Source organism: Phaethon aethereus, assembly GCF_964289735.1.
Source record: "Phaethon aethereus genome assembly, chromosome: 4".
NCBI classification, from domain to species: domain Eukaryota; kingdom Metazoa; phylum Chordata; class Aves; order Phaethontiformes; family Phaethontidae; genus Phaethon; species Phaethon aethereus.
The window spans coordinates 22,277,769-22,349,857 of record NC_138578.1 but is presented as its reverse complement, the minus strand read 5'-3'; positions in this window follow the sequence as shown (position 1 = coordinate 22,349,857).

Below are 72,089 nucleotides of genomic sequence, written 5' to 3'. Positions count from 1 at the left end.
AAATGTAATCTTTATCCTAGGGGGTTCTCACAATACAAATCTGTTGCTTTGTAGTGAACTGGTTATGAGGGGGATACTTTAACAAGCACTGCTCAACAGCGATGTACGGAATGTTGATCTGATAGAGGTGGTGCTGGGGAAACTTAATGATTCGTGGTGTGGGAATGCCAACTGCTAGGTGGGAAAACAGGAGACCTGACATTTCTTTAGTTCTCTTGCTTTTTCCCTAGGAAATACCTGGCTGATCATGATTTCATTTACTTCCATTCCCATCTGAAATGTTCAATCTATTAGTTGATTTTGCATTGGCATGCCTTTAAATATTAGTTATTTGAATATATCTACCAAGTAGCTGATGTAATACTGAAAGTAGAGAATTCATTTCTGATTATTGTTTTAGATGCAGTGCATTTAAAAAAAAAACCACAACATAATATGCTGTGGAAAGTAGAGAAATTTTTAAATGGAACAAGACTAATATTAATGGATGCAGTATTTAACTCGACATTTTGTATACGTCTGTTTCTTTTTTTAAAGAATCCCATTTCAATCAGTTACTTAAAGGTCATGTTTAATGTCACATCAAAATTCTTCCAGAGAGATTTAATTTGTTCTGGTGACGGTAATCTTAAGCAAATATCCAGGGTTCTGGTCACTTGTCTTCAGCTCATTCTCTGTTTAAATATTACGTTCAAGCTTGTTAAGTTATTTCAATCTTGTTTGACAGCTTTATGTTTTAAGTGACCACTCCAGTTCTCTTATCATTGAAAAAGCACCGTAATGATATGAAGAGGCTTCACTCATATGTGTGAAGTGTGCATACTGTAGTAGCAGTGCAGTAGTAGTCGCAAAGATTGGGGACAGATGGCAAGATTTCCACAGATGCGTTGGTAAATCCATCATTCAGTTATTTCTAACTTTCAGTGAAAATTAGTAATTAGATCTTTGAGATCTCTCTCAAAACCCTAGACATGAGTGACTTTGCCTAGCTATTCTTCCCCTAAAAAACAGAGCTAACTTTGCTTTCAAATCTTGTGGCTTTGTCTTTTTCATGTAAGTAACGCTACTGCTCTTTTGATTATTCCATTGACCTTAAAGATAAATAAAAAGCAGTAATTGATATGTTGAAATCTCTAACCACTGAAATAGTGAAGAATAACATTTATTCTTATTCTGGACAGAGGTAGGAAGGCTTTTGTATATGAGTAAACAAAGGAAATGAAAGCATAAAATAAAAAGCAGTGTATTGTAATACTGTTCTCCTAAGCAGTGAAATCAGACTAACAAAGGAAGTTTTTAAACACAGGAAATGTATATAAAAGAAAACTAGGATAATTATGACTTTTGAAACAGGCTATGTAGAGCTTTTCTAAGTTTCCCTGCCCAGCCTGAGAGACAAGCAGGTGAGTAAAAGCATTTGTATTTACTGTCCAAATAATTTAAATAGGCTCTGCTCATTTACCAACAGAGAACCCTGTTTCATCTTTTTCAGAGGGAACAACAGTCCCAGCACATGTTGTGATATGTCCTTGTTCCTATTGTGGAGAATAAAAAAGGGTTTTTGAGACTCAAGGCTGAGTTTTCAGTGTAACATAAAACCTGGGCTTTTAATTAATCCTTTCTTGTTTTTTGAGCACTAAGTGGTGGTGAGGAATTCTCAGAATGATGAGAATGTCTTTCTTGCTTGAGGTTTTCCAGTTTGCCAAGAAATTCTGGTTTGTCATCTTTCCCAGTACATTTTTTGCTAAGAAACAACTGACATATTCAGCTAGGTATCAGTTCAAACTCCATCTCATTTGTTTGCAAATACATAGAAAGTGTTAGAAAGCTTCGTGTTAGAGACATTATCTACACCACTATCCTTTGCTAAACTTGCTTGACATTTTTCTTTTTAAGACCCAGATTTCACTCATTTAAACCTGGAAAAAGTTTAACTCTGTGATCTGAAATTTCCCTTACTGAGTATCTGCCCATGGCTTGGATGCTTTGATTACTGAGAATATGGTTGAGACAAAATTCATTACATGGCTCATGTTAAAAAGCATGCAAGCGAGTTTGCAGGCTTGTCACTGTGTACGTGTAGTTTAGAAAAAACAGTTTGCAATATTATATTTTCATGGAATTATTCCCATCATGTTTCTTCATGTAGTTATCATGATATAAAAGAACAAACAATAAAAATTATGTAATCAGGGATGCATGAGGAACCCGAAGTAAAATTGCTTGGACTACCTTCTTTTATCATTTTCCAATTGTGAAGTTACTTGGCCACAGTAACCTAAAAAAATTTAGGACTTTCAGAAAAACACATCTATGCAAAGATGAAAAAAGGAGTCTGTTCTGGGATTTTTGTTCAAAATACAGAGTAGAAAGCCTGCAAGTTAAATATTAAGACTCTGTAGGCAGCTAAATTGCTGTGATCAGACCCCAGAGTCATCACATCATTAAACTCTGTTGAATTTTCATCTTCTAAAATTGTTTGTTCTTTTTGTGTAAAGTCAATGTGAAAGGACTGGATCAGAAAGCAACAGCTGTCTTTTTTTTTTTTTTTTTCCTAGAGGAACTGCATATTTAGGACCAGATTGTGCTGTTTTCATGCAACATGTTTTCATAGTTTAAGAATCAGAGCATAGGTGTGTTGCCCCAGGGAAACACCAAGAGCAAGAACAAATCACATCCCCAGATAAGATGTACTCAGTAAACCAGTATCCACAAAGTATACTCTCATTAATGCCCCCATAGACATGTTAGAATATTTCTTTTTAGTCAGGGCAATAAAGTGTCTGGATAAAGTGCACAGCAGTCCAGGCAAGCAGTTTTTCAATTGGAAGGTAGTAAATGTTTGTGATTGTCTTCATGGCAGGATTTCTGAGGGCAAAATAACAGAGTTATTCTAACAGCAAGTTGATACTATCCCACAAAAATTAGATGTTTCAAGAGGTTACCTAGTTTGTACCAAACAGACCTCATTATTACTAAATTTCTTATGCCTTTTATTATGCTCAGCAAAAGGACTGTTCAGCTGGATCTTGCCTGATAGTTAAGATACATACAAAGCCTATTTTATTCAAATGAATGGCAGTCACCTTGATTCTGAACAAATAGCTAGTCCACAAGGGAAAATGCAGCATTGTCTCTGCAGTTCCTCTGTGTTAACTCCTCATCAGTTATGTCTGAGTAACAATAATATTTTCCTCCTCTCCATTTTGCCAACTCCAGTTCCAGTCTCTGTAAGTGATAACTGTATGGTTCATTAAATTTTTTGTACATATACACTGATATTTTGAAAATTGTTGTTAAGATCTACAAGGGATGGTATCTGTCCAAATTTCTCGTACTGCTTTGCTCAAAGTATGTTTCCTCATGATAGTATTGTGTGAAATGGCACTATATTGGATGGTAATTCCACATTTAGAAAGCAAATTTTTTTCTGAACTCTCAAAATTATGCAGAAAACATTGAAAACTCTGAAGGACAGGATTTTCCAGCGAGTGTGTTGTTGATTTATCTCTGCCATCCACAAACTGCATGAGAGTTTTATCATGTGTATACCATAGCATATAGAACAGGAATGGGATGAAAAGAGTTTTATTTTTTCTGCGTGTTTCAGTGTTTTCAGTGGAACTATAGTTAAAGTTAAGGCAATTTTATAGGCAGAAATATAGGGTGATAGGGAATATGTAGCTTGGTAATCTAGGAGTCATAACAAATATACACCTTTGAACATTTCCACCATGTGCATACAAATGTACTGTCTTGATAGGGGAACCTCTGAATAAACATTTATATGACAAAACCGAAGACTACTTTACTGAAAAACATTATTTTACCCTTTATGGTAAAGACCACCAGCACAAGGAAGTAGGGCTGAGGAAGGGTTTATATCTGCATCTGTCAGATACACTCCCCAGCCCAGCTGGTAGAGTGCTTGAGCTCTCACCCCTGACTGAGCTTTTCACTTGTGTGTCTGGCCAGGTGCTGGAAGTTCCTTTCTAGGATATACAGATACTTGTTACTAGAGCCAGAAGCTCTACCTGAGCAAATTTGCCCTATTATTTCCATGTATACTTAGCATGGCACTGAATGGATATCACTGAACAAACCTCAGAGGCAGGTCATTTCTGAACTCACTGCACTTTGTCAGCATGTTCTTAAGTGTCTTGAAACACAGTGCTGCAGCTGCAGCCAAAGGAGCTGCTGAATTTAGGACTACAATGCCATTAATGATAAGACCACTTCTATAAAAGCAAGAACCAGAATCTTCTAAAAGATCTATCATTCAGGTTATTCAAAGCCTATGTTATTTCAGGAAAAGAAAAGACTGAAACTGTGATACTAATGCATTTGAAAATTGTACCTAGTCTGATGAAAACTTTAACTGATAGTAATCAGGACTCTACCTGCATGTGTTCAGTAAATACATAAACTAATACTTTTCTTGCTTTTTAAGTTATTGTTTATGAAATATTAATTACTTCTGCCCTGCATTAATATTTCAGGGTTTTGTGTATACAAAAGATGCATCATTTGAATAGTTACTTACAGAACGTATTGCTCATAGTATTGGAAATGCACAGAGAACAGCCCACTCTCAGTTTGGCAGATGGAGTTCATGAAGCTAATTAAAAGAAGATATTTGATTGAAATAAAGATCCATTTAGGATGAAGCCTTGCACAGATGGAATAGCCTGAATTTCCATGGTCTAGACCATGCACCTTCTAATTATGTTTAATTTTGCTCTAAACGTGGTTAACATGTAAGTACACAAAGTACTGCTTTTATAACTAGAGCATGATGATAACTGAGTGTTCCTGAAGTGACAATGAAAAAAACCAAAAATGTTGCACAGACCTGTGAGCTGTTCCCTGTGCTTGAAGTCCTAATTTCTGGTAATGTGTTTTTCTTAGTATCTTTCAGGAGTCTTTTTGTGTCTGTAGCCACCTCAGAGAGTTCTAATAATACATTTAAGAGATGTCATATTCTTCATCCGGCTTCAATAAGTGCATGAAATGCATTTTGTGCAATACCCTGTGCTTATGTTAGTAGACAAAACCTGATCGATTTTTATTTGGGTTAATGTCTCCCAAATCTGAATCAGGCTACTGATCTGTTTCAGAGATTCCCAAGCAGGGCTCTCTGAGGAGTAAGACTTCTTGAAATACCAGCTTTGTCCTGAAAATTTGCAACAAAATGCAAACTGACAGCCATAAGCATAGAGCAACACTCAGTCCGTCTGGCCTAGTACCTCTCTGAAGTAACTCAGTTCCCAGATTGTAGAGGCCATGCTTCTGGTAGAGAAGAAAGGACTTCTATGACTGGGAGAAGTTCTCTAGTAAATTGTTGTACTGCTCTGTCCTGGTATGTTCCCTTACTTTTTCTCTTCACTTATTGTCCTGAAAGGATTCAGGCTTAATCACCTTTTTCCCCACTCTTTCCCCCTGGGCTACTTGGTATGGATAGGTAGAGGAAGGACCAGCTTCTCAGCGCTGCAGCTTTTCTGGATGCGGTTTAATAAGCTAAGACAACATGTTCCAGCACAAGCTGACTCTGGTTTTGTGGTGGCAGAGGGAAAGAGACTTAGTGAACTGGTAGCATGATTGACATGTACCTGGGGACACAGAGGCTTGGAGTAGTAGAGAACTGGGCTGTAGTTACAGCAACAGATTGCTCAGTCCTGAGTTGAGAGTTTCTACATGGTGAGTGTGAGTTGGTGACTGCTGCATTTGCTGTTGCTATCTGCTGTGCACCCCGTGTAGCTGGTGCTGTATCTGCAAGCAAGCATCTATTGCTGTGTCAAAGGAGGTAACTTGCAGTGAGGTAATACATATGATGATAAGGCCTATAGGGATTTTGGCACCTGTTGGAGCAACCTATGATAGTTTCTCTCACAGAAGCATGTAAGCACATGCAACACCTTCTGGCAGAGTGTCCTAGGCTCTGGGGAAGGAAGTTTCAGGGCATTTTGAGCAACCAGGACAGTATCTGGCATACAGTTTGGATTCGGGGACCTATTTCCCATCTGAAACTTCAGCATGGAAGACTTGATAATTCTGCACCTCCTTTAAACCACAAAGTCCTTGTACAGCGAAGAACAGGCCAAATGTAAAGCAGTGCTTAATTGATTTTGTGATTTGAGGGCCAAATGAATTATCTGGCTATAGTGTCCTTTCTTTGCCACATTCAGTAGTCTGAAAAAAAATCCAAATCTTTTACCATCTTTTTCTCCCCCTTTCCTTTGTCTTCTTTATTTCTATTACTCCAAAAGTTGAATGAACTTTTGGTGTCTTCAGCCAAAGATGTGGCAGGAGGCAGTTGTCTGCAAAGGGAGATGTTGAAAGTTTCACTTTTGAGTATGCAGGTCTAAGGAATAGCTTGCCTTCCTAATAAACCATTTCACTTTTGCATGTCTCATCAGCATTGTAAATATAGAGAACTCTGCAGCTTAACCTGCCATCTGGGACTGAATTCCAGTAACAACCCACCATAAGGAATAACTAATGAACCAGTGAGCCAGCTCTGTTAAGAAATACAGCTTTGCAAGTTTCTGCTGTAAATTTTACAGAAGTTTTCCCCTCTTCTGAATTAGAGATCTGCCAAATTTATCATGAAACAATTTGCAGTCTGCAAAAGGAACTGTTTTCTGGATAGCATAGTGAAATTTCTAATAATTGAGAGCCTTCCTGTCTACAGAAACTTTTGCTTGTTTGTTTATTTTAATAACATTGGAGGCAGGAGATAAGAGCACAAGCTGTCATTAGAGCTCTGCAGATAACAAAATGACCTTTAACTGTATCATGACCAGCATACAAAAGTACTTCCATAACGATCACAACAAAAATATGTTGCTCTTACCAAGGCACTTCTCAACTGCAAAATATTTCATGAACGCTAACCACTTGGCTGTGTTTCCAAATCAGCAGTCAGTATCTGAGAAACCATCTCAGCTAAATGTGTAGGTGAAAGCTGGAGTTAATTGCCTAAGTCAGTAAATTGTCATATTGCATTTTTTTAAAAAATCTCTCACAAAACAGTATGTCAGGAACTACTGGAGGCTGATAGAAATAGGGGTAGATCTAACAGAGCTTTTGCTGAGAATTTGGCTGTGGTATCAAGGGCTAGATGCAGCTGTGGATGAGGAAGAGAGAAGGGAACCAGCAGCTGTGCAGCCTTGTAGTGTGAGTGGGAGAATGTGCTGCAAGAGACAGTATCAAGGGGTGGCTGAAACCTTTGAGACTTTTTCCTAAATTTTCTCTCATTTATGGCATTGAGACACATTAGCTTTGCTTGAATTTGGTAAGGGAAATGGAATTTTGCAAGTTTTCTAAACAATGTCCAGACTGCGAGAGGGAATGCAATAGGCTGTTTCCTACAACACTGAATGTGCACCAAGAAAAGAGAGGAGGCAATTTTTTCCATGAAGTGATGCAATTCCATTATGTTAAGGTCAACCCGTCCTTGAGATTTCTAACTGCATCTTTGTATTCCCGATGAAATGTGATTCATTTTCACATGCTGAAACTGATAAAAATTGGAAGATTTCACTGTCCTGTGAATTCTGTGAATCCTTTTATGGATTTTTAAAAATAGTAAATTTTTTGTGGGTGTTTTTCATGTCTGGTATGTGCTTAAAGTAATATGACTTCTCCTGTCGAGAACTTGCCAGTGTGATGTGGCACTTTAGTTTGTCATTCCATCACTGGTTTCTTCATTCCCTCCAAACTGTGACCTACAGATCTCTTCACTGTAGCAGTGAGCCATAATTCATACAAAACAGTTTCAAGCTCTTTTAATCCTACCATGCAGCAAAATTGGTCAGAGTCCAACCCAGAGGAAGGTGAAACAGCCAGCATCACTCCATCCATTAAAGTAGATCAAGCCTCTTGAAATTAATCACTATGTTCCAGACAGCTCTGAAGCAGAGACTACTGTTAAATTTAGGATCTGTCCTGCAATTCTGTCAAATTAACCTCATGCCCCCACCCAGGGAAATTGTGCCTACTTGAATACTGCAAGACTAGACACTAAAACAGCTTGTCATCAGAGTATTTTTTGAGAGTATGCCCCAAAGTTACTTTATGATAGGAGAGGGATATGAAATACATGGTATTTCAAGGTGGTGTATGAAGTTATATGTTCTTCTGAAAAGCCTGATCCCTAACTGAGAGTTTGGGATCAGGAGCAAATTTTTTGAGTTTTCTGTCGCACTTTATTCAAACAGTTGGATTGGTTTAAGTATGGTGTGGAGAGCTGAATAGTGGACAGAAGGATAACTGGACAGTTTGAGGGATAGTGGGTACACGTAAGAGATCAGATTTCATAACTGAAAGGCAAGATCTGAACAACTTCTACTGAGATAATGAAGGGGTGGGCTCCTTTTCACCTCAGATGTTTTCTGGGGGTTGAGCTCTTTGGATAATCTAGTTCTCAGCAGCTACCAACACATCATGCGATCATTCCCACCCCCTCCTTGAGCCAACTCATATTTCATGCATCATATTCTACATGTTTTTTTCATTTTCTTAATCGACTGCAGTAATGCCCACAAACAGATCTTTAGAAAGCTCTATTTGACACCACTTTCAGTAAGTTTTTTCACTTAATCTCAAATCACTACAGAGCAGATGTCTGTCTCTTAGGCAGTTATCAAGTCATACTTAATTTTTACTGAGAAATTAAAAAGCACTTTAAAAAAGCAGTTCAGCTGGCCTATTTTGGATGTCTTTCTGGGAAGTGAGGAATTGAGAAATGTTTCTCTCCATTGACTAGGAAGATAGTGTAGTACTAGGTATATATACTGTACAGGTCTGCATTAGGTTAGATAAATTCTACTTTTGCAGGACCTTGTAAAACTCTTCAGTTTGCTCTTTAACCTTCAGCAAAGCCATGTCTTTCCAAGATTTTCCTATAGCTATCTTTAACTGTTTATCAAACTCTACATGTAGTTATTCAATGCACTCTCAACATTAGTGATATTGTTCAGGAGCAGTGGATGGAACACTAGATGAGGTTTTTGCTCCTGGGTTGCTCCCTGGTGCAGTGGGGACCTTTCTCTTCCACTGTTTATATTTTGTAAAGTAAGAACTAAAAAAAAACATAACCACCTCCAATAAGACTAACTGGACTGTATGAATTGTTATTAATTTTTTGTTATTTTTTTAATCAGGCTTCTCTAGTATTTATATGTTTAATTTCTGAATTATTATATAAGGAATTTATCTTGGGTCTTTGTACTTGTCAGGGTAACAGAATCCTTGGTAACAGAGAAGCAAATATCTTAATTGCCTTTGTCCCATTCTCTGATGAAGTGGGTGTGTTTTGCATTATCTTCATCATTCTTCTCTGGGGATCCTCCAGCCATCTGAATGAACAGAAGTCAGCAGGAGACCTGCCTAAAATGTGAAAAATCTGAATCTACCTGGTTTCTGTCAGCACAGACCCCTCACAGTGAGCTCAATCACGCCAACCTATGGCCGTCTATTGGGCAAAATTAAAAGATCTCTCTTTTCCCCATTACCATCAGGGTTTACAAGAAGTGGTGGAGTAGAGAGAAAGTCTTTCTCCATGCATGCCTTACAATGCTTTTGAGAAGCCTTCCAAACGATGCCCTTGTGCAACTCCACTGGACTCTGCGTAGTTTTTTTACAGGGACATATGGGAATTTTCATGACATTGGGAATCCTAAAGCATCATTAAGCCCATTTACAACTTTCTCAGTCAACAGGAGGCCAAAAAAGGGGAAATTTGCAGAACTTTTTTTTTGGTCTAGTCTAGATTAGAGAAGAAAGAAGAGATGCAATGTCTGGATCCTCTGGAAGATAATTAGTGGAATGACTTTGCATCAAAAAATGCAGTTTCATCAAAATTAAGATATTTCACAGAAATACATTACCTTCAACAGGAGATTCGATGAAGAAAAATTTCAAACAAATTGCTCTGATGTTCCCGTTTCATTTCACTAATATCAAGCAGCTGGTTTTCTAAGAGAAGCATGAGTCATTTTGATAAAGTAAGATGCTTAAATGCTATAATTCCAAATAATTTCATCTGGATTGCAATACTAACCTTTATTTTCACAACATATTATATTTCATGGTTTTTGTTTAATATTTGAACATGAATTCAAATCTAAACTAACCAAAGCAACAACTCAAATCTAATAACTAAATAAGGGGAAATATTTTGACATTTTAAAAGCAAATTAGTTTAAAATTTTGTGAGTTAAATTTTGCTAGTTCCAACTGGAAATATGTCACAATTTTTATTTTGCAGTCTATTTTCTATTGTTTAGTTTTTTATTCTGATTGAAATACAGTTCTGACCTGTTCCAGCGGCGTTTTTCTACTGCCATTACTGCTCATGATCTTGATCAATGAAGCAATTTGGTTCTGGTGTCAGTGGTGTCACAGACAAGTCAAATGCAGCATAGCAATTAGTGCAGCTGCTGCTATCTAGATAGAAAGAGATCATTTGATCATCCTTGCAGAGTGCTAAAAGATTTCCCATCTTACATTAATTTCCACTCAACTGCATGGTGGGCAAAGAATAAGGTTAGACAGCTTCTTCCTAATGTCCTTAGGGGTTATGAAAGCAATGCAGCTCCAGTTCTTAAAAGTAGAAATTATCTGGCAGACAAACATGTAACATTGTAATCTGGAGACAAAATCTCTATGACAACTGATGGGACTTCCTTCCCTGTCAGATTATCAGTCAGGTATTGTAATTCAACCTGTACTCCAGTGCACATAAAGAGAGGTGGTATAGATTAGTCACTGTTATGTGCATGGTAGTCGTACTGCTTGAAAATGCTGAACATCCCTGGGCTATGTGTACTGTTGCGGAGTGCAGTAGGTCCTCCTCCAAGTGATGTAAGTGGCAGAACAAGGAGAACAGATCAAGGAAGTACTTTCACCCTGAGGCTGAAGAATTGATGCCCAGAGACACTAACAGACTTGTCAATACCGTAGTCTGTCTGTGGCAAAGTCAGAAACTGAGTTCAGAGCCCCATACTCTCACCATTTATCAAGACCATCTAGGAAAAAGAAATTTGGTACTTTTCTATTTTTGACCTAAAAATTAAAATGGTGGATGGAAATATATAATAAATTTATATAAGAATTAATAATTTCACATTTTAGTGTTCAGATTTCTTTTTGTATGCTGTAACCTGAAATTGCCATCTACATTTCTGCTTCTTGTTGAAGTCAACATATAACCACATCCACTTGTGTGCACTGCAGTATCTGACTTGTTCCCAACTGACCTCAAATGGGCACGTTTTCCTCTAACTCTAGTGAGAACCAGATTCAGAACAACTGAACATAGTTGTTTTCCCCCACCGAGCAGCTTCTGTTTTAAGAATAGAATCAGGAAACCTAACGTTTTGCCAACATTTTTAAACCATCCCACACCTGAGATAACAATGGACGTGTTGGTAGAACAGACAAGAAAACAGTCGCAACTGTTGCATTTGAAAGGTTTCATCCAAAATTACTAGTAGAGACAAGAACTTAACTCAAAAGAAAAAAAAAACACTTAGAGAATGTTAATACCACTTGAATCTCAAGATTTCTTCCTCTCTTGTTTCTTCATTCACAATCCCATTCTTTTGCAATAACATTCATTACCCTACTAGCAAAGAACTAAGGCTCTTAAGTTCAGAGTGAAAACTTTTAATTCAAATTTATTCTGTTTTACTGAATCTTGTATTCAATATTTACTCATGTCTTCAACTATATTTGTCATTTGCCTCTTCCTGCATCCCACCATAGTATGTGACAAACATAGTACCTACGAGGTGACACACACCTGTATGCTAACTAATGCTTCTTTGTCACACAAGAAATGCAATGTGTTTCACAGAATCACAGAATCACAGAATAGTAGGGGTTGGAAGGGACCTCTGAAGATCACCTGGCCCAACCTGCTGCCAAAGCAGAATCATTTAGGGCAGGTTGCACAGGAACGTGTCCAGTTGGGTTTTGAAGGTCTCCAGAGAAGGACACTCCACAATCTCTCTGGGCAGCGTGTTCCAGTGCTCCGTCACCCTCACAGTAAAGAAGTTTTTCCTCATGTTGAGGTGAAATTTCTTGTACTGCAGTTTATGCCCATTGCTCCTCATCGTATCACTGGGCACTACTGAAAAGAGACTGGCTCCATCTCCCTGACAGCCACCCTTTAGATATTTATAGACATTGATAAGGTCCCCTCCCAGCCTTCTCTTCTCCAGACTAAACAGCCCCAGGTCTCTCAACCTTTCCTCATACAAGAGATGTTCCAGTCCCTTAATCATCCTCGTAGCCCTCCGTTGGACTGTCTCCAAAAGTTCCTTGTCTCTCTTGAACTGGGGAGCCCAGAACTGGACACAATACTCCAGATGAGGCCTCACCAGCGGAGAGTAGAGGGGGAGGATAACCTCTCTCAACCTGCTGGTCACACTCTTCTTAATGCACCCCAGGATACCATTGGCCCTCTTGGCCACCAGGGCACATTGCTGTCCCGTGGATAGCTTATTGTCTACCGGGACTCCAAGGTCCTTCTCCATGAAGCTGCTTTCCAGCAGGTCAACCCCTAACTTGTACTGGTGCATGGGGTTGTTCCCCAGGTGCAGAACACATTCCAAATACTAAAGTGTCATTTGTAGTAATACAGTGAAAAGAATCAGAGTTTTAAGTACTTCAAATTCTAAAACACACATAAAAAGAATGGCTATAATGACTCAGGACATCTCACTACCCGTCTCTGGCAGTGGCCAAATGCTTAGGAACACATAGAATAGGGTCAGGCTTCTCCCTTTACATCCTCCACCTTCCCACAGTCTTTGGCTTAGGAAGCTCATAACATTGTTTCCAGCATGTGTTTTTTATTAATCCTCGGTAATATTTTTTCCATTAATTTTTCTTGAATTCTTTGTAATTGAGTCTCAACAACTTCCTGTGATAGGGAGTTTTGTGCTTTAACTGTAGAATCACAGAACCACAGAATCATTAAGGGTGGAAAAGACCTTTAAGATCATCAGGTTCAACTGTCAACACAATACCACCATGCCCACTAATCTATGTCCCAAAATGCCACTTCTACATGTTTTTTGAACACTTCCAGTGATGGTGACTCCACCACCTCCCTGGGCAGCCCGTTCCAATGCTTGACCACTCTTTCCATAAAGAAAGATGTTTTTCCTAATATCCAGTCTAAACCTCCCCTGGCGCAACTTGAGGCCATTTCCTCTCGTCCTATCTGTAGTTACTTCGGAGAAGAGACCAACACCAACCTCACTACAATCCCCTTTCAGGTAGTCGTAGAGCACGATAAGGTCTCCCCTCAGCCTCCTCTTCTCCAGACTGAACAACACCAGTTCCCTCAGCCGCTCTTCACGAGACATGTACTCTAGACCCTTCACCAGCTTTGTTGCCCTTCTCTGGACATGCTCCCGCAACTCAATGTCCTTCTTGTAGTGAGGGGCCCAAAACTGAACATAGTATTTGAGGTGTGGCCTCACCAGCACTCAGTACAGGGGCACAATCACTTCCCTGCTCCTGCTGGCCACACAATTTCTGATATAGGCCAGGATGCTGTTGGCCTTCTTACCCACCTGGGCACACAACTATATGCTGTATGAAACAGCATTCCCTGAAAAATTCATTTGCTTTCCCATAAGTATTGTATTTCAAGACATAATGAATAATTGTTCCCAATTCACATTCCTCATATTGCTCATAATTGTAGGTACCTATGTCATATACCTGTTCAATTGCTTTCCAAACTGCAGTGTTCTATTTATTTAATTTTTCCTCAGAGAGAAGCCATTCCATACATTAGATGATAACTTTCTTTCTGTGTTTTCTACTTAGTAAGAGTTAGGCAAACAAATATTAATTACACTAGATATAAAAAAATGATGACTGCAGCAGAAAAAAATGTTGCTGTGTATATAGCGTGTGATTTGAAAGTAGCTGAAGGGTAGCTAAAAATAACAGGTCAGCAAAGTAACACACTGATGCGATTTCAAGGAAGGTGAATGAAACGTTCATGAGTTAAACTATTGAATACAACATGTTAGCAGTATTTAAAAAGTGATTTGGTCTTGATTTAATGCTGAAGTCTGTAGGAACAGCGGTAGGCCAGTGTTACTGGTGCATATGAATATATCACTCCTAAGGACACTGTTATACTTTGAGCTCCCCTGGATGGCTTGTTCTGGATGTTGAACATAACAAGTAAAATGAGAATATTCACTGAGCAGAGACGAACCCTGGTTTTGCTGTATTTTGTAGACAGAGAAGAATAACATGTACTTTCACAAAGATCCATGTACAACTAACGCAGTGACATGATGTGTAGAAGGAAGACCTGAAAGATAATTCTGCAATAAAAGGTTTAATATAATTCATTGAATTTTAATTAATTTGAGAGCAGGCATCTGAAGTTCGAAAACCTGTTGTGAGCCTGGACCACATTTAAGTCCTACTATGGGCAATAGTGCAGTATTTATTTTTCCTCTTTTCCTTCCTTAAAACTTGGTTTTGTTCAGATTTTGTATTTATGCCTTCTAAACCTTCAAAATTGCCACAGCTGCGAAAAAAGCTTGCCACCTCTATTCCTGAGCAAGGCAGACAATAAAGATTACTCTGGAGGGGGGACATCTTGAAACAATGGCTTTAAGAGAGACTGGAAAAGGCCAGATTTGGATATCTGCGAGTAGAGGCAGGGGTGATTTGAACATAGGTGAGAATGTAAAGCAAAAATAAGCTGGGAAGGTTGGAATGCATTACGAGCACAAGTCACCACTGAGGTAAGTCATCACTGCAGCCTTCTTCCCTCCCACACTCATGTGAGCAGTGTTGCAGAAGGGAATGCTATATATTGAGAAGATGACTGGGTCACCTTCAACGTCAGAGGCCTTAAACATGGTAGTGGTCCCACAGTGATCGAAGGACAAATGAGTTATTGCAAAGAAACCTTGTTACATAGATATCAGTATTTAAAAGGAAAATGTTTGTAGGCAATGGAAGGTAACTATCTGAGGGCTGTTAGAAAAATTTCAGTAGGAAGCTGGGACTGACTTAAAGGGGTTGGAGTAATGAGTAATATTTTCTAATATTAAAATATTGCTGTAAAACTGGAAATTTGTCTGGACTAAGAAATATCAAATGCTTCAGACAGTTCCTCACATTTTCTTGCTTTATAACCAATTTCAAACAGGTGGGTTAATGTCTTGTTATTTCTCCAAAGGAAAGCTGAGCCCATAGTCTGTTATATGTTGTAAGAAAAAAAGCATGCAGAGTTCTAAGAATGAAGCAGAACAAAACCAAAAAGCTTAAAGATCACATGAAAGTCAGCCAAAGAGTGTATAATGTACTTACATATACAAGGTCATCATCTGGATTCTTTCAGCCTACAGCTCAATTCCCTTCTAAGATCCTGAGGTGCTTAGAAACACAGAATTTGCCAGTAATCAAATTATTTCTATGCTGTCTTTTGAGAAAGGTCCTAAATCTCCAGCTGACTAAAAATTTGGGGATTTTTTTAACTGACTTTTTAATTTTTTTTTTTTAAATTATAGACATACATATTTGCACACACATGCTTCACTTTCATTAGACTTTGTTTCTCCCTTGTGTCTCTTCCCCTTTCTCCCCTACCAGTAAAGAAGGGAGAATGGGGGACAAAGGAGATAAAAAAGGTATTCCTGCATGTTGCTGAATTGAAGTCAAGACTGTTATAATAATTTTGTATATTTTGCTCAAAAAGTCCTCCTACAAACACAAACGACATTAAAGTTATTTTTTTTCCCCCCAACAATTTAGATTTAATAGAAACAATGTTGACAAATCCTGACTTTAGTCTGAGTGTCCCACTTTGAGGGGGCCAAAATTGCCACAGACCAGAAGAGGCTGACCCAGAAAAGATAAATTAAGAAGGTGGTGGTAAGCAGTAAATGACAGCCGCAGCTGAAAAAGGACATAAAACTGTTTTTATGATGATATGACAGGAAAACCCTAAGTGGATGGATGATGGCTTTCCTGATAAATGACGAATGGTGTAGCTCTGGAAATTACAGATCTGAAATGATTTTATGGAGCTAACTACTAAAGCAGCCTATGCAAAGAAATATTTGCAAAATAGAAGTGTAAACAGTTCTAACCTAAGAGACATATGTCTGGGTTTCCTATGGCAAAACCCAGTATGCACCCGTTGGAGCTCTCGGGATGCACAAAGGCTGTTACTTGCACTTTCATTATGAATTTGCTCTCAATCAGGCATAGAACTGCTCCAGGACCCATGATCTGACACTTATCCTTGGCGTAGGGAAGTAAGCAGTAGTTCCCAGGATAAGATCCCCTCACATGCACCCTGGGCTGGTCCTTAATGTTAATTGTAATTCAGTGAAGTGTCACCACCGGGCATGTAATAATAGAAACTTCTCAAAGGCATCTGCAAACTCTAAAACCCAAACAATAATAAAAAAAGACTAACTGGTTTCAGTGCAATGCATATTTGACTCACTGGACTGTTAAGTTTCTGAAAGTCTTAGAAATGAAACCATAAAAAATACACCTCAGGAAAGAAATCTTGTACTTCTAGAGACAGTGAAAATCAGCTGTTTGGCTCAGGATTTCAATTCTGCTTTTGTAATATAAGGAGAGATATTTGTAATTCAAAACACCCACAAAGGAAAGTGGATGATCCACTTTCCTCAAGCAACAAATCCTGTCATAATCTTGCAAACACCATAAAACCCAGTTTACTCAAGCATTTGATGCATTTTTGTCCCCATGTGTTAAGCTGACAAGGCAGGATTTACGAAGTGTTCCTTGTGGGATGGGACTAAAAGAAAAGAAAAGAAAAATTATAAAAGCATGTAGCGCTTTAATTAGGACATTGTGTAGCACTTTGTAATGAGGTCATGGCCTCTTTCTCTACTGTCTGGTACTAAGGACTTGCTTCCAGTCCTTTTCCAGTCTCCCTTTAGCTGTGACTGGGGTCACTGGGCAAATGGTGTTCTTACATACTGGATCAGCGACTCTTCTCCATACCATACCAAAAATTTTGTTAGGAATTTGGTGACTTCATTTATTTCTGAGGAGCCATTCCAAAGAGGAGAGTTTGTTTCTCTCCTTTGATCCTTCCCACTGTAGCTCTGTTATTCCCTTGGGCAGCTCATCACCTCTTTCTGTTTATCTTCTTGCTCTTAGGTGGGCCTTTTATAACTTGCAAGTAGATGCTGGCAAGGGATGTTTTTTCCACTCCTAGAAAAGATTTGGGCTAAAAAATAAAATCACATCCCAAATCAGGATAAAAGGCTGAAATGTTGTCAACTTCTGTGACTCAAACAGTTGAATGGGAGAAAACAAAACATTTTGAAAGAACAAAATTACCCTAGCAATTACGGTAACTGTTCATTGTCTTACCGTGCATTCATTTAAATTTCTAAATAAAATGCTTCCAAATGAAAAATATTACTTATTTTAGGAAATGATAAAATGTGATATTTCTGAGGATATTTTTTCAAAATGAAACATTAATTGAAAATTTCATAGAAAAACATTAATGGAAAATTTCAAAGAATTGTCAGCAACCAACAGAAACCTGGGGTTTGGGGTTTTTTGTTGGTAAAAATTCCCTATTAATTGTGTGTGCAGGCATTTCAGAAAAATAACAATTTCTTATGGTCCTTGGGTGATGAAGTCTCTGCACTATAGTTCAAATAAAACAACAATACATCAAGATTCTTTCAAAACCAACAGCCCTTATTTATCATACTCAAAACATTGCATCCCATATATCTCTCTCATTAAAAATAAACTTATGAGCAGTCAGAATTCCAATCAAAGAGCAAGATTTTGTCCATTTTACAGAATATTGATTATTTTACCAGCAAAAATATCTTCTATGGAAAATAATAGCATGCTAACAAAAGAAGATTTTGTTTCTAGCAGGGATGCACAAGTAACAGAAGGAACACATAGCATCTTGCTGGGCATGTGGATAATAATAGCCTAAGAATAGAGGACATACCTAAAGGCAATAGAAGGATAATTAATTACTGTTGAAGAAAGACCAACAGGTATCTAGGAATAAAAGTTGTGATTTGTCACAAGCTGTGACTGAAAAGCAATAAAAACCTGGAACAAAGAGGAATACTGTAAGCAGTTTAGTGGATGTAAGATGTGCATCTTTTTTTACTACATATTTATCTAGGCCTGTAAAGGCTAGCACAGCTAGAAAAATAAATGAGGTTGCATTACCTTGAGATCCTGGTATAAAATTGATAATTCCTCCTATGACATTAAAGTATTATTATTATATTTATATAATAACAACTTATTATTATTTTTATATAATTATGTTATTGTTATAACATTAAAAAACACTTATTTTATTATTTTAATAGCTTTGCTCTGAGGATCTCTAGCAGCTAGTATAATCAGAAAAAAATAAGTGTTGGTTTATAGTAATATCCTGATGTGATGAGAGCTTTCCTGTATATGTTACGAAAGGCAAAAACTTCCCAAATACCTCCCACTCCAGTCATGTTCTGTCTAGAAAAAGGAGATTCATTTATGCATTGTTTGAAATCTTCCTCAGAAAGGTCAGCTCCCTGAAGAATTGATATTAGCAATTTGTTCAGAAGCATAATTAGCTGTTTGCATCCTCTTTTTTCTAGTTGTGCAAGTTCTTGGACTAAATTAACCTGAAATAGAAGTGTTTGAGTTATGTCTTTATTCAAGACATTTTCTTTTAGAAAGGACTGGGGGACAATTGCACCCGTTTTGCTCAGCACAGTGATCTAGAAATTTTTGTTTGTGTGTGAAAGGAAGTGCATCCTGGTTTTGCATGAACCATGAAATTCTCTTTTGTCAGTTCAAGATAAAATTGTCATTTTTTAAAGACCTAGTTAGTTAGTCCCCTCTGGCAGCTGCCGTCTTCTGAGTATAGTTGCATTTGCTATCACATCTGACACTTTCTGTAGGGGTCCTTGTCAGTATGTGCTGGCTGTGTGATACTTAATACTAATACACCAGTTGAATGGAGAACTTAATGACTTATAGAACATTACAAAAATATGTGCACAGTCCTTACATCTGGGGTGATATGAAAACTGCAGAATAAGAAGCAGGTGAGTGGAAAAAAAAAGGTTTTATGAATGTGCAAGACTATTAACTTCCTACCAGAGCTGTGTGGTTTGATTAGCATAGGGAGGACTATGCTCAAAGATGAATGCCAAGGAGATTCAGATGTCCCTTGCACCCTTAAATCAAATCTTAAATTTGATAAGTTTCTGACAATGTTGCTACAGCTTAATCTGGTATTATGGGCTAGATGCAACATGTTTCTGGGTCAACTGCTCCAGCTTTTCCTATGCAGACAGGAGAATCTGAAATCTGTGAACTTTTGTGGCGGAAGGGTATCATTCCAAGTCTCGAGGGCAGGAATGGACTGAACATGATGTTAATTCATTACCATATATCTCCCTCTGTGCCTTGCTCCATCTTCTGCACTTAAATAGCAATAGATGACAGGCTTTTCCAGCTTCCTAGTTCATACTGAGGAGTGCAGTTTGTTCTATGTAGAACTTCCTGGGGTGCTTGATCTTAAAGATGATCAACAGGTATATGCTGGCAGGTATCTTTAGGAAGGGCCTGTGCCTGATAAAGCAATGGAACAATTTAGTTCCTAGAACAAAACATGAAGGACACCTGTTACTTCAGGAAAGTACTGTATGGTTTGCTATTTGAACTCTTGGATTACAAAAAGCATGCTTTTTAACCTTAGCCTGTAAATGCAAAATTACATGTCTGTTAAAACATTCAAGAGCTAATGTGCTTCTGTCTGTATACTGTATGCAGTTAAAGACATCTTCTGGAAAGTCATGTATGGCATCTGTTTACTGCTTGGTTAGTAAAAGCATATGCAGGAAAGCATTAACGTGTTATTAACTCTTTGTGAGCTTTTTCTTCCATGCTTCTTGTCTTAGACCTGTGATTTGTCCCTGTTCCCCAGCAGTCTGTCTTACAGCTGCAGGAGCTCTTTGAATCTGTTAAGCCACAAGCATAACTACAATTAAGATGTTCATATTCTTGCTGATCCAAAACGGTCTTCTTAAAGAAGCCTGACTCTTTTTTTTTTTTATTCTTCTCCCTGTTTTGTTTTGTGGGGTTTTTTTAAATGTGTTTCATAAAGTGCCAAATAACCAAAACGACCATTTATTTTCACAGCAAATTAGATGCCCATCAGTTTTGGGGGAAGTAATAGACATTGAATTAGTGAGATTGTGTGAATGGTGTTATGGTGTATCTGTGTTATTGGATTAGTATCTGATCCTGTAAAGGCATACAAGTCTTGCTGACAATATAAAAATGTAGTGGTGGTTAGGTGCCTCCAGAGATACTAATTAGACTTTCAAGAATTGCAGAATTAGGCTTTCAAGATAAAGCATTTCCACAGAACTTGTACCGAGAAGCCTACTTCCTATACTTTTGAAAGCTGTCTAGTCTTAGACATTGAGGTTTGTTTAAAGAGTTTTCCCCAGATGTAAGTGCCAAACACTTTTAAAATCCTCTCTTGGTGCACAATTCTCTCACTTTAAATATATGTGTAATTACTGAATGTGATACTTGCATCTTTAACACTTTATATATTGAACTGTTAATCTACTTGTATTGATTGCACCCTGCTTTAATCAGGATGCAAGAAACAGGCTATAAAAATGACTGCACTAATAGTCCATTTTTAAATGGCTTATTCACAGAGACATGAGATCTTACACTCTTCAAACATGCTTTTTCTTGGTGAAAAAATCTACTGCTATGGAGGAAGGCTGTTTATAGCTATGTTTTTTAGACAAAAAGTAGGTTGAATAATTTATTGTGAGGAGTATTAGCTGTGAATATAGTTATATTTTCCATTCACAAATCATTCATGAAATGTCCTGATATTTTTTGTGAATGAAAAATGTCATGGGTTATTCTATTGAGTCATATGCCTGATTCCTTCTGGGTATGAAAAATTTTCCATCTGAAGGTAGTTTCATCCAACAGCTTATTTTCCATAGGATTTAACTGGCTGCCAAAACCAACATCACTTCTTTTACTTCAGTGGACAACTGAACTTTGAAAATCACAAATATATTTCTACAATGACAGCAGTACTTACCTGTAGACAAAGGTCTACAGGTCCATCTGAAGTATAACCCTTCCTCTGTCTTCAATGCAAACAAAATTCCCTCCCTAAAAATTGTCAAAAATAGCTGACAGTACATAGCAGAAAATTTGTAACTGAAGGATAGTCTAGTTTTGATTTAATATGCTTAATTTTGAATTAATGTACTGTGTTCATTTTTCAGTTATGTCTAGCAAGAAGTCATTTGTCCTATGCAAATGACATTAAATAAGGAATTCTGAAATACAATTACAAACAGCCTAGTCATGTCATCTACACTCATCTAAGTGTGTTTATGAAAAACTCGTATGTATGGGAGTGAAGGTTGAAAGCAATGGGAAACAAAATTGGAAGTGCCAATTTTACCTGGGCACTGGCATCCCATTACTAGAAGTAACACAGGCACTTAACACTGAAATCGTCAAAGATATTTAGGTGCTGAATTCAGTAGTAAGTACATAATGCCTTTAAGGAGCTGAGCCTTAGTTAACCTAAGTCTCTAAAAAAGCAAAAGATAATCCTAAGCATTAGGCCTCAGTTGGAGGCTTATATATTATTATGAATTAGCTGAGAGCCAAAACCAAAGCAAAAGTGCATAGAGGAAGGAATGTTTCTCCTCTTTTAAAGTTTTCATGCAGGAAAAGTAGTTGAGAAAAAAAATCTGTTTTGAAATGCTGCCTTTTCTGAGGATTGAATAGTGTTGACACAGAATAGGGTTTCTTTGTTTTCTTAAAGTCCATGAAAAATTATTTTGTGTAATTCTTTTGTTCATGGTCTTCTTAGAATCTGGTTATTTGCAGCAATGTTAACAGCAAGTTCAGTTCTCTGCAAATGGTGCTGAGATGATTAAATTTGAAAAGCAATCCTTGAATAGTTCTGAGGATAATCTTAATATTACATTGTGATTTACATGGTGTTCTATGTTCCCTATAAAGCAAATATTTTCCTGATAGTAGTAAAGTCCATTTCCATGTCATAACATCGGTCCCAGAAGTTACATTTGCCTCTCTGAAATTACTCAAGTTAGAAAACTGATTATAAACCCATAATGCATGGTGAATCTCAGTACTGTGCAATTAACATTGCAGTTTAAACCTTAATTAGATTTTGCCTTTGAAGGCAGTGGATTTCAATGCAATTTAATGGTTTGTTTGTTCAGTGTCTCTCTACTTCCATTTAATTATGGCAATTTAAAAAACAATTTTCCTTACTAAAACAGCAAGAAGAGGCTGAAAAAGATATTACTACTGCTCAGTGTGGAAAAAGGTAGGTGGGAAGACTCTTAAAAAGGGTGTTGACATTCCTGAGTGGAACTGCGTGGATATACACAATCCTACAATGTAGCAGTACTGTTAGAACTATGAGGCATCCTTTTGAGTGCTGTGCAGATAGACTGGAAAGCATCAGCTTTTATGGTCTTTTAAACTCTTGTCAATGAAATAAACTCCAGTTCCTCTCTAAGCAGATTTTAGTTCAGATCCCACTGTAAGTGTATGTTAGTCTTGCATATGTTAGATCAGAAATGCATTGACAGCATCATCTGTTGGGACCTTCTCTTTTGTAAGTGGTGGTAATCATACTGACCCTGGCAAGAGGCTGTCCAGATGGTCCACTAATTATGAACTCCTAGTAAGAGGTGGCATGTTAAAGTAATACTTCCTCACTCAGCTTATCACTGGTTCAGACACACAAGGAAATTATCATGGCTTACTTAGCAAATTGCTCTTTGAGAAGTAGGAACTGTCCGTCTGCATGCTTTTAGCCCATGGCAAATACAAATTAATTCAACTTAATGTAGTCTGCCGTGAAAGGAGCACAGCTGCACTACTTCACATTTGTCTAAAGCAAAGGGTGGGAATATGGTTGGTTACTATTGTTCATCTTGTGTCCTGCAATTTGAGAGATAGTAACTGGTCACACGTCTGTCCTCCAATTAACACTTTAAGCTACATTTTTAAAAAGAGAGCAAGGTATTGCTTCTTTGCTTCTCTTTGTACACCTGTGTGCCGGACCTTATGAGCATTGTTTTAGATACTCATATGAAGTTTTCCAAATTGAAGCAACCAAGTTCCTCTAGGTGATTAGCACAGACATGTAAAAGAGAAGATAGTGCAGATAAGCACTTGATGTGTAAATTTAATTCATTGAGATTTTCCACATTGGGGGATATGAAGTTGAAAATTCATCAAATTATAGACCAGACGCATAATATCCTAAAGAATATTTGATGGACATGTTAAGACATGTCACAAAGTCACTGAGAGTGAGAAATGTTGACACTTAACAGCACTGGAAACAGACAATGGCTTTTGGTGCCTGGGAGTGTGGTGGAAGAGTGACTGTGAATATATGCCTTCAAACAAACTTGTAAGGTTTTTTAGGTGCAAAACAACCAGGAATTGCAACTGTTTATCCAAAGCAGTAAATCCAGTCCTGCTGGATGTACTATATAGAGACTGGTTGTCAATTTGCAAGAGATCTCCTTATCCCTATTTGGAAGGTAAATTTAGGCTGTTGGGCAGCTGAGCAGTCACTTGAGATTAATACACAGCAGACTTTAAGGAAGAGAGAAGAAGACACTTCAGGCTAGAAATGGTATCTGTGACATTTTGCTTGCATACAAAAATAAATGGTCCATATCAACATCATGAAATTCAACCAGGCCAAGTACCTGGTCCTGCACCTGGGTTGGGGCAATCCCCAATATCAGTACAGACTGGGGGAAGAATGCATTGAGAGCAGCCCTGCAGAGAAGGACTTGGGGATATCCAGTGGAGGAAAAACTGTACACAAGCCAGCAATGTGCCCTTGTAGCCCAGAAAGCCAATTGTATCCTGGCCTGCATCAAAAGAAGACAGGCCAGCAGGTCAAGGGAGGGAATTCTTCCCCTCTACTCCATGCTCGTGAGGCCACACCTGGAGTACTGCATACAGCTTTGGGGTTACCAGCACATGAAAGACATGGACCTGTTAGAGGGAGTCCAGACAAGGGCAACAATAATGATCTGAGGGCTGGAACACCTGTCCTATGAAGAAAGGCTGAGAGAGTTGGGTTATTCAGCTTGGAGAAGAGACGGCTCTGGAAAGACCTTATTGCAGCTGTTCAAGACTTAAAAGCTGTTCAATACTTTAAATACTTATATGAAAGAGAGAGACTTTTTCTAGCACCTGTAGTGACAGGACAAGGGGCAATGGTTTTAAACTGAAAGATGGTAGTTTTAGACTGGATATAAGGAGACATACCCCTCACCACCACGTAAGGGTGGTGAGACTCTGGAGCAGGCTTCCTAGAGAAGTTGTGGATACCCTGTCATTGGAAGTGTTCAAAGTAAAGTTGGAGGGAGCTTTGAGCCACAGTTTTAGTTCAATGCAGTTTTAGTTCAATAATGAGAAACAGGTGATGAATAATCCATGTTGAGTACTCAGGATAGCCTGAAGTGGGCATGGTTTGGGCCAGGTAGGTGTGGAAGACAGAAAGAGAGTAATCTATGTGTTTTTCTGTGTGCAAATGTTATCAAACATTCAGGTATTTTAGTTTCTCATATATTGGAAATATTTTTTAAGTATCTATTAATTTGGTAACTGTTCAGTAAGCATTTTGCTTATTAGTATTCCTGCAATATACTACCTCTAAAGTAGTTGTTTCCTCCTGATTCATGTAGGTAGCTCAGCCAACTGACTTTACTGGATTCCCATCTCAGGGGCTGCGGGGATGGCTGCCTTTGGGTTGAGGATTCAGTGTGGCAGTGGGATGGTCAGGAGCTGAGAGCTGGAAGTGTTGATCTACTTGCTTGTTGCTATCTTTTTTGGTTGTGTGTATCTGAATTAATATGACTTGGATTTGTCTTTTAGCCACTAATCACACTTACTGGGGCAAATTTCTTGGAACCGCTTTCAATCTAAAGATTTTCCTGTGCTCTGATTTTTAGATAAACTATTTGTCACTTAACACAGGAACAGAGGTGGCTGATGATGTACAGATTATTTCTAAAGCAACAACTGCACAAGCAGGTGTTTTTCGTAACTGAAACCATAATACGTAAGCCTGTTCCTGTGCAGAAAAAGTCACTGAGGTTGTGATTAGATTTACAGATTCTGTGAAATATTTTCTTTGAGTAAAGGCATATATTTGTCTTTGTCCTGGTTTCAGCCAGGGTAGAGTTAATTTTCTTCATAGAAACTAGCGTGAGGCTGTGTTTTGGATTTGGGATGAGAAACTGTTGATAATGTGCTGATGTTTTGGGTTGTTGCTGAGCAGTCAAGGACAGTCCAGCTTCTCGTGCTGGTCTGCTAGCAAGGAGGCTGGGGGTGCACAGAAAGCTGGGAGGGGACAGAGCCGGAACAGCTGACCCAGGCTGGCCAAAGAGATATTCCATACCATACGATGTCATCGCCAGTACATAAACTGGAGTTGGCCGGGGGGCAGGAATCGCTGCTCGGGGATGGGCTGTCAATCACCAGGTGGTGAGCAATTGCTGTATTGGGCATCACTTGTTCTTGTACATTCCTTTGTCAGTATTATTATAGTTGTTATCATTGTTGTTTCCTTCTCTCTTGTTGTCCTATTAAAATGTTTTTATCTCAACCCACGAGTTTCTTTTTTCTAATTCTTCCCCCCATCCCAGTGTGGGAGGGGGAGTGAGTGAGCGGCTGCCTGGTGCTTAAATTGCTGGCTGGAGCTAAACCACAACAGTCTTGGAGTTTAAATTCAGATTAGAGCTAGTGCTTTCTGTTGGGCTAATAGATAAAGGATATAAATGAATATTCCTATTCCTGCTTTGTGTCAAGTGGAGGCTTGATAGCATCCTTCTGAGTATCAGGTCATGCCTCGAAGACCATAAACTATTTTCTTCCTATAACACTCCAGCACAGGCTGGTGACATTCCCTGTGGTGCCTCTAGCTCTGAAATTATTCCTCTTTAGTTCAGTGCTATTTTTGGATCTAAAGTGCAAGAAGCATCCTGCTTTGCCCTGTTATGTGTAGTAACTTTGTGTCCCCAGATTGCCTGCCAGGGCATGAGCTTTATGCAACACTGAAGACGACTGCTGGGAAATTTAGGTCTGACTTGTAACAGATTCCCCAAACAGTCATTGGTCAGTCCTCATGGCAATTTTTTGGGCTGCCCTTTTGAGACTCTTCCAGGTGCTTTTAAGACAACCTTTACTGAGAATGAAATAAATTATATAATGCAGGTCTGCTCCATATTGCACTCTTCACATTACATGTTTCCCTTGTATTATATATGTAAACCTAGAAAGCTTGAAATAGCACTTTCTCTCTCTTGCAGACCTGTCAAGTCTTGCAATAGACTTAAGGTTCCTAGCATGTTAACTCTATTGAAAACAATAAAAAGAGGAAAAAAGAACAGTCTCACTACAGGATTTCTGTTGTAAATAATTTGTCATGGAAATTAATGTCTCTGAGCTCCTGCTTTCTCTAAAGATGATAAAGCTATCTATGATTTTCTTAGAATTTGTTTTAGTTTATATATCCGAGTGCTTCCTGGCTTTCCCTTTTTTATCAAAAATAAGCACTGTGGGCAAAGTCATCTTTTGCCAATAAAACCCAGCTGTGGCCTCAAATGGAAGAACACACAGACCTATTCCTGCTTTTTAAGGGAAACCTTTACATACTCCTATTAACATGCATAAAGATACAGAATTTGGCCATCCTGAAAGTCAGCTTGGCCAATTGCTGGACCTGACCATACATCCTTTCCTAGAGTGTCATAGTTCTTTCCCCTTGTACATGGACAGCAGGTGATTTAGAGTTTCTCAACCAAGGCTTCTGTGGCTCACTACATTATCTCCATAGTTCCAGGCATGCTGAAGAACTGCAGGGGTTATTACCAAAGTGCTTATTGTAGCTGAAGAAATCAAAATGTTGTGAAGTCCTGGAATGAACGGTGAGCAATGTGATTATCAAAATCCTGCAGCTTTCTACTACAGGTTCAAAGCAATTGGCAAACACAGATGACAGTTAAATTGACATGCTGCTGGGTAGAGAGACAACAAATCACAAAAGACACATGTTGACACAGCCTATGTTGATACTGTAAGTCCTGCAGGAAGACAGACACATAGCTGGTGTCAACCATCAACACGTTTTCCCTTAAGTACAGTGATGGAACAGCATTGCAAGCAGTCATGACAACCTGCAAGAAAACATGTATCTTTACAGTTGTCTCCCATAAAAGGTAGTTAAACTGCAAGGAAGCATTGATGCCTTTAAAAATGCTAACAGTAAGATATGTACAGAGGATGACATCTTTCCTGTGCTAGACACAGGAGACGGGATAGGCACTAGAGTAAAATATGTCATAACCTTGTTAAATCAGATTCTGGCATCTGTAAGGGAGAAAGTAGTTTGTTGCAGGAATAATGAGATCTTAAAGATTTGATATCAGTAACATAAGAGCATATTTCTTTTTTCAGTAAGGACTATTTAGTCTGGCTGCTCCATGACATGGTTAATACTTGATTAATATTCCACTTTTAAATGCTAGCAAAGAAAACCAGCAGAGTTTTACTTCTTAATTAGCTTCTTGCTTTCCATTTGCAAAGATTATAAGTCATCTGATGTGCTGGATTTTTTCTCGCCAGAGAAAATTGAACACTTATAAGCAGAATATACTTTCAAGCTGTTCATAGCTGGAATAATTAATTCTAAGGGAACTTCCACTGTAACAGAGCCAAAACTTCATTTAAAAAAAAAATCTTCTGGTTTAAAGCCATAAGAAAAAGTTATATTTATTACAAAGAAATTGTGTGAAATATGGGACGTCATATAAGCTTTCATATAGGAAGCACATTAATAACATAAAGGGATGGAAGCCTAGGAAGAGAAGAACTATTCCAAATTGTTACTGTGAAGGAGTGCCACAAGAGCTGACAGAAGGCTTTTCTTCAAGAATAAAAATAAAGATAAATGATGAGACAAACTACAGAGTTTAATATATGGGAGTATAATAAGAATATCATTATCTAATTTAAACTTGTCCCTCATCCCACATGTGTAAACTCTAATGGACTATTAGAAACTCATGACCTTTTATTGTTTCACTAACAGTACATACATATCTGCCTCTGAATTTGACTCAGCAAGCCTACATGGAAGGGGATCTAAGCTGGTGTAATTTGCATGCTGAGAAGATGTAGGAGCAATAGTTAGAAAACATACAAGTAATAAAAAGTATATAAAAGTGTAATACCTTATACTCTTATTTGGATGTTGGTTAGACCATATTGTGTAGCCACGAAGGTCATCAAAGATGTTGAAGTCTCTGAGCAAGCTTTAGACTAACCGGTGAGAGTACTGTGAGCAGACCAATTTTCAGGTGAAAAGTAAGAATCAAGTGTTTCATGGAGAAATTAATTGCAGCACTGAGATACACTCATTTAAAGAGAACTTGGGCATGGCTAAATGAACATTGTTTGCAGTAGTGACTGTAGTGGGAACAAAGCCTTGGGAGCCTTGTCATGGATTTCAATAGTCTTAAGAATGCCAGTGAACAAAACCAATGGCTCTATGTTTCGCCCTGTGTCTACCAGTGCCATTCTGGACAAAGATGTGTGACCACAGAATCATGGAAATATAGAATAGTTTGGATTGGAAGGGACTTTTAAAAGTCATCTAGTTCAAACCCCTGCAGTGAGCAGGTCTAATGATGTGGCACCAACCTCTGAATGGAGATCTATGTTGGCAGAAGACACTTGCCCGAGAAGAGATTGCGGCAGAAGCACTCTTGTGAGAGTTTAAAATCTGTTTAAAAGAACTGTTAGAAATCATAGAGGTGAACTGAGCTGTATCAAGCCTGCTAAGAAGTACAGAAATCATGAAGGAGAGCCATTTCACATCCATATAGAATCAAATATCTGTGTTGGTATTAAATCAACACATGGAACAACATGAACAAATTGGCTCTCTGATAAGCAAAGCTAAAGCTTAGAGCAAAAGAGTTTGATAAAGACATGGGAAGTCTTATGATGAAAATTACAGTTCAACAGGTAAAATGCATCTGATCATAAAGCAAAATAGCAGACATGAAGGAGGTAAACAAAAAAAGTTTGCAGAACTTACCGGGAGTAAAAAGAAACAGGATATCTGTGAGAGCTGTGGGAAGGTCTAATTTCCTACAGCTATGATGACATTTCACTGGCGGTAAACTCACAGATTTTTTTAAATTATTATAGCTTTTTCTTTCTAAGGTTTCTTGCCATAAAGCATCCACAACTGTAGAGAGAATTCTTAAATAAAGAAGTAGCTAATTGCACCTCCTATGTATTCTTCACTCTCCTGTTTCAGAGAAGTTGTATATACACAATAGCTTGCAATTGGTCTTTTCTTTGATATAGCTACCTTGTCATGCTAATATCTGAACAATTTTAATTAAAAAAAGAATCATCAGGAGTTCTACCGCATGGAGTCACTGATGGTTTTCCAGAGTGTAAATTTTCTTTGGATTAGATGCTTTTGTTTAGGAGATTTCATTAAGGAAATGTTGGTGTTATGAGTAATTGTGCAGTAAATTCTCAGGTCTTTTTCCAAGATTTCTTTTTTTGACAGTTTCCTAAGAGTCCTTTCTGAAAAGGAACTTGTGCTTCCAGAAATCTAAGAAATCCAAATTAAGCTGATCAGATGCTCCCTAGTACATTGAGCTGCAGAATGAAAATACCTATTTCACAACATACTAAGGTTTCTTTTAGCAGTGTGAACCAGCAACAGGAACACAATTAGCATGAATGTTTTTTCACCTTCTGGCTAGTTCTACTAAAAAAATTCTCTGTGTCCTTCACAGTGAACTTCACAAAAGCCTATGGTCTGAAGCGTAGCCAGCAGGTTGAGAGAAGTGATTCTGCCCCTCAGCTCTGCTCTGGTGGCACCTCACGTGGAGTACTGCATCCAGCTCTGGAGCCATGAGCACAAGAAAGACACGGAGCTGTTGGAGTGGGTCCAGAGGCCAGGTCCAGGGCCACAAAAAGGATGAGAGGAATGGAACAGCTCTCCTATGATGAAAGTCTGGGAGAGTTGGGCTTGTTCAGCCTGGAGAAGAGAAGGCTCTGGAGAGACTCTATTGCAGCCTTCCAGTACTTAAAGGGGGTCTATAAAAAAGATGGAGACAGACTTTGTAGCAGGGCCTGTAGCAATAGGACAAGGGGTAATGGTTTTAAACTAAAAGAAGGTAGATTTAGACTAGATATAAGGAAGAAATTTTTCACAATGAGGGTGGTGAAACCTGAAAACAGGTTACCCGGAGAGGTGGTAGATACCCCATCCCTGGAAACATTCAAGGTCAGGTGGACAGGGCTCTGAGCAACCTGATCTAGTTGAAGATGTCCCTGCTCATTGCAGGGGGGTTACATTAGATGACCTTTAAAGGTCCCTTCCAAGCAAAACTATTCTATGATTCTATGAGTCCATAAATATAAAACAATGAAATTTTTTATTAAGTTGTAAAGGGGAACATCACTGGGAATGAAAAAGCAGTGCATACACTAACTGCATGCATGTAGTATTCTTGGAGAAACAGGGCCCAATTCTTACATGCTGCTGTAGGTCAGACAAGTGAAAAAGTTACTTTGATGCAAAACTTGAGAGTGTGACCACTTGTAAATGCTGAAAAGACTGCTTTCAGCTGAAAAGGGAAGTAAAACTTTAGCCCACTTTGTAATGGAGAAAGTCTTAAAACATGCTGCAGAACACCTTCAAGTGTCAGAGACTAAAATGCAAGCTGAAATGTGTTCTTCTTGATTTTTTGAATGGTTGAGGCTGGAAGTCTTCATATATGAAAATGAAACCCAAGCTGTTTAATTAAACTTTCTATTTCATGCTTTCAGGTTTGTTGATCAAATGACTTCTGACAAACTCATCTGTGAGAACAAGCTCTGGAGGGGCAGAAAATTCTGCTGCTGTCTACTTGAGATCTATGTTGCTCAAGCTGATGATATGCCAATTGATCTAGTAAAATAATCTTTTCTTGGGAAAATTGGAGATTTAATGTTTTGCTTGAAAAGTTAGAATTAGTATTTTGTGAAAGTTGGAATATATTCATGTCATATGTTTTAGCATGAATGATAGGTTCTACATCAATAAAGATGGAGCTTTTGGATTTTCAGATTTGTTAGTGAACAACATGGGTGAATAGAAACATGTATGGGTTTTGAGCTGTGCATGCTCTTTAGTTTCAGCATTATTTCCTGCAAGGAACTTACCAGCAAAGTAGAAATGGATTTTGAGTGCAAAGTTTTGCTGATATTATAATGTAAAATACTATAACAGACCAAATGAACAAACTGCATCAAAAAGGAAAAAAATAAAAAGTTAAATAATTTAACCTTATCAATAAGAGGCATTTCTTGTAGAACATGTCAATTTGATTGAATCAGAATTTTCTGATAGAAAATGATCCCATTGGGAGAACTTCTGAGCAGTTTTTCTGTAGACATTGTTCCAACTAAAACAATCCAAAATTTATTTATGTTTTAAAATGTAATAAATATTTCTTATTTTATCCAGTTGACCTGTACATCAATATGATGTCTATGTGAATATTTGGAAATATTTGTAATTGGAGGAGAATATATATTCTAAAATAATTATTTGCAGATGGTAGACTGGAGAGAAAATTAGTTCTTTCTATTAAATCACTTGAGATGGCAGTGTGAAACATTCTGGAAACTGCTGGAAAATATTGAAATGAGAAAAACAAATGGAGTCAGACAATGTATGCCTTATCTCAGGGCTAGAGTATGAGTGGAATAAGATTTTTCCTCAAGATCATTTACACATTGTGCTTCTGAAATATCCTTAGTAACAATGCTGCTCATATTTAGGAAGCATCTGTAACTCTTAGCTCTCTTCCTAACAGAGGTCTTGGCAATCTTACCACCATCTCAGCCATGATCTTTCTTTTCCCTCCTTTATCTATAAATCTGTTTATGGCTGAGAATATTGCTAACATTTTTCCTTGTCTTTCCTCTGCTTTTGTGAAATCTGTAGTAATGACTTAATAATTTTTTGTCTTAATTCATCTCCATAATTCTCTTTTTTATGGCTTTTTTAAACTCCAAGGTTGAAAATCTGGCTTGAAAAACTGGAAATCAGTTAGGGTTTTGCCATTGACCTCAGTGGAGATGGAGCTCTAGACTTTTTCATGCAGATTGTTGTCCTGAATATTGAGATCTCATGTAGCGCTCAGTATGAAAGAGGTGTTGGGCTTCTCAAATGTCATCAATGCATTTTGTGTGAAAATGATGGACAGTCCTTACCCAACAAGGCTTCTGAAACAGTATCCTATAGCAAAAGGAGAATCAGAGATAACATTGGTCCATTGCTTGATGAAGTAGGTCACCTCACAAATAGAGAGGTAGGCAAAGCAGAGAAGTTTAATGTCTTCTTTGCCTCTGTGTTCAACACCAATGATGGGCCCTGGGACACTCAGAGCCCTGTGTTGGAAGACCATGACAGGAGTGATGATAAACCCCTTGAACTTGTTCAAGACTTGCTGCTCTAGCTGCATGCATATAAGTCTATGGGACCAGATGGGATTCATCCCAGGGTACTGACAGAGCTGGACAATGTCATTGAGGGACTTCTCTCCATTATTTTGTTTGTAATAGTCTTGCGAGCCTGGAGAGGTCCCAGTTACCTGGAAGGTAGTAAAAGTTGTCCCAGTTTTCAAGAAGGGTAAGAAGGAAGTTCATGGTAATTACAAGCCTGTCAGTCTCACTTCAGTGCCTGGTAAAATTATGAAGAAGGTTATTCTAAGAGTTATTGAAAAACACTTGAGAGACAACACAGTCAGTGGTCATAGCCAGCATGAGTTCACCATGGGAAAGTCTTGCTTAACTAACTTAATTTAATTTTATGACAAGGTCACCCATCTAGCTGACCAAGGGAAGCCAGTAGATGTGGTGGTTTTGGATTTTAGCAAAGCTTTTGATACTGTCTCTCACAATATCCTTCTGGATAAAATGCCCAGCATACAGCTAGACAAATCCATAATACATTGGGTGAGCAATTGGCTGATGGGTTGGGAGCAAAGAGTTATAGTAAATGAGGTTACACCAGGCTGTTTTTATAACTGATCTGGACACAGGAATCAAATGTATATTAAGTAAGTTTGCTGATTATATTAAACTAGGAGGAGCTGTGAACTCCCTTGAGGGTAGAGAGGCCTTACAGAGAGATCTGGATAGACTAGAGAGCTGGGCAATCACTAATTGTATGAAATTTAGCAAGAGCAAGTGCCGGATTGTGCTCCTGGGACAATGTAATCCTGGTTATATGTACAAACTGGGGGATGAGAGTCTGGAGAGCAGTCCCATAGAAGGAGATCTGGGGCTTTGGGTTAATGGCAAGTTGAATATGAGTCAACAGTGTGCCCTGGAAGCCAAAAGGACTAACCATGTCCTGGGGTGCATCAAGCACATAATAGCTAGCTCGTCGAGGGAGGTGATTGTCCCACTCTACACTGCACTGGTGCAGCCCCACCTCAAGTACTGTCTGCACTTGTGGGCAACCATTAGAGGATGGTGACCAAGATTGTGAAAGGCCTTGAGAGCAAGACTGAAGAGGAGCATCCGAGGTCACTTGATTTGTTCAGCTTGGAGAAGAGAAGGCTGAAGGACTGACCTCATCTCAGTCTACAACTTCCTTGACGTGGGCAGCAGAGGGGAGGTGTTGATCTCTTCTCTCTGGTGACCAGTGATAGGACACGAGGAAATAGAATGAAGCTGCATCAGGGGAACTTCAGACTGGACATTAGGAAAAGGTTCTTCACTGAGAGGGTGGTCAATCACTGGAACAGGCTCGCCAGGGAAGTGGTCATGGCACCAAGGCTGTCAGAGATCAAGGAGCATCTGGACAATGTTCCTAGTCTTATGGTTTAGTTTTAGGTAGTCCTGTGAGGAGCAGGGAGTTGGACTTGATGATCCTTATGGGTCCTTTCCAAATTGAGATATTCTATGATTCTATGAAATTCTTACAACAAAATTCTCAAATATCACATCAATGAATTGCTCTCAAATGCCAGTCTTCTTATTTGAGTTAATTTGTCAGGATTTTTTTTCACTTGATAAGCTACCAGGAGGTATATTGAACTAACTGAGATATCTGAGAAAAACTTGGAGAGGTGGCAGGCAGAAGCTGTTCTTCCCTCAACTGCAGTATAAAGGATATCTGAAACATATCGTCAGACTGTAGACAATAGGAATGGTAGCCAAATGTTCCATGACCTCTGTATCTTTTACATCACTACTTAAAAATGACGTTGGGGATTTAATTACAGAATCACAGAATTGTTAAGGTTGGAAAAGACCTTCAACATCATCAAGTCCAGCCATTAACCCAACACCACCATGCTGACTTAAACCATGTCCCAAAGCGCCACGTCCACACGTTTATTGAACGCTTCCAGTGAGGGTGATTCCACCACCTCTCTGGGCCGCCTGTTCCAATGCCTGACCACTCTCTCGGTGAAGAAATTTTTCCTAATATCTAATCTAAACCTCCCCTGGTGCAACCTGAGGCCATTTCCTCTCGTCCTACCGCTAGTTACTTGAGAGAAGAGACCAACACCCACGTCGCCACAGCCCCCTTTCAGGTAGTTGTAGAGAGCGATAAGGTCTCCCCTCAGCCTCCTCTTCTCCACACTGAACAAGCCCAGTTCCCTCAGCTGCTCCTCATAAAACTTGTTCTCCAGACCCCTCACCAGCTTTGTTGCCCTTCTCTGGACATGCTCGAGCACCTCAACATCCTTGTTACATTGAGGTGCCCAAAACTGAACACAGTATTCAAGGTGCAGCCTCACCAATGCAGAGTACAGGGGCACAATCACTTCCCTACTCCTGCTGGCCACACTAGTTCTGATACAGGCCAGGATGCTGCTGGCCTTCTTGGCCACCTGGGCACACTGCTGGCTCATATTCAGCTGGCTGTCAGCCAGCACCCCCAGGTCCTTTTCCACCGGGCAGTTCTCCAGCCACTCCTCCCCAAGTCTGTAGTGTTGCATGGGGTTGTTGTGACCCAAGTGCAGGACGCAGCACTTGGCCTTATTAAACCTCATACAGTTGACCTCTGCCCATCGATCCAGCCTGTCCAGATCCCTCTGTAGAACCCTCCTACCCTCCAGCAGATCAACACTCACACCCAGCTTAGTGTCATTTGCAAACTTACTGAGGGAGTACTTGATCCCCTCATCCAGGTCATCAATAAAGATACTGAACAAGACTGGCCCCAGAACCGAGCTCTGGGGAACACCGCTTGTGACCGTCCACCAGCTGGATTTAATGCCATTCACCACAACTCTCTGAGCTCAGCCATCCAGCCACTTCTTTACCCATTGGAGAGTATACCTATCTAAGTCATGAGCTGCCAGTTTCTCTTAGGAGAAACTAACTCTCTTGTGGGAGATGCTGTCAAAGGCTTTACTAAAGTCCAGGCAGACAACATCCACAGCCTTTCCCTCATCTGCTAGACGGGTCACCTGGTCATAGAATGAGATCAGGTTGGTCAAGCAGGACCTGCCTCTCATGAACCCATCCTAGCTGGGCCTGATCCCTTGGTTGTCCTTCACATGCTCAGTGAGCACCCTCAAGATGAACCGCTCCATAATCTTCCCCAGTACAGAGGTCAGCCTGACAGGCCTGTAGTTCCTGGGATCCTCCTTCCGGATCTTAGCACTGAAACCCATCATTTGTGAACTGTAATACTAATAGCTTCAAGAAGATATATATTATTTGACAAACAAGCATTGCATATGATTATCCTGAAAAGAAAAAATCCACAATGATAAAGTATCAAATAAATATAATCTAAAAAGCATTAATTGTATTCAGGGCTCATCTACCTCGGCTCCTGTTTTTGGTGGCAGGAGATGTCCCCACTGGGCTGTGGTGCTGCTTGCCCTCATGCCAGTGCTGTAAAGAATGCCAGATGAACTTTATCCTTTAACAGCATCTTTCTCTAGTAAGGAGAATGTGTCTTTCCTTGACTTCAGTAAGCATCTTCTGAACAGCTGATGAATTTGCCTGTAGCGTATTTCTGTACTCTATTCAACCTCTATTCAACTTCTGAGGTAATTTTTAATGAAATAATTACTTCATGAGCAGAATGTTTCTTTTTGCTAAATCAGTTAACATGAATATTACAAAAGCAGAAGTTTGATTCCTAGATGAACATTTACTACTTATATATAAAGTAGCTGTGGGCAGGTCAGCTGTACATTAGTTGGGATTTCATCTTCAGGCTTCTGTAAGAAAGCTTAGCTTGCTTTGGACTAACTTGGAGATAGAAATCTGATGGCATGTGAAATTCATAGAATCATAGAACAGCCCAGGATGGAACAGACCTTGAAAAATCAGCTGGTCCAACCTTTCGTGGGAAAGGGAGCCTAGATGAGATTACCTATAACCCTGTCCAATAGCTTCTTGAAAACCTCCAGTGATACTACTGCCATTGTAATAGAGTAGCAAGACATTGCTCCATTTTGTTTAAAAAGCATTGAGCACATATTCCCCATGTTTTATTGAACACAGCCCACCTTTTTAGCACTTCTACTTGTTCATTTCAGTACCATTGCTTGCTGTGGGGGAAAAAAAGTATCTATCATAAATAAAATTGTGAATTCATATGCAAATGCAACAGAGCAGAATGAAAATCATGATAAACTGCTTTGCAGTCTATTTTTTTAGTGAATATTTAAGAAGTAAAGACCTTTGTTCAATCTCTCTGTAACTTTAATAGAAATTTTAGTGAAAATGCCTTTAAAGACCACATATTAAGTACTCCAGGCTTGTCAGTTTGCATGACTTACGTGAAACATAAAGAATGGATTTCCTTATAGAAGTTAGTAACTGAAACCTATACACATTTGCATATAATTTCTAGTCCCGTATTTTTAAGACTATGCCTTCAAAGCATGATCAGAAATATTTGTCGTGAGGTACTGAGGGGAATGAAAGTCAAACTGGAATTAATATTTTATTGAGTTTCTTCTGCAGCATGCCCTGCCCTTGCCAAGAGGGGAAATTATAGTCTTGTAGTCTCTACAGTATTTCTGTGGTAGAAAAGGTCCTGATGTATACTGGGGGGAGGAGGAGTGAAAAAACAAGAGATGACATGACTTACATTAAATATGGCAGTTAAAAGAAAAAAAAAATTAGCCTCATGATGAATGAAAACATTTACCCTCACTTAGAGCCCTCCACCAATGAACTTGTTATCAAATGAGCAAGTCTGAAAAATTGTTTCATTGTTATTTCTTTTTTTTTAAACTTCATATAATCCATGTGTTCAAGCTAGCAACATCAGGACAACCCTCCTCCCCCCAGTTAGATAGAATTCCAGATGTTTAATATATGAAGTGTGTGTTTTAAAAGGTCATTATTTATAATACCTTAAGATTTGTCAATTAAGTAGTCAAGAATAAACCCCAGTGAAAAAAGTACTTCTAACGAATTTGGGCCATAAGAAAATACATACCTATTTCAACTCTGCAAGCCAATTAAACCAGTATGAAATAATTCAGTTGCCTTGTACAAATTATATATGTGTTTCCTCTATTGTTTCAGGGAGAACCTCTGCTTTAAAGTTGAGTTTTGGTACAAAGAGTGCACTGTGTGTTTCTTCTTGAATATAGTTATATACACCTCTAATTTTCAAAGGTATAAATCCCATACCAGAGACAATGAATTATTCAGTCAGAGAAAATTGCAGCAACATATAACTTTGATGAGCCTTAACAGTGAATAAGTGAACAGTAAGTTCCCTACTTGCACCAGTTTATATATCAGAATAAAAAATTTAAGCTTAATAACATATGTTCATGAAAGAGCAAGACAATGCCTAGCTTTCTTTAGCAAGCATTGATTTTATTTATAAATTAATAGAAGAAGTAGAAATGTACTAATAATGGTCTCACTCCTGAACTAAGGTGTAAGGAAGAATGTAAACAGCTACCTTGTGCTATGTGTAATTATGCTACCACCTCTGTTGAAGATTTCAGAATGAAGGTTTTTTAAATACTCCCCTGAATCACAAAACTCTTAAGAAATCAAAATACTTTAATTTGTTAATTTTTTTTATGTCTGGGAGGATACTGCGACAAGTCAGTAGGAGTGAAAAACAGCAAGTGTAAGATGGTTATAAATAATATACGAAAACACAGAGGTGCCTCCAGTGTGTCACTTGTCTCTCACCTTGACTCACTGGCCATGTTCATGTGGAGACAGATCTTGGAGTTCTGTAACAATGGGTCACAGCCTACTTACAAAGAAATGCAAAGAATTTTTCCCACATGGATATGAATAATGTTGTTAAAATTATTCTTATTTCATTGTTATAATTATTATCTAAAAGGTATCAGTATTTTTGCAATGGTCTGTTGTAGTGAGCTGAAAACATTTTCAGAAGATGAAATGCATTAAATCCACACCGTCTCTTGATCCCATCCTGTACTGTATGCAATGTAAGTCTTGCCAGCACAGTTGGCCCACCATCTAGGGATTGTTAGATTGGTTAATTATTGTTAACCATCAGTAAAGTTTTGTTTCTCCACATTTGACATACTTATTGATTGGCAGCACGATGAATATATATTCAAGGACTGAAATAGAACCAGAATGAATAATGGTATGATGCAGTTTCTTGTTAGGGTACACCTGAGAAAGATACTGTTTTCTACTCAGCAGTGTAACATAACAATCTCCAAGAAGTCTTTGGAGAATTTTTCTCCAGTTCTTTTGCTATATAAGCTTATAATTGGGTTTAAATGATAAGCATGTTACAAGAAGGCTCTTCCCCTTTGCTGCTTGAATACCAAACATAGCACGTGCTCACTAACATGCACAGATATAATGCTAGGATCTAGTCCAAAACTGAATGAAATTTATGAGAACATTTCATTTGTCTGAGGAAGGAGAATTTTGTTCTTGTCTTATGGTCTCATCTCAGTTTGACTCTGTGTATAGTCTGTTGAATTCTTTATTTACCTTTCATTTTAAGAGTGCTTTTCCTCCTTCTAGGTTGAAGGGATTTAATTAAAAGAACATGATCAGATAAGATATTTGAAAACCTGCTGTTTTTTCCAAAGGATTCTTTGAGATTGAGAAGGTGAAATAATAAAATATGTTTTCTGTTATCCTAAAGAGATCACATTCTAAGAATATTCCTTTGGTCTCCTAATGCAAACATATGACTCAGTTATTCACACAGGTGTTTTTCTTGAAATAATAGCACTGGGAATATTGAAATGATAACCCATCTGGCATGACGATGTTTCAGCGGTTCTTAACCCCCTACGAATTCCTGCTGTTTCTGAATTTTTTGTATTTATCAAAAAACTACCTTCAGACATCTGTCCACAGCTTGGTCTTAGGAATGATGAGTAATGCATACATCAGCTTCTGCTGTACCTTTGTAATGAGATAGGCTCCTCCAGCTCAGAGGTTAGCTGCTGGCCTCAGCATGTTTGGCTAGAAAAGTTTTTTTCCCCTGGCTCATTCTCTCAGAGATTGAGGAGAAGCGGCACCTAAGCCCTCAGTTGTACTCCCCAGGGGGCTTCTCTTCACACACTCCACCCTTTCCTTTATCCTTAGCAGTAACCTCTTTGTGCTATATGGAATCAATATATTTGTATTTAGTGCTTAGAATAAAACACTCAAGAGTGATGTTTTTTAAAGCAGGACACAGATACTAGCATTTAGTCTCATCTAATTATATGCTTTAACAACAAATTATTTTCACAGGCAGAACAGAATCAGTTTGCCTTTCCCTGAAGCTTTTGAGTGTTGAAAGCTTCTTGATTTGGTTTTCTCCCCTTTCCCGTACAAGTCAGTATGATTGCTCCACTAAGGAGCAAGCTAGAATGATGTCTTTCCTTGAATGTGAGCATTTTTACAGTTGTTGGAAAAGGTTTCTACCCTCTGTCTTTGGCTGCTCGGCTTTCTCTGCTATCCAAACAATCCCATTGGGTTAAATATTGCACTGTTTATGTGGGTAGCTGATCCTTATGCTGTATTGATACTAAGCACTAAGAGCTCAGCTTGTGGTTTTTTTCCACCAAAAATTTCCCAAATGGAAACTGATTTCTAACTTATAAAGGAAATGATGTAATTTGCACCAGTTCATCTGGCACATTGTTTACGCTGAAGTATCTTGTATCAGAATACAGCCTGTCTCGTTCATGGTAAGACATACTGTGACAGTACATAGACACTGACATTTGGGTCCCTGTGCAATCTCTGATATGCCCTGGGGTAGACAACTTGATTATACTTTATATGTAATAGTAAAATATTACACAATTTAATAATAGATTTAATGTGAAGATAATTTTAGTGGGATTTGCATATGTGGCTGGAGAGTGGAAAAATTTTCAAGGCATCTATTCAACAACTAGACAAAGACAAAGCTGGATAGTAAAGCACGCATTCTAGCTTGGGACATGTGAAAATAAAAAGCATTCATTTTACTTAGCCCTAAGTATTCAGCATGATTTTTCTTCAAGTTATTAATAATAATCAGGAAGGTTCAGCCTCAAATAAACCAAGTGTTTATACAGCAGTGGATGAATGGGAAATTTTCCTGTTCTCAGAAGAGAAATCTAAACTGCCCTTTAAAACACATCTGGGTAGTCTCAACATTTGTGAGAAGAGGCAGGGCCCATAGAAACGATCGGTGAAGAAAGGGATACATGTTTTTAGAACTGGTGGTCCTAAAAATCAGTGGTTTTGCCTTAAGCAAAAATCTGCTTCTGTACATTTAAATTTGCTCCTGATAAGATTCTTTGCTGTTTAAGCTCAAAATAGACCACTTGACACAGAAGTCTTCATACCTGTGGTCTGTATTCATTTATGCCAGCTGAGGATCTGGCTCTGTCTTGATGAGAAGGGGAAGGAAAAGACTTTTTACAAATATATTTTCAATTCAGGTATTTCTTTGTTTTTCAACCACACATATACCTTTTGGTAGAAGCCTTGACTTGGATGAATACTTTAAGGAGCAACATCAGAAGGTATCAGTGTTATAGGAACATATACCAGTGTATTCACATGGGGCTTATTCTCTACAGAATACATCTAACTAGGGCACTAAGATGCTACAAGTGATATAATAGCTCAGAATCCACTCTCTTTTTGTTTGGGCCAGCTTGCTGTTGCTTATGAGGAAACAGATGAGCTGGATGATTTAGCAGCTACATAGCTAGAATGATCATCAATTCTTCCCCAAAGTAGCCACAGCCACCTGTACTTCTGCTCTCCTACTGTAGTGGCAGCAGTTGCATTTAACCTGCCTTTCCAAGGCTCTTCTCTCTTCTCTTCACTCTTTCTTCCACCACCACACCTTCACTAGCAGGAGGACTGAACTCCCATCTCCTTAGCCTTGAGGCTGAGAAGTGACACATGCCTTCTGTACAATCCTGCAGAATCAAGGAGCATGCTGGTTCATAAAGACCATCATGGTTGATGCAAGGTGTGCACTGCTGCAGGCTACAGCTGCATGCCAATTCCACCTGTCTTGGAGGTAAACTATGTGAAAATCCCTGATGCCAACAGACATTGTTAAATCCTGAAAGCAGATATGTAGTTTTACATTTCAATAAGTAGGTAACTAAATAAAATGGAAGGCAAATACATCCTCTGTGGATAAGAAAGAGAATGATGCGTTTCTTTAGGTCATTGTAAGTGTATATTTGTAGGTGACTGAGTGTGTAGTGGACACTTTGATCAGATGAACAACATCATCATGACCACTGTGTCTCTATTATGAATATCAGGGTACACTTGCAATTATAGATTGGGAATATTTGTTTACATTTGAAGGAAAAGTTGACTAAACTATTTTCATGAGGTCTCTCTGTGCTTCTGTATCTGGAAAACAGAATCACAGAATCATTAAGGTTGGAAAAGACCTTTAAGATCATCAAGTCCAACCACCAACCCAACAGCACCATGCCAACTAAACCATATCCAGAAATGCCACGTCTACATGTTTTTTGAACACTTCCAGTGATGGTGACTCCATCACCTCACTGGGCAGCCTGTTCCAATGCTTGACCACTCTCTCCGTAAAGAAATTTTTCCTAATATCTAATCTAAACCTCCCCTGGTGCAACCTGACGCCATTTCCTCTCATTCTATCACTAGTTATTTGGGAGAAGAGACCAACACCCGCCTTGCCACAACCCCCTTTCAGGTAGTTGTAGAGAGCGATAAGGTCTCCCCTCAGCCTCCTCTTCTCCAGACTCAACAACCCCAGTTCCCTCAGCCGCTCCTCATAAGACTTGTGCTCCAGACGCCTCACGATTTTCGTTGCCCTTCTTTGGACAGGCTTCAACAACTCAATGTCCTTCTTATAGTGCGAGGCCCAAAACTGAACACAGTATTCAAGGTGCGGCCTCACCGGTGCCAAGTACAGGGGCACAATCACTTCCCTACTCCTGCTGATACACAATAGTTCTGATACAGGCCAGGATGCTGCTGGCCTTCTTGGCCACCTGGACACACTGCTGGCTCATGTTCAGCCCACTCTCAACCAGCACCCCCAGGTCCTTTTCCACCGGGCAGCTCTCCAGTCACTCCTCCCCAAGTCTGTTGCTTTGCATGGGGTTGTTGTGACCCAAGTGCAGGACCCAGCACTTGGCCTTATTCAGCCTCATATAGTTGATCTCAGCCCATCAATCCAGCCTGTCCAGATCCCTCTGCAGAGCCCTCCTACCCTCCAGCAGATCAACACTCCCACCCAACTTGGTGTCATCTGCAAACTTACTGAGGGAGCACTCGATCCCAAAACATGGAAAAACACAATGACTTTTCTAAACCTGTTGCAGTGCTGAGTGTCACAACAGTATTTATCTTGCAATCCTACCTCAGGAAATTCTGCTAGAAGTCCTGACAGTTTGAGAAGGTTAGTTATTTGCAGACCTGCCACTCAAAGATTACACCCTGTGTCTACAATGTGAGTGAACCTCAGAAGGTAACATGGGTCTCAAAGAGTGATTGAAATATTTAAACCACAAAAACTTTGTTACCTATTTGCAAGCTGGAATTTCATTTTAAAGAGCTGACCTTTTGAGTTCCTGCTCTCTGAATGTTTTCTCTCCTGCCGCCTTCCAGCCCTTCTTAATCTTAAGCTAAGTGCTTAAGACTCCACACTCACATTCTCACCTGTATTTGTACAAAAGCACATCTGTATACTGTGTCTCCTTCTACAGCTCCAGGGCTGAGGTGTCTTTGTACATTCTTTTCATTTGGGCTTGGGGTTTTTTCTAAGGTATAGGAAGAGCTGTGAAGCAGCTCAGGAAATGCACATTGCAGGGACCAAATTGCAAACTCCAGTCATTGAACTAGGAGAGCAGCTGATAGTAGGGCATGTAGTTGGTAAGACTGCAGGAAGGCTGAGGTGAGGGTCATTTTACAAAGGTATTACAAAGGTATTTTATAACTTCAAAGTGTTGCACAGAGGAACTAAGAGAAAGGAGAGGAAAAACAGAGGAAAACGGAGTCCAGTGGTCTGGGTTTTTTTTGGTTTGTTTTGCTTTTACTGCTTTTACATTGGATTTCATGTCAATAGAAAGGCTGTTTAAACTTAGCTCTTTTCTGCTTACAGTGTATCTGTCATCTGCTCAAAGTTTGTACATTACCTTTCACTATGCTTTGGTGAGGCTACAGGAGTGCAGTGTGCTTCCCAGGAGAGAGGTACTGCAAAGAGAAAGGAGCACAGCTTGAGCGTTGCCCGCCCTGCTTCAACCACTCATATGTATCAGAAAAGGGGCGGTCTCTGACCTCTGGAAAGAGCTGCCCTTTCTATCAAGGGAACAAAGAAGGGAGCATTCTCTTCCTTGTTCCATAAGATGAATAAAAACTGGGGAGATGAAACCACACTGCATGTTGTACCTGTCTAGATCTTACAAGAAGCCAATGACAAATACCGTGTTTGATCTTACTAGGCAAGATCCTCTTCATGTGTAAACTGATATAGATCACTGAAGTTAAACTGATGTGCCCTAGTAAGGAATCTAGTGTGGAGTGAAAATGCACTAGAAACACTTTGGAGTAGCATCTCTCCCTTACAGTTGATGACTACCCGGGGAAACCTGTGTGTCGACTCAGCAGAACAGGTTTTCAAACTGAAGAATTTATGCTCCACTCTGATTTGTCTTTCAAAATCCATGGATCTCAAACAGTACCACAGAAATAATTTGAAGAGTTTGAATATTTCATTAGATTATCCCTGCACTTCAAATACATGGTGAGTCTTGTTGCTTAATAGCATTGATGATGGCATGATTTCTTCCATCTTCAAAGATGGAAGAAAAGGTGACAGTAACTGGTGAAGAATGGGGAGCCAAGATTACTCTTTTACTACTAAGAAACATAAAAAAAAAGCCTGAAATGTACTATAAAACACAAACTACATAATGAAGAGAAGGCTGTAAAGGCAAAAAGAAAAGAGAGGTCACTTTTAAAGAGCTTATTTAAGAGCTTATTTCAATTTTGTTCAGAATGTATTTGAATAGAAGAAAGATTTATATTTGTTGTAAAAGAGAGCAGGAAGCATTTCCAAGATGAGTAGCAGATCTTAGATCTTAGAAAGATCTTCACAAGGAGTATGTAAAATATTGACACAGGTGAGTGCTAGTGTGGCCTTGAGCATGACAATTAGGCCATGAAACAGACCATGAAAATTGAATCTCTTAGAGATCTTTGAAAAAATAACTTCACTGTGCTCGACAGGTAAAAGGATTACTTTCCAGCTCATAAGTAAGAATATGAAGATTCAGCTACAGTTTTGATACAGTATCAAATCTACAAGAAAACAAAACCCCAGATATCTCCAAAGCACCCACCCATCCTGGCCCATGAGGTGATGGTGCTTTTCACCCACAAACTGGTGAGCCAGAAGATCTTTTCCAAGCTCACTATGTTCATATGAAGAGGAAGTAATTCCTTTTGGACCAATATCTTGAAGCTGAGGCCAAGCATCTCAATACATGGAGACCCTAAACCATCTGTTTTTTCACGTTAAGTCAGTCAAAAGCTTAAACGTCCTAAATCAAGCTGCTTTGATCGAAGAACTTAACAATGGATTTAAAGGACTTTTAGACACATACCCGAAAGCTTGACCAAGTATTTAGGAATGAAGTTAGCTGGAAAATCATATGTAATTCTCAAGACCCTGTGGGACCCTGCTCTACTTAAATATGTAGCCCTGAACCTTTTCCTAGTGGTCAGAATAAGCACCCTCAGGAAAAAATATGACCTCAGCCCATCGATCCTGCCTGTCCAGATCCCTCTGCAGAGCCCTCCTACCCTCCAGCAGATCAACACTCCCACCTAACTTGGTGTCATCTGCAAACTTACTGAGGGAGTACTTGATCCCCTCATCCAGATCATGAATAAAGATATTAAACAAGACCGGCCCCAGAACCGAGCCCTGGGGAACACCGCTTGTGACCGGCCACCAGCTGGATTTCACACCATTCACCACAACCCTCTGAGCTCAGCCATCCAGCCAGTTCTTCACCCAGCAAAGACTATACCTAAGTCACGAGCTGCCAGTTTCTCCAGGAGAATGCTGTGAGAAACACTGTCAAAGGTTTTACTAAAGTCCAGGTAGACAACATCCACAGCCTTTCCCTCATCCACTAGGCGGGTCACCTGGTCATAGAAGGAGATCAAGTTGGTCAAGCAGGACCTGCCTTTCATGAACCCATGCTGGCTGGGCCTGATCCCTTGGTCCTTCAAGTGCCCTGTGAGCAACCTCAAGAAGAACCGCTCCATGATCTTTCCCAGTACTGAGGTCAGGCTGACAGGCCTGTAGTTCCCCAAATCCTCCTTCTGTCCCTTCTTGTAGATGGGCGTCACACTGGCAAGCCTCCAGTTGTTTGGGACCTCCCCTGTTAACCAGGACTGCTGACAGATGATGGAGAGTGGCTTGGCAAGCTCCTCTGCCAGCTTCCTCAGTACTGTTGGGTGGACCCCATCAGGCCCCATAGACTTGTGGGTATGCCGGTGTCTTAGCAGGTCCTTAACTGTTTCCTGCTGGATTATGAGGAGTTTATTGTGCTCTCCATTCCTGTCTTCCAGCTCAGGGGGCTGAATACCCTGCAGATACCTGGACTGGCTATTAAAGACTGAGGCAAAGAAGTCATTACATACCTCAACCTTTTTCTCATTCTTGGTGACAATGTTCCTCCCCATATCCAGTAAGGGATGGAGATTCTCTTTGCCTCTCTTTTTGTTGTTAATATATTTGTAGAAGCATTTTTCATTTTCCTTTATGACCGTGGCCAGATTGAGTCCCACTGTGGGGGAGTGAGCGAGTGGCTGCGTGGTGCTTAGTTGCTGGCTGGGGCTAAACCACGACAGCTTCTTAGCACAACCTCATCATTGTCAATCTGTGTAACCAACAGCAGGTAAAGAGTTCACAGTAATTTGTGGACTGAACCAGACCAGGGAGTTTCCTGATGACATCTCTCGCCCGGGCCCCAGGGAGGCAGCAGACTTCCCTGTGGGTTGGGTCTGGTCAACATATTAGGCCCTCTGTACCCCTCAGAAGGGAGTCGCCTATGACAATTATCCTTTTTTTCTTTCTTAACAGAGGATGTCTTGATGCGTGGGGCTGGCTGACTCACCCTAGGCAACCCCCTGGATGGACTTTCATCAAGGTCCTCATGTTCCCGGCCCTCAAGTTCCAGAGTCCCATACCTGTTGTATAAGGGCAGCTGGGACAGTGAGGGAGGCTGTGAGGGGATTCGCCTGTTGCCCTGAGCAGGGACCTGTTTCCATTCTCCCTCATCTCTTAGGTCCCTTTCTTCTGCCCAGCAACAAGAGGGCAGGGGGTCCCCTGCTGCTTGTGGAGCCTCCACCAGCTGCCTCTGCCCCAGGGACGGCCGAGTGTGGCTCCACCAATCTATCATCTCCCTCTCACACTCCCTGATGCTCCTCAGCCTCTCCACTGCCTCTGCCAGCTCTGCCCCCAGGCTGACCAAGTCACACCGCAGGCAGGTGTTGTCCCCACTGGTCTCTGGTACAAGTGACAAGCTCAGGCACTGCCTGCAGCCAGATACCGGGACAGCCGCCTGCTTGAGCGGGAGCTTGGTCTGGGTTGCCACATTCCTTCTGGCCACAGGTTTCGGCAGAGTGGAGACCAGGGCTGGGCCTCTTCTGGGAGGGCGATGGCCACTCATCAGGGAGCCTCTAGTGCCGGGGAGGACTGAGCCCTGCCTTCACACCTTCCCTGCACACCCTGCCTGCGTGAACTGACACGCAAACTGACGCGCTACGTCCTTCTGATGCACTACATCCTGTTTACCCGCCCTGCTCGCCACGCTCGGGGTCGCTCGCAGTCCCTGGGGCTGCTCTTGTAGGTGAGGGGCTTCTGGCTCTGCCGGCCTGGGGTAGGGCTGTGGCACCTTGCCTCTACCTGCGCTGCTGACTTCTCCATTTTGCCACTTTAGGAAGGGTCCCCCAGCGCAATCCTCCGCTCTGGAGCCCTTCGTCTCGGTGGCTTCACTGAAGACAGAGTGCAAAGCTTCATTCTACAAGTGAGCACTTCCAGCAATGCGCTGGCAGCTTCCAGTTTGGCTATATGACTGTGGCATCTGAGGACTAAGTACCCTCGAGAAAATAGTCCTGTTTATGATGACATTTCCTTTTTCACTTCTTTCTTGAGAATGCTGTGCCTATCTACCTACTCAAGCTAACTAAAGAATATAGGAACAGCAATGAAAGGGGAAAAAAACCAAAACCCTACAAGGTGGGACTTGACAGAATCCAAACTGGATCATTTCTCAAAGCAACTCTGTGGCCGCAACAGTTTAATGTCAACTGTGAGATTGTCCTAAATATAAAGCCACTGTAGAGTGCAGCAGGCAAATGCCAGGCTGCTAGAATGTACCTGATTCCTTTATAAGATTGAAATAGTTCTCTTAAGTGACAAGTAAGGTTTTCTGTTTGCACTGACTGTTGTCAGAGTTGTGCTGTTGAGCAGGTTAGCCAACTGCTACATAATTCATGGACTGTGGTGTGTTTACAAAATGCCTTCTGATAGATTTCCATTTTTACAGACAATTCAAGGCATTAATATACCCATCTTGCTTAGTATCAGTAGTTGTAAACTTGCAGCTGATGGCATGCCTCCTTGAGCAGCCTTGGGTACAGGGGACATGAACACACAGTACTGGGCTGTCACCCAATCCTCTTCTATTTCATACAGGCAGTAAATTGACTAGCAGGCTGATTGTTGACTAAAAATTGTTCAGTAATGATAATTTTTATTTTAGCCTTTTTTTTCACACACATATTTGTTGAATTTTTCCTTTGCATTCCTCTCCACTATTAAAGGAAAAAACCTCACTATGCTTGTGTGCTACTGCTTTGTCTAGATAGTATTTCTGTTTATCCTCTTTGGTCTTGTATCTGCAAAGGTGAATACTACTGCTGTGGAGTCCACTACAATTTGCTGATAACAATGAGAAGGAGCTGCATACACTCATGGAGTTTGCAGGCATTATAGGATCCATCAGCTGCTGGATGCTACTAGCAGGGACTTCATCCAGCAGTAGCTGGCTTCTGGGCTACTGGAAACCTTTGCTATGGCACATGTGCTCCTGGATGCTCTGAACCCATCTCTAGCTTGTTCTCTTGCCAATCTCTCTGAGGCTGGCCAGCAGGTAAAACGCAATTGGTGGGGGATTTCCTCTGCTTAATGAATGCTGAAGTAAATTCTACAAACTCAGTCTGATTTGACTTAGAACATAATTATGTGATTTTTAATAGGAGTTCCTGTGCACAGATTTTGTCTAGGAGCCCAGACTAAAAAACGTTTATTTTTCTGCACAGTGCACTCCTCTGGTTACATGTGAGTGCTTCCTTTGGCTGTGTGGGATTTCTAACAAATTTATTTCCAAACTCTAAATGACAAATGCAAAAAACTTAGGGGTCATTTTTCCAAAGGGTTGCAATCTGAATTGCAGTTTCCACAATCTTGGATAAAGCACATTAAATAAGGATGGAGGAGCAGTTATCTTATTCCATATTCAGAGCAAGTGCTTACTATTCTGCAGTCATAAAAGAAACAAGGTTATTTTTCAGATATAAATCATAGAAATTCTCTTGTCTACATAGCCTTTTAAACACCTCTCAGGTAGGCACTTTGGATGAAATTTGCAAAGGCACAAAATGACCACTGAATGGTATTAGGAATTTGACATCCAGGTACTTCCAAACACTTTTTAAAATCCATCCCTTTTTTCTTGCCATACTTTAGTCCTAAGAACCCACTGGTTTAGACAGATGGTCATTCTGAAAAGAGATACAGGAATGTGGGATTAGGTCCCCAGCAACAGGAGGCTGAAAGAAGAGACAAATTCAGCAAGTGGCTTACTAGGATAATAAATTCAGTATACATGGAAATAAGATGATGGTTGTTTTGAAGAGGAGAGGTTTTTCTAACAGGCAATAGCAACAAAAGAAATGTTTTATTTTTTCTGCTGCTCTCAGTAGTCTTCTGTGCAATTTTTTTTAAATTTCAGGTAATCAGGTAGAAGCAGACTTTTATAACAAGTAATAATGTTGAATCAGAAGAAGATCTAAAGTACACTTTTGCAACTCAGCACACTCTAATATGTAATAATAATAATGAGGTAAATAAAAAGACTTTTTAGTCAGTCCCTACAGCAGGGTTTTATTTTCTTTTTTTGGGGCTGTATTTTGTGTATTACTTCCCTCCTAACACATGATATTTATATGCTCTTAATTCCTGCACAATACAAGTCTTTATGACCTGTGAAGTTTTAACTGTTCCTGAATCCTTCTGCATATTATAAGGTATAGAGGGTAATACTGTGTATAACATATTTCTGCCTGCTTGTTAAACAGTATTGAGTGCAGAGAGGTTGCTGGTAGGAGACTCAACACAGTCAGTCTGGAAGGCTCAGGATTCACTGTTGATGAACTGCCTCAGTTCATTTGAAAATTATTATGGAAATAAATGAAGGATAATTTGGGTTAAGTTCTTTAGACAGTGTTACGTAGGATATCAGGTTAAATAATCCACTGGAATTTAACATCTTTCTGTCTGGTAAGTCCAGGTTGATGGAAAAATGCAAAGTAATTCTTTCCTCAGTGTTTTATTGTGAGAATGAATAATTTTACAGATAAACTCCTGAAAGACACCAGCATCCTAGCTGGAGTACTCGTGCAGTTTAGAGCAGGCTGTCATAATTCTGAAGTTTATAATAAGCACAGAGAGACATTAGCTAGACGAAAATACTGTTTCAACCATTTTGCAAGTGGGAAACCAAGGCATGGAAAAAACAATATAATATAGTAATATGCACAATACTATGCTACAGTGCTACAGTACTATACAGCAGTATAATGCTCAAATTATGCACTGTAGTTCATAGTTTAAAATGAAATTATTTCAATTCCCATTTTTCCCAATTTAGGAACTCTCAAAAAATGCAGCAAAGTTTGTCTTGCAATATTTGCTCTTATTTAAAACAAACTTTGCAGTTACCAGTGCTGATATGCTGTAGGTCTGCTGTCATTCAGTACAAGTGCCATTAACATACTAAGACAGAACTCAGAATTATGAGATGATAATTGCTATGCTTTTTCTTCTCTATTCTCCTTTATTGTTATTTTTAAGTCTTGGAACATTTAGAAAGCACAGAAAAGACAAGCCATGACATTAATTGCAATTCTAATTTAAAAATGCAGGTTTTTTGCTTGTGAATTCATGGATATATTACCAAAAATAAGAGAATGACAAACCTATTTCAGTCTGAGATGTAGGGATGAGCAGTTTGTGATCCCTTTGGTAGTCCTTTCTCTTCTTTTTTTGAAGGAATCCTTAATTTTCTGCTGGGCTTAAAAAATGCTCAATGTTTCATAAACTCTGTACAGACTTGCATTTGAAGGGAAAGTTAACTACCTGAAACAAGATGACAAATGCATTGGTCACACTTTTGCATTCTGTATACTAGCAGGGAGAAAAAGATATTATTTCCTAGGTTTACAATTAAAATTAATGAGGTGCTATAAACCAAAATGCATGCTTCAGGATGAGAAGTGGTAGGTTATAATCTATTTTTATGTGTGTATGCAGATTATAATAAATCCATTAGATTACTTTTATATGCATGTTGTTAATGGTTTCTCTGCTTTCCTTGGCATTTTAAACTCCCTGAACAGATTCAGTATCTTGAACAGAGCAAATACTAATTCCTGAGGAAGCAGGAATCAATATTTTACCTTCCATTTAATTGAAAATAAAACAAAAGCTTACAGATCATAACTTTGAGGGTACCCTTGTAAAATCCTGAAGCAGATTTGTCTTCATTTAGGACTTGTCTGGTCAGGAAGTTACCATGCAAGGAGCTCAGTGAATTTGAAGCATGTTTGCTGCTTCCTACTAACTTCTTCTGGACACAGCCTTGGACCACAGTAAGTCTGAAGTTTTTCACTATTTCCAGGACAAGTTGAACTGCATACACATGGTGAAAAAAAGGCAGGTAGTGTGCTAGCAATCCTCATTCTATTTCACTGTGAGCTGATTGATCAGTAGCTATGAATATGTGTCCTGGTTTCAGCCAGGATAGAGCTGGTTTTCTTCACAGAAGCTAGTGTGAGGCTGTTTTGGATTTGGGATGAGAAAATGTTGATAATGTGCTGATGTTCTGAGCTGTTGCTGAGCAGTCAAGGACAGTCCAGCTTCTCATGCTGGCCTGCCAGTGAGCAGGCTGGGGGTGCACGGGGAGCTGGGAGGGGACACAGCCAGGACAGCTGACCCAGGCTGGCCAAAGAGATATTCCATACCATACGACATCATGCCTAGTACGTATACTGGAGTTAGCTGGGGGGCGGGAATCGCTGCTCAAGGATGGGCTATCGCCGGGTGGTGAGCAATTGCTGTATTGGGCATCACTTGTTCTTGTACATTCCTTTGTCAGTGCTATTATTTTTGTTATCATTGTTGTTTACTTCTCTCTTGCTGTCCTAGTAAACCATTTTCATCTCAACCCATGCATTTTTTCCCAATTCTCACCCCCATCCCACTGGGCTGTGTGGTGCTTAGTTGCCAGCTGGGGCTAAACCACAACAATATCTTTTGGCAAAATGTCTATAAATTATCATGTGGCTTCATTCATGGGTGATACTGGGTGCTTTAGCCTGGTTTTCAAACAAAAAAATGACAAAAATTGAAATAATCTTTAAAAGGTCCCAAAATAATAAACAGGCCTTGGCCTTCTCTCAGTTATAGGCCATTTAGTCTGACATGGCCTAACACAGAAAGCAGTGGATTACTTTCTTTAAAGATGTTTAAGCACTTTGCTGTTTCTTCCACCATTGCATCACCCTCATGTTCCCCTTGAAGAGATTTGGTAGCACTTTCTGCCTCTAGGTGTTCTGGTTTTCTAGCTGAGTTGACAATAAAAGCTAGTATCTCACAGTCCTTAGGGCTGTAGCACAAGGAATGGGACTTATCATTTACCTACATCAAAGGTATTTGTATTGACTGCTTTTGTAGTTGGAAGAGAGAACAATTCTTGAGCCCTGTTGATCTGACTTCTTTTAGAAATCTGTTTTGAGGTAGGATGCATGTCACCGTGGAAGTACCTGTTTCTCTCTGTTTGTAAAATAAAGGTGTAGATAGCTATTTCAGAAGTAGAAAGCTATTTCAGATATACACATATGGAACAGGCATTTCACATTAGGTGGATGAATCCTGACCAAAGCTTTCTGCTGTGAAGTTGAAGTGGTAACCCTGGTAAAAGAGGAACACTATGAACTCATTTGACTTCCATGCAGAATGAAGTCAGTGTAGGTAACAGCTTCCCAAACAGTGTGAAGGAAGAATCACCAGAGGTTATACCACCTCTTTTTGTTTTAATGCCAGAACAAGCACTGCAGAAACTGGAATTAACAGGTATGAAGCTGCTTCTATGGGTCTCTAAAGAGACAATGAAACATATAACACAAAAATTTGTGATTTGTTTAAAAATGTGTATATACATGTGTGTTTCTCCATTCCTGGACCAACCACATGACTTTTGGATGCTTGGCATTCCAGCAGCTGCAAAGAAAATGGTGCTATAACACAGAAAATGCCTGCTGCTCCTACTATGTCTATAACATCATCTAAGCGGGTGCCAGAGGCACCTGTTGGACTGGATGAGGCACTGTTGCTTAATTGAAACTTTTTGACACTAAGGTAAATTTTGGTGAATATGCTGGTTCTTGTTGTTTCAGTTGTTAAGGTAGGACACTTGCCTGCTACCACATTTAGTGCAGTTGGAGTGCATACAAGGCAAATGTGTGCTTATGAGTGCTTTTCTGTCACAGATGCCAAAACGCTTCCTAAATGAAGGACTTGCAGGACTGTTCAACATCTTGACACACCAACTGGGTGCACCATGATGGCAGCTTGCTTTCATCTACACAATGTGTCTTTGAGTTTATTTGGATTTGTTAAGAAAGACTGCATTATCTGCTTCCTCACTTTGCTTCATTTGATTATAGTACACAATAGAGCCTGGGCAACCATACTAAGTAATAAAAACTGGGGCATGATCTATTGTCCTGGTTTCAGCCAGGATAGAGCTGGTTTTCCTCACAGAAGCTAGTGTGAGACTGTGTTTTGGATTTGGGATGAGGAACTGTTGATAATGTGCTGATGTTTTGGGTTGTTGCTGAGCCGTCAAGGACAGTCCAGCTTCTTGTGCTGGCCTGCCAGCGAGCAGGCTGGGGGTGCACGGGGAGCTGGGAGGGGACACAGCCGGGACAGCTGACCCAGACTGGCCAAAGAGATATTCCCTACCATACGACGTCATGCCCAGTACATAAACTGGAGTTGGCCGGGGGGACGGAAATCGCTGCTCGGGGACGGGCTGTCGATCACGGGGTGGTGAGCAATTGCTGTATTGGGCATCACTTGTTCTTATACATTCCTTTGTTGGTATTATCATTATTGTTCCCTTCTTTCTTTCTGTCCTATTAAACCGTGTTTATCTCAACCCACGAGGTTTTTCCTAATTCTCTCCCCCGTCCCGCTGTGGGAGGGAGAGTGAGCGAGCGGCTGCGTGGTGCTTAGTTGCCGGCTGGGGCTAAACCACGACAGTCCTTTTTGGCGCCCAACGTGGGGCCCGAACCCACGAGATAATAACGGTTGCAGGTCACAATATCAGTTTGATTTGCATCATGCTCTCGTCTTTGCTGTACATGTTAAGGATCGGTGTTGGTTTCTGCGGGCTGCTGTACTCTGCAATGATTAGTAATGTCTCGCCTGTGAATTTTGTTTTTAGAGCACTGACCTTGAGCTTAATGTGGTATCATCTGAGCTCTGTACTAAAGCCGTTACTGTATTTTGGCTACAGTCTTTTGGAGACGATTAGCAATTATACTTCTGCCTCTGAAAGGTTTTTTATGGAGGAAATGCAGAATGGTACCTTTGATACCCTCTATCATAACATTTCCTCCTTCATCACAATAATTTTTCAGTATTTTGAACACCCTTGGCTGGTTAAAATACCTCTATTGCTACTTCTGGGGAACATGGTTTCAGTTTTGTCTAAGGTTGGCAAGCAATTTAAGAATATCACCCGGAGATCTGCCCCAAGGCTGGATAGTTATGAATGGCAGGGTGTGTGGAACAGCATGGGCAAATGCCTGGGGCGGTGGGCACCTCCGGTGTTTTGGAGCTTCACTCCCGAACAAGTGCAGAATCCTGATAAACTAGCAGAGTATCTGGAAGAAGTATGCTGTCAGCCTGGCAGCTCCAAGGAGACACAAATCATTGCCATGTGCTGGGGCCTGGCCCATGCCTACCGAACCCTATTTAACACTATGCAAAGGGGAGAGAGGCTCTCTGGGTCTGATGGCAATGTGGCAGGCACTGTGACTACTCCAACATCTGTAGCAGGCACTGTCACTACTCCAACCCCCACGGCGGGCACTGCCACTACTCCAACCCCCACAGCGGGACTGTCGTGGTTTAGCCCCAGCCGGCAACTAAGCACCACGCAGCCGCTCGCTCACTCTCCCTCCCACAGCGGGACGGGGGAGAGAATTAGGAAAAACCTCGTGGGTTGAGATAAACACGGTTTAATAGGACAGAAAGAAAGAAGGGAACAATAATGATAATACCAACAAAGGAATGTATAAGAACAAGTGATGCCCAATACAGCAATTGCTCACCACCCCGTGATCGACAGCCCGTCCCCGAGCAGCGATTTCCGTCCCCCCGGCCAACTCCAGTTTATGTACTGGGCATGACGTCGTATGGTAGGGAATATCTCTTTGGCCAGTCTGGGTCAGCTGTCCCGGCTGTGTCCCCTCCCAGCTCCCCGTGCACCCCCAGCCTGCTCGCTGGCAGGCCAGCACAAGAAGCTGGACTGTCCTTGACGGCTCAGCAACAACCCAAAACATCAGCACATTATCAACAGTTCCTCATCACAAATCCAAAACACAGTCTCACACTAGCTTCTGTGAGGAAAACCAGCTCTATCCTGGCTGAAACCAGGACATCTATCCATAATAAACACACTTAAACTGTATCAGATAGATATCAGAAAATAATAATTCCTCATTTATAGCTTATTGCTGTAAATGATTTAATACCTGAGGGATTAGAGCCTCTTCCGGTGTAAAATAGTCTAAAATAAATGAAAAAAGGCTAGTATAGTGTCATACATTGCAAAGGGAAGGAAGCTCTGTATTTGTAGCAACCTAAATTTTAACTCCCAAAATACTACTACAGAAAGCTAACTGGCACTCTTTTGTAATTGCCGTACTAAATTATGTCTAAAAGATAAATGGATCCTGCTAAGACTTGTTAATACCCATCATGCTAGAGAGTTTAAGTATTAATATATGTGAATTAATAATAGTTTTGTTCTAATTGGTCTTATTTTGTATTAAGTCTTACCACCTGTCTCCTGCTCCTGGTCACATGAGTAGAATGATACTGAAAAGCACAGTAGCATGATCTTAAATAACTTTTTTTTCTATCTTCTACAGCTCTCTTTCTTTCAGTACATAACACCTAGGTTTTCTACTAGCAGACACTGGAATAGTTTTTGCTTTCATAAAGGAAAAACTAAAGCTCTGACAAGATTTATAAATATCTGGGGTGACTGACTCATAGCAAACTGATCAGTCATAACACAGCTAATACAATAGTTACTAGTATACATTGTTTTTTTATTTTTCACAGTGAAGGAAGAAAGCATTCCAATGAGTTCTGTCTAATTTGCTTTTTCCTTTTTACCATTGTGCATATTTTGCCATCATAAATTGCTGCCTTCAAGCTCTTCTGTAAGTGGTTTGAGCAAGTTTGCTTTATTTTATTTTCTCTTGGTATATGCTAAAAGTTTGGGGTTTTTTTTCTTGTTTGCTGTGATGGTAGACAGGATGCTTATAGCAATGAGGAGAAACATTGTTACATCAGGCACATTGGATTAGATTTTGATCATATTTACAGAGAAATGAAAAATGGAATTATGCCTATCAGTAGACAGGAGATCAGCATCTTACCTGTAAGTGTAAGTCAGCAGCAGAATATAAAAATTCTGATATTTAACATTGACAAAACCAACTTTAAGTATGTGACCACCAGATTATGTTTCTACTCTGTAGGCAGCAAAACTAAAGTTTTTAGCTCAAAGTAAAGCTTTGCAAGGCATCAGGAAATTAAACTCAGTTCCCTGCAGTGCTACATAAATTCAAAAAGCATCATTTCCAAATAAAACGTTAGATTACACACTTTCTAAATCACATACAAATGCCAAAATAAGTATAGAAAGGCATCATCTTATATTTTTATTAACAATAATAATTTAATTCTCAATTATGCCATGCTGGAATACTGGTCCCTTGAATGGATGTAGGAAATGTGTAAAACAGGGCTGTGTAGCAGCCGTTTTCACAGCAATTTTTTGTTGTTGCGTTTTCATACACCACAAATCCTTCTCATCATCATTAGAAAGGTTCACTTGTGAGTTTTTTAACAGTACTTAAGAATTTAAAGATCCATTTAGGAATGTTGAAGGATTTTCAAAAGCTTGGGGACTCCCAACTCTTACAAGTCCAGTCCTTAAGGGACCTCAGGGCATACATTCCTACGACCTTTACAAACCTTCCACTCTGAGGTAACTGCAAGCTTTGAAAATCTTCCTTCTAGCTCTGCAGTTACTCACTAAGGATTTTCTCATAGAAATGAACTCTCGGAGCATGGACAGCACGTATATGTGGATGCTACTGTTAAGCACAGATAGCACAGGGAAAACAGTTACACAGTTGCTTTAACTAGGTGTATGTACCCCCATACCACTGAAAGCAGCAGCTCCATTTGCCTCTTGTCCTGGGCTGCTCATTCCCACCAGCTCCCTATGCTAATACTGGTGATGGTTAGTTTCCAGCTGGATCAGTTCCCATTATCTCTGGTGTAAGGCCAAGGGGCAGGGCTTAGCAGCTGCGGTAGGGAGGGGAAGGCACCTATGCTCTTTTCAGTAGCAGAGTGGACTTCTGCCAGGTTAAAGCAAGCATTTAACTGTAGCTTAAAAAAATGCAATACTCTGATAAAGATAAATCTTCCAGTGCTGTTCATACTTAATACAGGCAACTTTCTGGGTCTTGCATTATTATTGCTTTTACAAAAATTCTCTACCCTCTAACCTTTGATCAGTAAGAAGTGAACAGGTTTAGTAAGATGAAAAACAGTAATTTCAGTCTCAGAATTAATATTGAAACTGTAAATTAAGCTTCAGTTTAATCTTCCTAGTCACCTGACCTGCAAACTAACTGGAAGAGTCAAGATACACAGCAAGAGAGACTTTTAAAGGATACGTCAGCTGGTTCTTGGCATATGATGCAAGAGACCTACTGTACAAGAATGTCAGCAGTACTCAAAAGGTTAATGGAAGTGGGATTTGCAGAGGCATGATTGATTCTTCTGGAACAGGTGAGGGAAAAAAGACAATTTGGACAAAGACCTTTAAAGCCCTTTTTAGCTTTAAAGCCCATTTGCATCTTTCCATTTGAAGGGAAGAAAAGTGCTAGTATATCTTTTAAATTAAAACACTCTAATTTCTTGGAGGGATCCAAAACATGTCAAAGAAAACATTTTAAGACTAAGAATGAGCTATCAGAATGGGTGAAATACTCAGTGTAAAGCTTATGAAAATATATCTCTCATGGCGTAAGATAGTGCCTTATGGTATCAATAGAGTTAAGCTTAAATGTTTTGGTTTTACTCTGTGTTGCCCTTTCTCACACACATATGAACATACTTGCGTATGCATACATCTCTGACTCACCTATATCATATCTAGTTGAACTGTAGGTCCTTTCTTCTTTTTTTATTTTTAAATTTAATAGGATGAATTAAAATATATTTATACAAGGAAAGCAACTCACAAAAGAGAATTATTCTGTTATCAGGCCACCTGTGAGTTATATTCATAAGAATAAATAATGGTCCTGTCATATGTTAAATATAAGACACATTCTCCTTGCATTATATGAATTCAGGCTAAGCCAACAATAAAAGTAAAACGTAATAATAGGACTGGTAATTTTGCTGGCTGAGAGCAAGACTGGGAAATCTAGAAAATAACCTCAAGCAAAGTAACAGTAGCTGTAGTAAACATTAGCCTTCTTACTCATTTTAATTCCTAAGCCTTTGATCTAGACCCTGCTGCTCCAGCATCACTGAGCAGGTTGCAGATGCCTCTATTGAGTAGGGTTGGCCAGATCTCTGCATACATGAAACTCTCTTCGGTTTGGTGGAGCAGAACCATTTAAAGATGGGGACCTGTTGACAGAAATTGCAAACTGCTCTAAGATATGCATTGGACACTACCCCGCTTCAAAGATGACTTTCTTAATATTCCAAGTGTCTCACCGTAGTAGGATGTGGCCCTGGTGACTTAACTTGGCTATGATTTGGGCTGTAACTGCTTCAATGGGGCCTGGCTATAAAAGACGATGAACGTTAAGCTACAGGGTATAGAAATAAGCTTTTCCTTTTGTATGTTCATGTCTTTGTGTACTGTACATGAAATTAGGAGATGGCAGGCCATCTGCTCTGTATCCTGAACTCATTTGGCAGAGTATACCTCTGCATCTGTGTTATTCTCTTGTGGCCCTTTTCTTATGGCCTGATGCAGGTAATTTTCAGTCATTTCAAGAAAGAAGCAAGGCCAAAGGTCAGAACTGGTTCATTCTTGCATGGACCTTTTGCTTGTGTGATATTGGGAGATCATTCACCAGAGCCTTTTGTGGTTGTCAGGACAACTTGTCGTTGGAGGGGTCCAAGCTGGAAATGCCACTAGATTCTTATCATTACCCACAAGATATGTATTGATGAAAATGAGAGTATTGTCAGAGGAGCTATGAGCTTTTGAGAGCCAACTGGAGAGTGAGCAAAGTCAAGCACTCAGTGTTTATCAAAATAATGGTTACAGATAACCTGGTAGACTAAGGTACTAAAACCTAAACTCAACCTGAAACCCCTGCATTTATCAGCAATGAGAGTAATTAATCATTAGAACGGTGTGTCTGGGATTGTGGTGTTTTTCTCTAGCCATGCTTTGAGTTTCAGCAAAACTGGTTTGGAGTTCCTGGGTCACAACAGGGGCCAGAATACACAATCCCAGTTGTTCCTTCTAGCCCTTGCAATGCATGAATGCAACGCCCTCCCTGTGGTAGGCCATGACTTTCTATTGAAGAATGTGACATCTTTTGTCTCTGTGATGACTTACAGAGTATCATTTGGGGAATATTTAAATGAACATTGCCCTCCTCTAAGCTAAAGCATTCCTATGGCCTTTTTCTCATTTATGTTCTGGTTTATGTAATGTAAAGTAAAATGGATAAAATAAAATTAATTTAATCACCACTTAGTAGATGGTGGCAGTTCTAAAACAGTCTCTTTGTCTTTCATGTATATAACATTATTCACTTAAAAACTTTGTTCAACACCTTAACACTGCAAGTTAAAAGTAGCTTGGTGTTTGTTGTTAGATTATTTTTTTAAGATCTGTAAATCCTAGAAATAACATGAAGTTCTGTTATCCTCAACATTAACTTGTCTGCCAAAGGATGACAGCATCACATAATGTAATTTGATGCCCAGCAAAATAATGCAATTTGACAGAATGCGCTGTTCAGGGGATTGATTGACTGATCTCGGTTGACATAACTGTTGGGCAGGCAGCCTGAATTTTGATAGAATATTTGATGAGATAAAGGACTGACTAAAAGAGGGTAAGTATAATTGCATAAAAATCATATCTCCCGGCCCTAACCACAGATTGGAGAGTTTATATACCTTTGTGGTGCTTTTTGATTGTTTTCTGGCTGTGGTTTTTAACAGATTTTCTGCCTGCCTTGTCTGTTTGGTGTAGAGCTGAGAGAACACTGCAGTATTTTCCAAGTACTTTATCTGGTTTTCAAGGCTTACAAAACTTGTTCTGATTTGATTTTTTGGGGGTGTTTAACCTCATACAGTTTCAGGTTTCTCCAGTTTCCCACTGCTGTAGCTATATGCGAGCAAGACAGAAGACTAAACTTCTGATGATGAAAGCTCTTTGTGTAGTATAAGTAGAAGTGTTATTGGTGACACATACACACATGCATACATTCCTGTCTAATAGGATTACAACTTTCTCCTCCATGACACTCTTTTTCTCAATCTTTGGGCAAAATATTTTGGTTACATTAATTCCACACCACTTTCATTCTTGTTCCTAATTCATGCCAGCATACACTAGAAAAAAATTAAACCCTTGGACCCTTGGCAGGCTTTTCTTCCTGCTTTTTCTTGGCAGAATATGTCAGCTTAAACCTTTCTTAGGTTTTCCATCTCTGTGTTCATGGTGTTACTCCTTCATATATTCTCTTTCAGGCTTAATCCAAACAATGCTTTTGTGATTCTCTGCAGTGTAGTTGGCATGTTATGTTTAAAGCTAAACTGTATTATTTAGTAAATTGGATTTTTGTTTGTTTTGATGTATTTGTTTTCAGAAACTTTGCAATACTTTGAAATATAGTATCCACGTGTCTGCTTAGCAGCTGCTATTGTCATCATAAGTGTGAGTATGCAAGTATGCAAACTATGTTTTTCTTCATTTTACGTCTGCTGCAAGAAGATCTTTTTATCTATCCATTTTAAATCAAAGTGCACCTTCCTGTGGATTCCATAGACCCAAGTCTTCATTAACAATAGAATAAGTGGGCCCACTAATGGGACTTCTGCTTCCAGTGTCAGTAGCCAAATATTTTTCATACTAATTGCAATGGTTCAAAAAGCTAAAAAAAATCCTTACAGCATAAAGTTTAGGAAGGTTTTCAGTCTCAAAATGAGCCTAACTTTTTGCAGGCATTTGCCACATACCTGTGGGCCAAGGAAACAGAATGACATTAGGAAATGTAGTTTCGGAATGCCTGCATGAGGTATACTGAATATTGCATCTGTAAGGTTCTTACAAGTTTTCATTTTAAACCTTCTATTTCAGTGCAGATTCTGCCAACTAAATAGTATCTGCATGTACTTTATTGCACTATAATTATTGCTTTCCATCTTGCCAGACCTGGCATATAATAAGGCCAAGGGTCATTTTGCTAGTCCCCTGAAAGTGCGATTGAAATCAAGGACCCATCTTCTGTTGTATTTGTGACATATGTTGTAGGAGAGATCTGAGGACAGAGTTAAGCAAATCTTCTAAAAAATATTGTGTCATTGTACTTCAAAGAACATTTCCACTGAAAAAACAAGACCCTTCCAGAAGTCATCTCATGTAAATGTAACCCTCTAAAAGTTAGCCCTTTAACCTAGGGTAGTTATTGAGACTTTCTGCCCTGTCCACGGAGGAAACTTTGTATCGCATTGAGTCATCTTTCCACTATTAAGAGAAGTGTCCAAGACCAGGGAAAAAGTGTTTCACTCTTCCCAATGGCTGTAGCAGGAAGAAAGGTAACTAGCATAAATAAGCAGCTCTAACACTTCAGATATTAGGTGAGATTAATCCCACCTTTATTGTCTGTTGTTCCTTCCTGCTGTCTCCCAGGATCAGGCCCTGTATTTTTTTGTCCAAGATACCATGGAAGGGTAGTTTTGCCCAGATTGGGGCAAACCCTTGCACAGATTTTCTCCTGTTGTCTGAGAGGTGATTCACTGCCCAGTCCCTTGTCTGTGTCTGTCTTTTACCCAGGCAGCTGTCAATGTGAAGCATGGCTATTATTATCCTTTTTCTGACTCTATGCCATTCCAAAGAAAACAAGGTCTGTCAGAGCCAACTCTCAAGGCTGCTGTCACCCACAGTGTTTGTAACCACACAGGAAAGGAAGGAGTATCTTTATTCCTTTATAGGATCTTTCATAGACACATGAAGCTTTCTACATACTTATCCATGTATGATATAGCCTGTTCCTTCTAGGTGGTAGCTGCTCACAGTGCTCTTTATTTTGTCTACTGCTCACCATCAGCAGTAATATAAAATTTCCCAGGCTAATCAGAAATATTTTTTATCGTTTGTGTTTTTCTGCAGTTAACCTCATAGCCCTTGGGTTCAGATAAAGTTTTACCACTGTGTCTTAAAAAGTTGTCCTGGGTCATTTGGGTGATCTGAATAACTAGCCACATACATGTTCCTAGCCCATAGCAAAAGTGACGTGATTCGAGACAACCAGCATGGCTTCACCAAGGTCAAGGCCTGCCTGACCAGTCTAGTGGCCTTCTATGATGGAGTGACTGTATCAGTGGACCTATTGATGTCTTCTATCTAGATTTCTGTAAAGCCTTTAACATGGTCCCCCATAACATCCTTCCTTCCAAACTGGAGAGATAAGGATTTGATGGTGGACTGTTGGGTGGATGAGGAATTGGTTGGATGGCTTAATTAACAGGCAGGATGCAAGGCAATATCTACATCCTTTTGGGGTTGTGTCATTTGTGCTATTCTTTCCCTTGCTGATATGTTTGGATAAAGTCCTATAGGCCTCCTCCATCTTCTGAAATAGCCATTTCACATATTGCCAAGCTTACAGAGGCAGTGGAACCTTTTTGGGTTGTGTTTTATTTTTTGTATTTTTCCTAAAGAGATACATGAATGAGGGAAGACAGATATGGCAAAATCATTATTCACGTTAGGTAGAGGGATACATCAATAAATGTTGGCAAGGCTCAAGGGAAGTATCCAAGCGACTGGCTAATCTGGCAGCATTTCTATCTCTTGTTGGTAGAGGCAGTTGAAAGGGATAATGTAATTACCGAGATGGTTGCAGAGCATTAGCAGCCTCCAGAATGGATTTTACAGTTGTCCCAACAGCACATGGTGGTAACAGTTTATGCATTTTAATATAGAACATATTATTTAAATGTAGATCATCTCATTAAGTACTTTTGAAACAAACAGGCTATACACTGAGGCTTCTTCTATGACAGTGTCAAGTCCACAGGAGAGCAGAGAAATAATGGAGGGGAAAAATGGTGTCCTTTGTTCTTAGCAGAGAAAGGAAAAAGGAAACTGGATGACTGGGGGAATGGAGGCATATTAATGGCAACTTGAGTAGATAAAAGCTGATTCAAAGATTAAGGAAATAAACAGCCTGCCTCCATGCCCAGAGAAATTAGAAAAGTAATGACATTAAATTCCATCAATGTTTACTATGAGGAGACCTCTTATGAAAGAGGAGCTAAGTGCTGGAATAGTCTTGCAGGAGAAGCAAGGAATCTCCATCAGTGAATGTCAAATCAGGTCAAGCAAACACCTGCCAAAAATGCATAGATGTAGCTATCTTCCCCTTGAACACAGTGGTAGGCTAGCTGACCTCTTGAGGTTCCTTCCAACTCTACTGATAATAGGTTTGTGAAGACTGATGGGTCACAGATAAACCACATTTCAAAACTGTTTCAAGTATTATTGAAAAGTTTGTTCATTTTTTTTCCATAATCCATGCATGACTGAAGTGTTAAACAATATAGGATTTTACCAGTTGGGTGTGGAAACTTGGTTTTGTCTTCCAGCTTGCTGAATCTTTTAATTTGACACTCTGATGCATGGCTGTCCTGTCATACTGGTAAATTGGCATAAAGCATCACCACACTTTTTACTGGTGTTTGTTGTACTGTTTTGTGGAGATGTAACATGACCATTCTAACAAGAAGAAGTAGGCATAGAAATGGTGGTGTATACTTGGATAATAATGATTTTACCTGGAAAATAAGATTTTACTTTGATTTGTGACAATATTATAGTGCATCGAGCAGACCTGTTTCAAACTTACAAAGTTAAGTCTCTAAGAAGCTCAAAGTTTAAGATTTTCAATTAAAGTTTGCAGCTTCCAGATTGAAATGAATCTCAGTTTTTTAAAAAGACACACTTCCCCTTCATTTCCACTAGAAATAATTCAGAAGTTTGTCCCTTGAAATTAATTTTATTCTAATTTTATCCTTTGGTACTCAATTTTAATTAATTTTTCATACCAGTTTTACTGCTCTAGAGTCAACGTCAGAGTCTGAGTGCCTTGGAATAAAGCATTTTCACCCCCAAAGTCCTCATTTCTTATCAGATTTACTTTTCTGTTGCTTTTTTGTTGTCTTTCTTATGATGTAACTAATTTAGATAGTAAGACATATTGACCTTTATAGAATTTTCTGCATTTTATGTCTTGGTAGTGAAATGCAAGCACTTTCATTCTAATAAATGTACCTTAAAGAGTTTACAGTACCTGTTCTGGTTTCATCTGGTATAGAGTTAATTTTCTTCACAGAAGGTAGTATGAGGCTATGTTTCGGATTTGGGATTAAAATAATGTTGATAATATACTGATGTTTCAGTTGTTGCTGAGCAGTGAAGTACTGTCCAACTTTTCATGCTGGCCTGCCAGCGAGAAGGCTGGGGGTACACAGGAAGCTGGGAGGGGACACAGCCAGGACAGCTGACCCAGGCTGGACAGAGTGATATTCCATACCATATGATGCCATTCTCAGTATATAAAGTTGGGGTGAAGAAGAAGGAAGGGACACATGTTCACAGTTACAACGTTTGTCTTCCCAAGTAACTGTTATGCATGATGGAGCCCTGTTTTCCCGGAGATGGCTGGACACCTGCCTGCCAATAGGAAGCAGTGAATGAATTCCTTGTTTTGCTTTGCTTGCATGTGCAGCTTTTGCTTTACGTATTAAACTGTCTTTGTCTCAATCCATGAGCTTTCTCACTCACATTCTTCTGATACTCTCCCCCATCCCACCGTGGGGTAGTGAGCGAGTGGCTGCAAGGTGCTTAGTTGCTGGCTGGGGTTAAAGCATGACAGTACCTTTAATAAACACTGGGATAAAACTCCAGAATTTCTGATTAAGAAAAAATGAAGAGCTTGTTAATGAAATGCCAAAAACCAGATGCATGATCAGAGTGAAATTCACACCTGCTCAGGGAACCCGTAGCTGGCATAACTATCCCACAGGTCATGAGTAAGTGCTTTGTTGGCTGTAATATGGGAAGGGATATCATCTGTTGTCCTTAGTTACATCTGCCCTGAATGTCCTTTAGTGTTTTAAAAGTCAGCTTAACACATTGTCTGGACCACATAGTGGTTAACTTACATGTTGTCAGCTTTCAACATCTCTGGGAATCTCTTAGGTCCTCCAGGAGGGACCTCATGGTTTTGGACACAGAGGTCTGAAAGACTCTGCAAAACCAGAGAGTTTGTGTCACAGAGGAAACAGCAGTGTGTTGTCTACACAAAACCCAGTCTGGGTTTGTGTTCTCTTTTATGGAAAGTTTCCCGGTCCAAAAGAATGCATCCTGTGAAGTAAGCTACTGTTCTGAAAAGTACAAGTCTGCACTGTTAGGAGTTAGAGAATAAGCACTTAGTACGGCCAACTCATTATCTCCTCTACTGTTTCGGTAAAGAAAAGTGTTTTTTTGTCTATGTCCTGTGGAATTATTAAGAAGACACTGAAGTCAAAATGCAGCACTGCTTCTTTTAGTTAAATCTATATGGTTTTAAAATAAAAATGAAAGAGTATTCAAATTTGCATTTTCATCTCACATCTTTGTTCCACAGGTCATTCTTTTTCAAAAGAAATATTAAACTTCAAAAAATAGAGCCTTTCCTCCTAAAAATACATAGCATCTGCAAATTGCGGTTGACTCTTCTATTTTCCCCATCCTTAGTGCCCCATCTAATGATGCAAAAGAATGATGCTCAGTACCTACTTCTGTCAGATACTATATTCCTGGGAAAAAAATACTTTGAAGAAGATGTATGTATATTTTCTTATACATATACCTATTCTATCTAGAAACATTACAGGAGAAACCTAGTGGTGGAGCCAGGAGCAGTCTGTTGTGCTTCATATACAGCATTTAGCTTCATATTCAGAATGCTGAAGACTCTAGAGTAGAAGCCTTAATCTCACCCTGACTTTTTGGCAGTCAAATCCTTGTTTCTTTTAAACCTATTAAATGTCAGTCAGGTTTCATAGAATCATAAAACAGCCCAGATTGGAAGGGACCTCGAAATATCATCTGGTCCAACCTTTTGTGGGAAAGGGAGTCTGGATGAGATTATCTAGCATCCTGTACAATTTCATCTTGAAAAACTCCAAATTTGTCTTTTTTTTTTTTTTTTTAAATAACTTCAGTTTGCCCATTGCTGCAAGCCCCAGCTACAGAGGTTTTGGGTAAGTCTAGTAGGTGGACTATCATGGATGTGTGTTAAGTATTTTAAAAGACAAAAAAGTCAGAAGATACTATAGCCTTTTCATTGCTTGGATAGCACTGATCAGGTGAGAGGATATCCTGAAGGGTTAATTGCTGTAAACACCCTGTTTAACCGCAAAACAGGGAGGCTTAATATTAATACTCTGCAGAAATTTAGCAGTAAACAATCTTATTACTCTTGCTGACTTTAAGGTGGCTAATCTCAGTGGCATTTAAGTATTTATTATGCAACCAAAAATCATTAAAAGATTGTGGGTTGTGGTCAGAAACAGAAAAAATAGGGGTAAAACAGAAAACAGAAAACAGAAAAAAGGGTAGTAAACATAAACCTTATATCAAGGAACAGTGTCTAAGTGCACAGCATGCAACAATGTTTGTAAGACTGGCTTCTGGAGGAATTAATTAGGTAATATATTTAATATTTCTAAAGTTCTTTGAAAAATATGAAGTAATTTATAATTCCTAGGAATTTTATTTCTTAATTTGTGAATTGTGTATTTATTTATTCTCAAGTGATGCAAATTCCAAAGCAGATATAAAACCCTCAATATCTTACTTCTCCAAGAATTCAGATTTTGTTTCAGAACTTTTAAGATATCTAGTCTTTTTATTTGCAGTACTTTTAATTTCAATAGTTTTGTACAAATTGAAATACCTTATTTCTATCCTTAAAGTATTTCTGCTTGTGTTGTGATGAATCAGTGGGAGACTTTGATGCAGAAAATATGGAACACACTTAGGGATGGAAACACATAGAGACTTGCACACCAAAACAGGCAAGTTCTCTTACTTTTTACTCTTGTGTATCAGTCAGTAAGGATCCATACAGGCTGCACAAAAGTAAGTTGAGGGAACACAAGAACCAGGATCTCCTTCTTTCTGGAAAGTAGTTGCCCTGCCCACTAGTCTATAGACTCATGGATTAACTAATTTTCTCTCATCATCGTTCACTCATTCTCTCATTTTCTTTCTTTGAGAAGCATTCACCATGGGCACAAGATGTGCAGAGGAAAGGAAGACTTTAGGCTGATAGGTGAGTAAAACAGTACAGGGCATACGTGTTGTTCCAAATGTTGCTACATGTTAGTGGCTGGTGCCTTCTCTGAGATCATAGTGATGTGGACAGGTTTTGGACAATTGAACTCTCATGGAATTTTGTTGCTTCTTGGGTCATTTCAATTAGCAGCACAATTTAATTTTCAGGAGACTAAATGTAATTCATGTCCTCAAAATCCTTGTTTTGAACATCTTTGTTAATTTCACTAATTAGAGTTTCAGCTGTTTCTAGTAACCTCTGAATATTAATCCAGAGTAATAAGAATTGTAACAAAAAAGCTGCTCCTAAATATTGCCTGGACTTAGAAATTAACTCAAAATTCATAGCTTCTGAATTTTAATGGAAAGCTGCAATTTTTCAATAGAAAGTAACTTCTCCAGTGCATTTTGCCTCTGTCATTTTTCTTTCCCCCCTTGACACTTCTTTCTCCCAGTTGCATATTAATTTGTTTCTTCCTCCATCACCCTGGTGCCTTTGCCAACCCTCCATATGTGTTTCAAACACTATTATAAAGCCCAGCACTCTGGCAAGCTCTTTCAAGACCAGTTTCTTGTGCACCACTGAACAATAAATGTTCACAATAAATTGCCGATGGCTGAGAATGCAGTCTGTGTGAATTTATTCATAAACTGTGTTCCTTTATTTTAAATTTTGTCACAATAATGAGGGTCAGAACATGCAAAATTTTTGCACATGTAATGCTGTGTTCCCCTTGATGTGGTCATTTTTCCCTTCTCTTCTGTTGGCTGCATCTTCTGTCACATTTGTGTGCGTGTCTAGATTGTAGCCTTGCAGTGCATACAGCAGCCAGCACAAAGAAACACAGATCCAGACCAGAATGTGTGCTGCTCTCATGCTAATAAAAGTATTTCCTGTTCTCTCTAAAGCTTTTGTGCTTAGTTAACAGTGCTAGAGCAGAGTCTGGCTTGAAGAAGCAAGAGCTGTCTCATTCACAGAATCACAGAATCACTAGGTTGGAAAGGACCTTCAAGATCATCAAGTCCAACCGTTAATCCAGCACCACCATGTCCCCTAAACCATGTCCTGAAGTGCCACATCCACTCGTTTTTTGAACACTTCCAGAGATGGCGACTCCACCACCTCCCTGGGCAGCCTGTTCCAATGCCTGACCACTCTCTCAGTGAAGAAATTTTTCCTAATATCCAATCTAAACCTCCCCTGGCGCAACTTGAGGCCATTTCCTCTTGTCCTATCACTCCTTACTTGGGAGAAGAGACCAACACCCTCGTCGCCACAACCCCCTTTCAGGCAGTTGTAGAGAGCGATCCTCTCAGGCTCCTCTTCTCTAGACTAAACAACCCCAGTTCCCTTAGCCGCTCCTCATAAGACTTGTGCTCCAGACCCCTCACCAACTTCGTTGCCCTTCTCTGGACACGCTCCTTGGGAATTTTTGGGGGGATAGAGTGGGAAAGGAAGGTGGTTGATGAGCAGGTAGGCATGAAATACATTCTTTAGCCCATTATCAACTCTATATGCACCATTTATTACCATGTAACTGTCAGCAGAGCAAATGAAACTCAGATTACGCATATAAATTATAGACTTTGGCTGGCTAAAATTATAGATTTTGGCTGGCTAGCATACTATTGTGGGGAAACAGGGCTGTATATAAGCATTCACATCAAAAATGGATACTTTTTTCCTCTATAATTTTGCATCGTGTTTTGCGCTTTTATCAACATATTTATAAGCAACGTTCATTGTTTCTGTCCTTGCCATAACAGCTTTGTTGTAATCAATTAGGAAACAACAATGATACACATCTGACTTTGTGTAGCAAACTGATGGAAATTGAAAAAGGGTGGCATTTTACAGCAACTCTTGTTGGCCAACGCTGTCTTCATCAGATGAGGAATATTTTGATGGGACGCTGGGACTTGTGCATATTGGGACAGACAGGGTATTATTCAACTAGTTTATACCAGATATGGCATCAGTATTTGAGAAATTATGTGTTTTTCAGCCCTAGGTTTCAGAGCTGGCTCACACTCTTGCCCACCTATCCATAGATTTGGTCCAAGCATGCTGGAGATAAGATCACACCCACTCAGGGGCTGTCTTGAGCATTGCAGACTTCACTTGAATGAGGCTGGGATCTACTAGCCCTGAACACAGCTGTGCTGTAGACAGGCTCATGGTGGAAGTAAGTCAAGCAGCTAATTGTCAACAGCATGCAAAAGCCATCAGGTATCTTCTTCCAGTCTTTTCCTAAAGAAAATCCTACCTTTTATTCTCCAGGTACACCTCCAGCCTGGTCTTGGGCAGAAACTAGAAGGTTGTTGCTGTCATCTTAGAAAAAGTTGAGAACAGATGCAGCCAAAATATTCACCTTCTCAAATGCACTACAGTCTTTCTTTGTATTGTACAAGATGATGTGGTTTATTTTGTGTGCCAGAATGACTGGAATGCCATCACTTTGCAAAGGATTTATGCCTTTTGTATGCATAAATTATCTGAATTAATATCTTGCAACTGACACTGTTTTGTATTATTGTGTTGTGTGTTTTCCCTGTCACTAAAATAGGAGGCTCTCTATGCTAGGATTTTGCTTGCTTTTCATTTTGCTTCATTTTGCTGGGAGAATGAGGCAGTGAGAGCTGTGCCTTATTCTGGATTATTTTCATATACACCTGGAATGCAGTTTGCTCCTTGCCACTCAAGAGAACTGTTTTACAGCACTGATGTTAACATTCAGTGGAGAACTATAGGAAAAGTGACCCGAAGGCTGAAAAAAATTTAGTTTTCTAGTGTTATATTATTACATTACCTTTTTTTCTTTTTTTTTTTTTTTGTTTTAAAGGTGTCTGTAGGATCCCTAGTGCTTCTGCAGTGTTGCGTTGTTTCCTTTTATTATTCTCTCTACAATATAACATGAAATTATTTTGGTCTCCTGGTGTATTGTACTTGAAAAGACCTACATTGTGATGGAGATATTAACTTTCCATTGGGACTAACTCAAAAAAAATTACAGTACAATGTGTGTGTACTGTATTTTAAATCCAAATTCTATCACATAAATGCCTCTTATTTTTTAATCTCTGCATCATGCTTTTTTTAAAAAAATTCCCTTTAATAAGATGTTTTGAATTTACTTTTAAGTTAGTCTCCTGCATCCTGAGAAAGGGAACTGCTTGCATCCTACTCCTGTGCTTCAGTAAGTGATCAGGACTGTTTTGTCCTTAGTTACATCTGCCTTGAATGTCCTTTAGTGTTTTAAAAGTCAGCTTAACACATTGTCTGGACCACATAGTGGTTAACTTACATGCTGTCAGCTTTCAACATCTCTGGGAATCTCTTCCATTGACGTTAGGTAGCAGTAAGCTGTACCACTAAATCTTTCTTACACAAATTCAGAAGCAACACTACTCTGCAGAGAGATGGGTGCTCGTTGCCTTGGAGCCAATGTAGAAGCTGTGCCCTACTAATTCACAGATTCCCTCAATTTCAAGGACTTTGCTGTCATGACTATATATGGAGACATGGCATGGCACGTGGAGGATGTGACATGTTTATAAAGCTATGCAAAACCAAATAACAACAACATTGGGAGGTAATAATTACTGAAGTATCTCTATAACTAACTTCCTCCCTCCTTCCTTCCTTTATGCATACACTGCTTGGCTTTGCTGTGCCTCTGCTCTCCACTTGTCCCTACTCCTTTCAACAAGGATCTATCGCTTCTTGTGGAATCATAGAATGGTTTGGGTTGGAAGGAACCTTTAAAGGTCATCTAGTCCAATGCCCCTGCAATGAGCATGGACATCTTCAACTAGGCCAGGTTTCTCAGAGCCCCATCCAGCCTGTCCTTGAATGTTTCCAGGGATGGGGCAACTACCACCTCCCTGGGCAGGCTGTTCTGGTGTTTCACAACGCTCATTGTGAAAAATTTCTTCCTTATTATCTACTCTAAATCTACCCTCTTTAGTTTAAAACCATTACTCTTTGTCCTATTGCAACAGGCAATGCTAAAAAATCTGCCCCCATCTTTCTCATAAGTCCACTTTAAGTACTGAAAGGCTGCAATAAGGTCTCCCCAGAGCCTTCTATAGGCTGAACAACCCCAACTCTTTCAGCCTGTCCTCATAGGAGAGGTGTTCCAGCCCTCTTACATGGCT